Here is a 72,089-nt window from a genome sequence, read left to right as displayed (position 1 = left end):
CAATGCATGTTTTCTTAAATGGTAATAGTTGGGTTTATCTTAAGCTAATCTGCTTTCCCACTGAGGTATAAAAATGATGTTTTACATTAAAACTGGATTTTCACTATACTGATATAAAAACTTTGATTTGTTCAAGGAAGATAGTACTACATTATTTCCAAACATTTTCTTTTTTTTTCTTTTTTCTTTTTTTTCTCTTTTGTTAGAAGAGGTAATTTCCAGAAGAGTTTATCTAACAGAAAATGTCTTCATCCCAAACAAAACCCAGTAGTTTCAGCTCAGAAACTCCTGAGGCATTGTGCTATGATTTGTCCTGCTGTATTGTCATGCCATGTGCAACACTATTTCATGTCTTTGAGCCCTCACACAGGAAGTCATGTTAAGCAGTGTGACCATCTTGTTTCCCAGATTCCATTTTCTAGGTTATGGTAGGAATTCTCCAGGGGAAAATAATTTAAAACTGCCCTTCTTCAGGAAGATTAAACTCTGGTCTAAGAAATGATGAAATCATGGCCCAGAAGAGACAGAATTGCTTTCTGTTTATGGTGGAGTTCCACAGTTGCGCTATAACACTAAATTGCTTAGAACTTAGTAGATGCTGGGATGGTATTCTTCATTTCAGTATGCTGACAGCTGAGCATGACTATAAATTATTTCCATCTTGTATTTCTCTTATTCCTCAGTTTACATGTTTCATAAATATTACAGCTTAATGTATAACATGTCTTAGCAATACAAACAGGAGCATGTTATCCACTCATATTTAATGAGTGACAGAAAACATTATACAACTCATTTATGGTAGGAAGAGATCTATAAGCTTTCTTAACATCACTGACCCAAAATGAGATCAAGTTGGAAAGTGACAAACACAAGATGTTTGAATCATGTAACTTGCATGGTGCTTGAGATCTCAGAAATTATATAGAGTGGAGAAGTTAATGGAAAAATGGAATTCCTTAGATTGTTCAATATGATATCTTTTGACTGAGCATTAGAGGAAAATTGAAAGTAAATCCTATTAGTATCTCTAGAGTGTTTTAATGGAAATAATAAAACTTTATTATAATGAATATAATGAGCCGAGGGTTCAGATGATTTTTTAAATCACGAATGGGCATCCACACTTAAGACCTTATTAATGTTAAACTTCTCTTACTCAGAAGCATCTCTTAAAATGAAGTGTACTTTATAAACCACGTGAAAATTTTTGCAATTATTAGGAATCATGCAAGTGGGCAATTAATTTAAGCTTGCTCCCATTTTAAAAAATGAAAATGCTGTGCATAAAAACAAATTATGGAAATGAAACAAAATACTTGAATATATCGAAATGTTGGAACTCCATATTTTCTGATTGCTAAAGTATACAATTTTTGGAAATCCAGAGCATTTTTTTTAGATGAACCTGATGTTAATACAGCCTTTTGAGAGTGTTTCAAGTGTTTGCTTTTGCACGTGATAAGACTATATCTCTATATAACTGATTTAATTAATATTCTCCTCAGAGTAAATAACATTGAAAATGAAAGATTAGAGGTGGGTGTGGTGAATCATAGGGTTGCTCTATCCTTCTGAATTGCATGAGAATATGATAGGATTTATTAATGGAGCCTGAAAAATGCTCATCAGTCTACATTGTTAATGACACTTGAGAGTAGATAGGTTTGATATGCATTATTCCAAACCTCCTGTCATCGTCCTGTTATTTGTCAGAGGCAGGCTTAGAATACTTGTGGACTAAACAAGCTCTTTGTAACCCAGTTTCCCTTGATACAAAATGGAGAAAACATTTACTTTTACTGTTAAGAAATACTGAAATGGGTTACAACTGCTGTGTCATCTATACCTCATGACAGACCAGACAAATTATTAAGTGTAGACTTAACCTGTCACTCATTTTTCTTAGAGCAGTTAATAATAGTATAGCTAACTCTAAATAAAACAGAAACTGATTTTGTCTATTTTTCATCTTTAACACTAGTAGATTTGTAGGAAGGTATTGAATCTTTAACTAAGTGAGTACGTTTAATAACCACATACTGTCTCAATTAAGTAAGTAAATAGGTGAGAAAATAACTTTAGGTTGACTATTTGTCAAGTGCTGTGGGAAGCCTGGGGACATAAGTTTGAATAAATGGTGACAGGCTGCACAATTTTGTAGTGCAGATGAACGAGCTAGAAGTTAAAGCATGCCGTGTTTAGTAACTTAAAGTGTGAGATAGTATAGAATTATTAAAACAAAACAAAACAAAACAAAAAACAGGTTCAACCTGTATGGGACTTCATTGAAGGTTGTCCATAGCTAAGTTATGCTTAAATCTATGTTTAAAAAAAAAACAGAGAATGTTTTTTAGAAAGACAAGATTTTGACCTTTATCTTATTTACTCAGTAGAGGCTGAAGTGATATTTTGAAGGGTTACTAATTACAGCTTATGCAAATTTCAAAATGAGCTTTCTGAAATGAAAGAAGGCTGTTAGAATGGACCCTGGGAAGTGTAGATTCAGGGACAATGATAGTTGTTTGTATAATACAGAAGAATGGGAAAGTCAGAGGCTGTAATTACTTGTGAAATGGCTGCAAGGTGATCTGGTAGATGATAAGTATAGGCAAAAGGTTAATTATGATCAGATTTTTTAGTCCTCTGTGTCGAAGTTCTTTTCCTGCATGCATGTCTGATTTTCACATTCATGCCTAGCACCTATGGAAATAAAAAAAAAAAGATGTTATGTCCCCTGGCAGTGGAATAAAAAATGATTGTGTGCTTCTATGTATGTGTGAGGAATCAAACCTGGATTATCCACCTTGAGCTAAATAGGACATAAGTTATAGTGCAGGAGACTGAAGGAAGAGATTAGAAGTGTTGAAAGTCTGTCTCAGGGCTATGAAAAATAAATGCTTGCAAAGGTCTATATTACAGAACATTGTCCAATGTAAATTCAGAAAGGCACATGTCTTAATGTTTCATTACTGTGAAGAGACTATGAGCATGACAATTTTTATAAAGAAAACATATAAGTGGAGCTGGTCTACAATTTTAGAAGTTTAGTCTACTATCATAGAAAATCATGATAGCGTTTCGACAGACATGAGGCTGGAGATGGAACTGAAAGTTCTACATCTTGATCTGAAGAATACAGGAGACTGTCTTCCATACTGAGTGGAGCTTGGACATATATGATACACACCTCAAATCCTTACAGCACAGTGATACATTTCCTCCAACAAGCTCACACCTACGCTAAAAAGGCCACACTTCCTAATACTGCCGCTCCTTCTGTGTCAAGTATTCAAACACTCGAGTCTATGGCAGCCAAAACTGTCAAATCAGAAGATTCTAAGCCCTTTCTTCTATTCTTGACTCTAAAGCCAGAGTCACGTGGCCAAAGCTGCCAAATCCTACTGACGGGGCTGGAACGTGAACTTTTTGTTCTATTACATCTTTACTAGCTTTCTGTTTTTGATAGTTTCCTTCACTGCTTAAGATTGGCTATAGTAGAATTTGCTTTGGAGAGTGAACTTGAACTCAGAGATCTTCATGCCTCTGTCTCCTGAATGCTGAGATTAAAACCTTGAAACTTGGTGCCTAGACATAAGCATTTCTTTAGCTCCTGTCACAAGAAGGAAACTTAGCTATGTGGGATCTTTCTCCAAGTTCACCACTTCCTTAATTCCATTTAATATCCTTGAGCCTTCCCTGGTACTAATGGTTTAGCTTCATTCAAATTCCTGGTGACCCTTAATTATTGCCACCATGCATTTTATATTGTTTTTTTCTGACCTTGTCCCATTTAATCAAACACTCTTTATAAGAGTGAACCACAGGACAGAGTCTATACGAGGTTACTTTGATATTTCTTTTGCCAAGGCAATTAATCTAAATCTATTACCTTGGCCTTAGGCAGGTATTTTAGACAAGGGCTAAATAGCAGACACATTCTTCATCAAAATATCCCAAGAAAGACCTTCTGGGAACATATTAAAATTCTTGTTTTTTGAAACCTCTTCATCCAGGTTCTTGCAGTTCAAATCTCTTTCAGCACCTATCTTCTACATTCTTACTACATGTCAGATTCAGTCCTGCTTAAATTATTTCACTGCTTTTCCCAAATCCACATTACTCATACCAACCTCTGTTTTAGTGTTTCATCGCTGTCAAGAGACATCATGACTAAAGCACCTCGTATAAAGATAAACATTTAATTGGGAATGGCTTGTAGTTTCAAAGGACTGGTCTATCATTACCATGGTGAGAAGCATGGTAACATGCAGACAGACATGGTGCTGGTAATGGAGCTTAGAGTTCTACATCTTGATCCACAGGAAGTAAAGGAAAAATGTCTTCCACATTGGGCTGAGCTTGTGCATATATGAGGCCTCCAATTCTGTCTGCATAGTGATACACTTCTTATAGCAAGGTCACACCTACTCCAAAAAGGCCACATTTTCTAATATTGGTATTCCCTGTGACCAAGCATTCAAATATGAGTTTATGGTGGCCACAACAGCTCATAATACATAATAAATTCATATATAATAAAATTCAACTAATTCATATAGATTCTTCAATATATAAACTAGTTTATAGTTAATTATTTTCTTTCTATCATTTGCCAAATTCTAATCTCAATATTTTAGAAGTCTTAATACAATCCCGATACCAGTTGCATGGCCAGATAGTTTGAGTCCTGTAATAGTTCTACATTTATGCATATAGGAAGCTATCTCTTTGTCTCTAATTCACGCTCTTCTTTTATTCCTCCTCAGTTACCATCCATTTCAATTATAACCCCTCACCTTCTGCTATGAAGAATTCTATGAGAATTTAGGCTAGTCCTTTTAATTTTTAACTCACAGTTCTTTTCCTTTATGGCTACAAAAATGTTACAGTATCTTTGTGATGAATTTCTGTATGCTGGGTTTTTTAAATGTTGTAGAAAATGAAGTTTTAATTGCTACTCTTCTACCAAAGTAAAAAGAAAAAAGAAAAGAGTTTGCCTATTGATGCCCAGGTACAGGCTTTTCTGTCTGTGAATTTTAATAATTTACAGGTGATAGAAATTAAGAGTTGAGAAAATTGAAGGAACAAAGGTTGTATGTATAAGTTGCCAGAGAGTATGCTTGCTTTAGACAGTTAATGGTGGAATCATTAAAAAGGAAGAGAAATGAGGGAAACTATGATGACCACACACTGAGGTAGACAGAGAGAAAGAGGGAGAAAAAAGACATAGGAAGAGACAGACAGACATTGGAATGCTGATATTCTTTAAGAGAACTCACCTGTAAATGCACAGGCAAAAATTTTGGCCTTCTTAATCACATCTCCTTTTCTTGAGCAATAATTTATAACCAGTAGGAAGTGCCTATTTATGAGATGTCAAATATTGTCTCATGCTTTTTATTATTGTTCTTTCTCCTCAGAGTTCTGCAATTTTCCTATTGCACCTTAATGAATTTAAATGCTACATCTATGTCAAATATTACTTACCTGCAAAATTAGGTCTCCTGCTTCACAGAGTTAGAAAGAGCAATTCTCTCCTCCACTGCTGGTGGGGTTGCAAATTGGTACAACCACTCTGGAAAGCAGTCTGGCGGTTCCTCTGAAAACTGGGCACCTAACTTCCAGAAGATCCTGCTATACCACTCCTGGGCATATACCCAGAAGACTCCCCACCATGTAATAAGGATACATGCTCTACTATGTTCATAGCAGTCCTATTTATAATTGCTAGATGCTGGAAAGAACCCAGGTATCCCTCAACAGAAGAGTGGATGCAAAAAAATGTGGTATATCTACACAATGGAGTACTATTCAGCCATTAGAAACAATAAATTCATGAAATTCTTAGGCAAATGGATGGAGCTAGAGAATATCATACTAAGTGAGGTAACCCAGACTCAAAAGGTGAATCATGGTATGCACTCACTAATAAGTGGATATTAACCTAGAAAACTGGAATACCCAAAACATAATCCACACATCAAATGAGGTACAAGAAGAAAGGAGGAGTGGCCCCTGGTTCTGGAAAGACTCAGTGAAACAGTATTTGGCAAAACCAGAACGGGGAAGTGGGAAGGGGTGGGTGGGAGGACAGGGGAAGAGAAGGGGGCTTACGGGACTTTCGGGGAGTAGGGGGGCTAGAAAAGGGAAATCATTTGAAATGTAAATAAATTATATAGAATAAAAAAATTAAAAAAAAAAAGAAAGAGCAATTCTCAAATTCATCTGGAATAACAAGAAACCCAGGATAGCTAAAACTATTCTCAACAACAAAAGAAATTCTGGAGGAATCAGTATTCCTGACCTCAAGCAATACTACAGAGCAATAGTGTTAAAAACTGCATGGTATTGGCACAGTGACAGACAAGTGGACCAATGGAATAGAATTGAAGATCCAGAAATGAATCCACACACCCATGGTCACTTGATCTTTAACAAAGGAGCCAAAAACATCCAGTGGAAAAAAGATAGCCTTTTCAACAAATGGTGCTGGATCAATTGGAGGTCAGCATGCAGAAGAATGCGAATTGATCCATTCTTATCTCCATGTACTAAACTTCACTCCAAGTGGATCAAGGACCTCCATGTAAAACCAGACGCACTGAAACTAATAGAAAAGAAACTGGGGAAGACCCTTGATGACATGGGCACAGGGGAAAAGTTCCTGAACAGATAACCAATAGCTTATGCTTTAAGATGAAGAATTGACAAATGGGACCTCATAAAATTACAAGGTTTCTGTAAGGCAAAGGACACTGTTAAAAGGACAAAACGGCAACCATCAAATTGGGAAATGATAATCACCAACCCCACATCTGATAGAGGGCTAATATCTAATATATACAAAGAACTCAAGAAGTTAGACCCCAGGGAGCCAAATAACCCTATTAAAAAATGGGGTACAGATCTTAACAAAGAATTTTCACCTGAAGAAATTCGGATGGCTTAGAGGCACCTTAAGAATTGCTCAACATCATTAGTCATTAGGGAAATGCAGATCAAAACAACCCTGAGATTTCACCTTACACCAGTCAGAATGGCTAAGGTCAAAAACTCAGGAGACAGCAGGTGTTGGCGAGGATGCAGAGAAAGAGGAACACTCCTTCACTGCTGGTGGGACTGTAAGATGGTACAAGCACTGTGGAAATCAGTCTGGAGGTTCCTCAGAAAACTGGACATGAGACTTCCAGAGGACCCTGCTATACCTCTCCTGGGCATATACCCAAAGGATTCCCCGGCATGCAATAAAGACACATGCTCCATTATGTTCATAGCAGCCTTATTTATAATAGCCAGAAGCTGGAAAGAACCCAGATGCCCCTCAAAGGAGGAATGGATACAGAAAATGTGGTATATTTACACAATGGAATACTACTCAGCAATTAGAAACAATGAATTCACAAAATTTTTAGGCAAATGGTTTGATCTGGAAAATATCATCCTAAGTGAGGTAACCCAATCACAAAAGAATACACATGGACTGCAATCTCTGATAAGTGGATATTAATTAGCCCAGAAGCCCTGAATACCCAAGGCACAAATTGCATAACAAATGACTCCCATGAAGAGGTCTGGAGAGGGTCCTGATCCTGGAAAGGATTGATCTAGCATGGGAAGGGAATATAAGGACAGAGAAAAGGTGGGAGGTGATTGGAGAAGGGATGGAGAGAAGAAGGTTTATGGGACATATGGGGAGGAGGAATCCGGGAAATGGGAAGTCATTTGGAATGTAAACAAAGAATATAGAAAATAATTAAAGCATGAGTACTTGATTTTGTTTTTTTTTTTTTTTCTGAGGAATATCACTTATATCTAGACAAATATTTTTGTGTCGTGGTTTTTGGAGCTTTCTCCTCCTCCTCCTCCTCCTCCTCCTCCTCCTCCTCCTCCTCCTCCTCCTCCTCTTCTTCTTCTTCTTCATATTTATTTATTATTACATCTAAGTACACTGTAGCTGTCTTCAGATGCACTGAAGAGGGCACCAAATCTTTTTATGGATGGTTGTGAGTCACTATGTGGTTGAGGGGATTTGAACTCAGAACCTTTGGAAGAGCAGTCAGTGCTCTTAACTGCTGAGCCATCCCTCCATCCCCAGGTTTTTGGAGCTTCAAGTGGAGACTATGTACACCCAGTGCAAACAGTGTATTATTAAGATAAATCCCATATCCTAGTCCTATGCATGGTTTTAGTTTTCCATAATATATTAAAATAATTATTTATTGGAGGATATATACTAGCCTCCTCTAAGTTTTTGCCCCTCATAATACAATAACATTCAGAATTATTGTTATCATAAAAATTTAGAGCATATCATATTGCAAGTTTACCCAAAAGAATAAACTTTATTAACATTTTAATGTAATCTTATACTATAACACACAATATACACTATATATATACATATACATACAATGTTTAAATTTTTAATCTGTTTGAGAGAACTACACACAACAAAACCTAAAGTGTATATCATTAAGTCAGAACATATACTCATATTGTCATATGTAATATATGATCTCTGAAGTGTAAATCATATGATTCAACAGAGAAAGCAGAAGCAACAGGAAGAAATGCATCATTTTTCTAATAACATAGCTTCACTAATTTTAGGTGAAAGATGACAGTCACATACACATGGGTGTTAAGTGATTTTTGGAGTCAAACCCTAAATTAGAGTTTCAGATCTCATGTTGTATGACTAACATATCTGGATTTTTTTCACACTTTAAGGGACATGGTAAAGCATATTGTGGGAAACATTCAGATTCTTCTGGGGGAAGGAAGGAGATGTCTTCTGCCTTGGAATACAATCAAATAGCTCTCAAAAGAAATGTCTCTGAATCTGTCTAGAACAAAATATTATCTGTAACATCAGAGGCATGATTGACATGACTTTATCCCATATAATTTTCCCAGAAAGACTGGCTCATGGAGATGTGAAATACTTTATAGATTTGTCTCCCTAGATGTTTAAGTGTGGAAAAAATTTACATGCAGGTACCAAGTAGCATTTAAAACTTTATTTTAAATATAACTCTTGTTGGTGGTGGTTGTTAAGTTCTATCTATTTGAATAAAGAATAGACTATAATTGTATATACTTATATATTTCAAATTAATACATAAATTATATTATGTAATGTGCATTATATAAAATTAAAGCAATTTTCATGAGCATGTTTTTCTCTTACACAGAGGCAAATGTCAAATGTTGCAACATAACAATTACTCGTAACTATTATCACAAAAATTAAAATCAAACAAATATGCACATATCTATTTGAGTAATTTTAATTTTAATTTTTAATTTTAATAATTTTGAGGAATGTGTGTTATCTAAATTGCTTTGTCAATGATTATTTTTATTGGAGGTTTGTCTAAATAAAAATAAATTAGGATATTTTACTATTTTCTAGAAGTTATTAAGGGTATTTTGATATGCTATCTATTAAATGCTCTTTTTTATATATTCCTAGGCAAACTATTATTTCTACTGTAATTTATTTTAAATGTATAGCTACAGGGAAAATTTTTACAGATGAATGTATAGATACACACACATACGCACACAGAGTTAATTTTAACTAGCATCACTATTTTTCCATAATCACTTTTGACAGTTTGAACTTAATGAGAAAAGGCATTCTAGAGAGAAAGCATCAAAGCAATGTACATACCCAGAGAAACAATTTATTCTTAGACTTAACACAAGCAGGTACAAAATTGCTCTCAACAAAGCTGAAGAAAAACCAGTGACATGGCTCCACTCAAGTCCAAACTTGAGAAACAGGCTAGATTTTGAGATATGTTCTATTCATAACTCTGACAATACCTCTGTACCCAAAAAGCTAAGGTTCATGTCCAAAGGGAATGATCAATGTCTATTTTTTGTTATTAAAAATTAATTTTTACTTTTTTATTAAACTAATAAAATTTATTTTAAAATACACAACTCAGTGTTGACAGTTTTTCTTTAGATATTTTCTTGATTTACATTTCAAATGTTATTATCCTTTCCTTGTTTCTCTTCCAAAAACCCCCATCCCACCCCCCCTCCACCTGGTCACCAAACCTCCTACTCCCATTTCCCTGTCCTAGCATTCCCCTACACTAGGGCATCAAGCTTTCACAGGACCAGGGCCCTTCCTCCCATTGATGTCTGACAAGGTCATCCTCTGCTACACAGGTGGCTGGAGCCATGGCTCCCTCCATGTGTACACTTTGGTTGATATTGTTCTTCCTATGGCTTGCAAACCACTTCTGCTATTTCAGTCCTTTCTCTACCTTCTCCAATGGGGACTCCACACTCAGTCCAATGGTTGTTTGTGAGCCTCTGCTTCTGTATTTGTCAGGCTCTGGCAGAACCTCTCAGGAGACAGCTATATCAGGTTCTTGTCAGCAAGCACTTCTTGGCATCTACAGTAGTGTCTAGGTTTGGTATTTGTTTACAGAATGGATCTCCAGGTAGGACAGTCTCTGGATGGCCTTTCCTTTAGTCATTGCTCCACCCTTTGTGTCTGTATTTCCTCCCTTGAGTATTTTATTCATCATATTAAGAATTTCAATTATTCAAAATTCTCCTAAAAGTTTCAAGCATTGATTATGGAGTCCATACCTGTCCTGGGCAGTTGGGTGCATTTGAAAAAGGCAACAGAATTAGATTTTGCCTTTGTGAAGCATAAGTCCTATGAAAAAGTAATTCAATGTGCTGTCAACATTTTTAATAAGGACATTATGAAATATAGAAGAAAATGAGCAAACATTTAAAATGAGCAAATGGTTAGAAAATAATCAAGTGAATGTTGAAAATAATACTTCAAATTTGACTTTGGGATAACAAACTCACAAACTAATTGCCAACTCTGGCAAAAGAAGTATTTTTTAAAATGATATTTTTATTGATTATTTGGTGATTTCACATCATGTACCCTGATAACATTCACTTTTTAGTCTGTTCAGGTCCACCCCAACCCTTGTTCGGGGAATTTAAATGAAACATTCCTGGACTTGATTGAAATGATAATGAAAAATTGATATTTTGATAACATTATTTTCCAATTGTTTCCATCTGTATTCCCAAGACTTTCAGGACATAGAGTGAGACTGGTTGGGGTGGGGTGATCAATATGTATATATGTATATTCAGTTGCAAACAGTTCTGTAGGAACCACCTGAAGCAAAAGGGAGTGGGGCAATGTTGGATTAGAATCTTTACATAGAGAGAAAAGCATGGTCTAAAACACACTTCTGAGAGCCCTGAATCTCTTGAGACAACTGGATTTGCTAAAAGAAATCCCATAAGATTATGTTACCACTTCATTTCACCCAAGGTAACTGCCAGTTATTGTGGGGCTGGGTTTAAACCCAGGTGGATTTTCTTCAGTGGAGCCTTGTGGTGGTTTGAATAAGCTTGGCCCATATGAAGTGGCACTGTTGGGAGGTGTGGCCTTGTTGGAGGAAGTTGGTCACTGTGGCAGTGACCTTTGAGACCCTCCTCCAAACTGCTTGCAAAACAGTCTTCTTCTGTTTGCCTGCAGGGCAAGATGTACCTCCTCCAGTGTGATGCCTGACTGGGCAATGCCATGCTTCCTGTCTTGATTATAATGGACTGAATCTCTGAACCTGTAAGCCAGCCCCAATTAAATGTTGTCCTTTATAAGAGGTGCACAGCAATTGCTAATGTAACTAAGATAAGCCACTAAACCGATAAGTTTCTGGTCTGAATGAAGGACTTCATTATTTATGTTTTACCAAGGGTTCATGCTATTTCTACTTGTCTTTGCTTGTTTAGAGCCAAACCCAGGAAGATTATGCCAAATGCATTTGCACAGAGCATTGCATATATTAGTTTGATTTTTTTCATAACAAAAATAAGTTTCTTGGATTTGAGCCATGCATTCTCTAGGATTTCAATTCTCATGCATTATTTATCAATCATATTGTCCTGGAGTGTAAGGGTGAATCGATGCATTGACTCAGTGCTCCAAAGCTGCATAAAGCAAATCTTGATATTTACTAAACATATTTTAGAAGGCATTGGTCACTTGAAACTCCAATTCAACATACAGAGATTTATTGTTAAATTCTCTCATCTCCAAATATATATATATATATATACAACGTCTACCTTTGCCAAATTTCATATTTTCTTAGATTCTTCTCCTAATATTTAATCCAATTCTAACAAAAATCTTATTAAAATTTCTTATGTTCAGTGTCAGTGTTTAATCTGTAGAGAATGTCATAAAAATCAAGAAATGAACCTAGCTAAGGTATATGTTGGAAATGATATGGAGGTATTTGAAGGGGAAATGTTATTATTTTTATCATATTTCATTGTGTATTTGTATGAACTACTCTAGAACAGAGAAAACTCTGAGCTGCCTTCCTGGTGAAGATGCAGTTGGAAGTAGTGAGCAGCACAGGATGGTAGAAAAGCAGAAAGAATTTGGAGCAAATGCAACACACATCAAAATAACATTAGTCAGGTTGAAACCTGACATTTTAGTGAAGATTTAAATTACCTACCTCAAAGTGTGCCTGTTTGAATGATTCCACGAGGGCAGGACCCAAAACGAAAAACCAAAGGTTCAGATAGAGATGTTATCATGCCTTCATTCAAAGGGCTTTCATGTGATTGTGCAGACAATGCTCCAGGAGATATGGGAACTTGAATGACCTTGTTCCTATGGAAATGTGAAACAGTGTCTACTTATCCCTAACAAAAAACTGAGGAGAGAGCAAAAGGAGGCCCAAAACATCTAACTTAACTGACCAATGAGCTTTCACAGGGTTACTTGTAGGAATATGGCTAATGGGTCAAATACAGGACTAGAAATTACTCAGGGAGAACTGCATCAAGAAAAGCTCATCTGTGCATTGTGACAGCCCATGAAAGCAGGGGTGCACTGTACAGTAATCAGGCAGATCAACTGATTTCAGATTGTCCTTGCCAGAAACACCTCTGCTCTCCACCTCTTCCAGGCAACTTGACTGGTCTTGGTTTCTTTCTGGCATCTTAGGTGCTCTGAAACACAATCAAGGCAACTTAGCTTCTCTGAGAATTTTCTCAGCAGTTCTCGTTGTTTGCATACACTTGGAAAAGGAGGAGCTTAGTGAATCTCCTTAGTTTCAGAAACTTCCTGAACTTAATGAGCTTCCCTGTGGGGTGGAATGTTTTATGTTCCTTGAGAATATCTTGAATCTTCAGGAGGAATATGATGTAGAAAGTGGGGAGGGTGGAAGTAATCTTTTACAGACAGGTTGCAGAGAGAAGAAGCTAGACATGGGTGAAGACAGAATGAGAATGAGAAGGAACCAGAAGATTACAACAGATTGCTAGAGTTAGTTTGAGGCCATGCAGAACAATTCAGGAAAAGCTGAGAGAAACAGATTGAATCTTTTAGCTTGGAGAGGAGTTTGAGCCCCAGTAGCTGAGTTGAGATAGACAACCAGAGTTCAGAAAGGACTAGAAAGGATCAGCTTATTCAACAATAAGCCATTAAGATGACAATGGGATCAGGTGAATAAGAGTTGCATGTACAATCCTCAGGACTTAACTCTTTCTTTCAGTGTTCTTAGATATATTTTTTTTTTAATTTCTCAACTATAAAAAAATAGGGATGCAATATAAATTATATGAGGGACTTTGTGGATCTAAAGGAATAGAAGCAGCTGCATTAATAAGGCAGCTTGTCAGAAAGATATAGGCAGATACAAAGGCAGGCAGATTCCTCAGTTCAAGATTAGCCTGGGACATAGTAAATCCCGGCCCAAGTGTGGGAGAAATGGTGATTTCAAGACTGGTTTATCCCAGCTAGTTTATCTATGTTAGAAGAGTCAGGCATATCTTTAACTTTTTTTTTTATTCGAGATATATGTTTTATATACGCAATGGAACTATAAGATTTTCCCACTTTTTATAGTACATGCAATTACTACAATCAATTCTACTTATATATTACACAGTATTAGTTAATGTTTTTGATTTGGAGTTCTCATCAGATAAATACATAATAATAGAATTAGTAGATAAAACACATATGTGTATAACATTTTGATATTGGTCTATTGCTTTCTTAAAGGTTGTTTATTTTTCCTTTTGTTTATTTTTGAGAGAATGCCTGAGTTTTGAAGTCTCTCATTTTGCCCCTTGCATCATACATTCCTTTTTTCATTGGAATGAAATACCCTCATATGTCTTTCTTATTATTTGGGTATGTTTACATCCATGTTGTGTTTTGACTGTTAAGTAGTGTGTGTGTGTGTTTGTGTGTGTGCATATATGTGTGTAAATTTTCTGTCAGCATTTCATGGAACTGAGCTATAATATTAAATTTTTTTTGATGTTGTTCTGATGGCAACATGGAAAAATATAGAACTTCCAAACACATTTCAAACTTATTTTCTGTACTTAGAATTATGTAATATAGTGTGCATAATAAATCACAAATGATAAAAGCTTGGCTTGGAGGTACTTACTTTAGTATTATAATAACTCTAATGTCTGACTGAGATCAACAGGTTAGTTATTCTCTTGTAGTTATCAGAACTGCTGAATAATTTTATTGATTTGAATTACCTCAGTGTTCTTAAAGTATTCACACAAATAAGCAAAATTATTTGAAAGCAACATGGAGAATGAATGTTTTGAGTAAGGGTATTTTGATAAAGAATTTGATAATCAAGTCAGTATTTTAATCCTGATCTATCCAAGTGATTGTTTTCAGTTACATTAATAATAATAAAAAATTGAAACTGGTCTCATTGACAACATATTTTGTGTAAGTTTTCTTTATAAATACTGTTGGCCATAATGATAAATAACCATAATGTTCTTCTGTCTCCAGGCCTAAGTACTTCTGTATAACTCTGCCTATTTAGTTATTATATATCACCCTGCATCTTTGCTCTGAAGCACTTTGTAGATGGACCACACTCAATCAAATGAAGGCTAGACAAAGCAGCTCTGTCGAATAAGCTGATTCTGGAATTTCCCTCTAGGGCACAGCCTTCAAACACAACCTGAAACAACATTCCGCTATTTAATTCATCAGCAGAAAAGTAGTTACGCTGAGGAGACAGAAAGGTAGAGCTGCTTCAGTTAACATGGCTGTACTGTGGTGTTTCTAGTGAAGAGTTTGGGATGCTCAAATGTCTTTCAAATGAGGAAACAAAGAGCCAGTGTTGCAAATAAAAATGACGCTTAGATCTCATGCTAAACCAATCATTTGTGAAAACAAAGAGAGCAATATAGGAAGCTAGACTGAGGCTCTAATAACTTCTATGATATTTTAACAATTATGGAAGCTTCTCAGTTAGTATAACTACGGTAATTTGTTAGTTACACCCTCTGTTTCCAAGTGATTGGTGCTTACTTTAGTTATGTAGAAAAGGTGGTTTAATAATTAGTACAAACTGAATCAGTACTGTACTTCAAACACACTTTTCTTATTTTTCTGACTATACTATTATTAAGCTTTATACCTTACAATCAAGTGGTTCATTTTGTTTCCACTTTAGCAGTATGAAACACACAAAGAGAGACAACCTGTGTTCTAAATTTCAAGAAATGGATTTTTAATCATTCAAGGGACTATCTCTACCTGGGGATAGAAAGGGCCCTGCTGTTTTATGGATAGCACTTCTTTTCCCCACCTTCCTATTTTGTTATAAATAAGTGTTTTAAGAAATACTATTCTCTATCCTAGACTTTGATGCTTGAACAAAGTAGAAGCCATAGAAAATAGAGTTGGCAACTTGATAGAGAATATTGTGCTGCTCCCACAAATACAATTACTATATACAGAGATGAATGTCTATATGCATGGAGGTATGTTTGGATGAAAAAAAGCATTGATAAAATGGTAGAATTTAAAAATCTTGAGTTTTTCCAAGTATAATAGAAATTTCTTGACTTCTTATGAAAGGCCATTCATTCACCAAATACGAGATCATTTTCTGATTGTGGTTCTGGTTGCTTTGTTGCTTACTCATTTTCTAGTTCAAGAAATACTAGGGGATAATATTTGAAATGTAAGTAAATAAAGAAAATACTCAATTAAAAAAGAATGACTATAAATTAAGGGATTCTATTTAGGCCCTCTTAATACTGTTAGTCTCAAGGCAGGAATTTGAAATCTCTTAAGAACAGTTACTCTAGGTAATTTCAATGTGAATCCAACCTTCTATTCATGGCTAAATGTTTGCCTTGTATACTATACATTCTCTGACTCAGATGATTAAGTGATATTAATCCTAGCATTCTAAAACTGTGTCCCACCTATAGCACAAGGCATAACTCTGGGTGTCTTATTCCCTGGACCTGCAGTTTTGATTCTATTTGTTCAGTGTTTGTACTGTTTCCCTCTCTATCAGTTTGAGAATAAACAAACTATGACATGTGATGTGATCTTGAAATTTGATAATTAGATCACACAGAAACACATTTTAAGCTCAAGAGAATCTAAAATCCCATTAGGAAACTTTATTTTGTCTGACTAATGATGTATAAGAACAGTGAGAGTTATGGGTGAAGACTCCTCTTGGATGAAATCAATTACTGTCTCTTGCATTCTTACCCTGCGGGAACAGGATGGATAGCAGCAAAATTCCTGTTGGCATAACACCTTGAAACTTTCCTCCTGCTTTGGCTAACGTTTTAAAATGCTTCACATTTGAGAAGAATTTGCTGTTTACAGATATCCTCTCCTATTTCCTTTAATGGCTTATAAAAACAAAAGAAATTATGCTGGGATAATATGATTCTTTTCTACACTCTGCTTTGATTTATTGATTGTGAAACAAATACCTTCACTGATTTTGTTTTACAATAAAATATAATGATTGGTATTAACTTAAGATTTTGCTTCTGTGAAATAGATGAATTTCAAGAATGGTTGATGAAGGAGACTATGTATTAGTGCTTCTGATTCTTCATTGTTTCAAGAGACAAATGACCCCTCTTCTGTAGATTAGACTGTACTAGGAAGTTGTAATTTTCTTGAATTGGAAAATCATGAATAAGGTAATGATAATTTTGTCAGAAGAAATTCTGAACCAATATCGGAGTGATCATTTAAGGTTTTCATACTTTGTATAACTATTGGATGAATGTCTAATTCAAGCAAGCTATAAAATGATCAATGAAGCTTAACTCTGACCATAAAGATCTGTCAGTTCACAAAAACTTCTGTTTCTCTAAGTTCATGTTAGTTGTAAGCTTTACATTATTATATAAATGAAAAAAGGTTTTGTATTGTGCAAAGGATTTCTGGAGACTAAGTAAACAGGGAACTACTTTGCTGAATAAAGCCAGGCAAGTTCAGTCACCATAAATGTGGATTTTCTTGAAAACCAGTTCAAAACATCTATGGACTAGAAAGATACTTGTTTAAATAAAATGTTAAGATTGTGATTTATAAACAACTGAATTTTTTGTCTTATGGTTATTGGTACTGAGCAGTTAAAGTTCAAGTTGGTATCAAGATTTATTTATGGTTAAGCCCCCCTTTCTAATTCAAATCCATGGTTTTTGCTGAATCCTCACACATGGGAAGAAGTAAAGTAGCTCTATCTGTTTTATTCTCTGTCCCGTTTATCCATTTGCCTATCTTGCTTTCTACTTTATCTATCTCTTTACCTCTTTACTTCTCTATCATCTATCATCTATCTATCTATCTATCTATCTATCTATCTATCATCTATCATCTATCTATCATCTATCTATCTATCTAATCTATCTATCCTTTATCTATCTTTCCATCTATTAATCTATTTCTTTCTATCTACCATTGCCTATCTTCCTGTAATCAGACTGTTGGCAGGTATTTTCTGGGAAAGGATCTTGTTACAGATTCTCTTGGATAACTAATCTTTCACGGATTCACATGTTTCAGAGAAACTGTATATCCATATTCCCTTTGTGACTTTGTAATGTACATCAATACATTGAAGCAGATCTTTATTTCTTCATCTCATAAATGATTAAGGAAACTATAGTGAACAAAGAGGAGAAAAGTTGTTGCTATATATCTAAAAATATTATTACATTGTGTCTTTTACAATACACACAGCATTAACATAGCAGCTCACTTATTTGCTTTTGCATGACCACATCTAAATCAATTAGAGGCATGTTCTCAGAGTTTTTATTGATGAAGTGTGTGAAGAGGGAAGAAATTGACTTTTCATTAAAGGATCTTAGAAGTTTTCCAGTAAGACATTACTTTGAACTTGTTTCAGCATGGGTGACTCTCTCTGTATGTATGTATCATCAATTATGATCCAATAAAACACTTTGTGAAATACTGTTTCACAAGGCAGAGGCTTATTTTCCAGACATTCTGCTTTCATTTACTGGATGTGCTACAGGGGGATGGTAATGACCTAAAATTTAGATCATGATTTAAAAATTTAGTTATTCCTGGAAAGTTTGGAACAAAGACTATAGATCTAAAGCAAGTGATCAAGAAGGAACTTATGCCTGATTTTCAAATTAAAAAACTAGGCATCTTTGCACTGATAGATGCTGATCTGTTGGAACATAGGAAATTCCAGGGTGTAGATGGATGATGGCCTGGGTGGGAGTCAGGTAACAGCCTTCATTTGTCAGTTCCATAGGCTTAGTTCCCACAGAGAGACATTTAAGAAAGACTGAACCAGAAGTCACTGAAATCTGCATCAACAAGATCTCTGAGAGTCTGCATCCTTTTCACAAAACTTGGAGCATGCTCTTCTTTTGACTCTGAGAATACTGTTAAGTCAGTCCAAAAGGAGCACTACCTCTGCTACAGTCTAGATACAGATCTTTGACAAAATCAATTCCCAAACAGTGTCTTCAACATCAAGTTTAATACTACATCCTGTAGTACATCTTTGGTAGGATTTTTCACAGATGACACATCATATAGTTGTTTTGTTGTTGTTGTTGTTGTTGTTGTTGTTGTTGTTCTGTGGTATCTCAGATCTCTAAAAAGTATTTCAGAGTTCAGATGACTAAATGAACCTGTAGCTTGTTTCAGGTAGGCTGAAGTATCTTTTCAACAACAACAAAAATAGCATTGAAATAAAAGAAAAAGAAAAAGAAAGAAAGAAAGGAGAAAGAAAAATGAAAGGAAAGACTCATTTATGAGGGATGTATTGCATATAAGCATGCAATTTTCAAGGAATAAATAAAATTATCACGCATACTCTTGTTCTAATCTGCCCATTTTTTTTACAAGCTGTTTATGTACTAGTAATTTTGGTCTAAATGGTGCATGCAGGTAAATCTTTTCTCCATCCCAACTCACATAGTCTAGCAAAGGCTAAAGCATCCAAACTTCTTTCCAGCAGTAGACACTTGGCTGTTCTCTCTCTCTCTCTCTCTCTCTCTCTCTCTCTCTCTCTCTCTCTCTCTCTCTCTCTCTCTCTCTCTTTAGACAGGGTTTCTCAGTGAGACCAGGCTGTCCTGAAACTCACTCTGTAGACCAGGCTGGCCTCGAACTCAGAAATCCACCAGCCTCTGCTTCCCGAGTGCTGGGATTAAAGGCATGCGCCACCACCGCCCTGCTGCTTGGCTATTCTTTCTCATGTTGCCCCTCGTACTATGAAAACACTTTGAGCAACTTAAAACACACACACACACACACACACACACACACACACACACACACACACACACGTGAAGGAACTCCACTAATAAAATACACATCATGATATATAAATATAGAGACACATTATTTGAATTATGCTTATGTTTCCAAACCCATCCCACATTATTTTTCTCATAATGTTTCAGACACACTAGCTTTCTTCCTGTTCTTACCAGCTACTTTATGGAAGAAGCTCCTTTAGAGAACTGCCTCACAGTAAAATTTGTAGGGAAAATATAGAATGCAATAAAAGTTAAATATGTTATTCACTCATCCTTCTTTTAGATATCTTTTGTTTCTAGTACCAGCACATTAAACTCCTACAATGCTATTATTTGAGAATTATACTATCTTCCTATTTGGAAAATACCACAAATTTCTATGACACAAACACTTTAGTATTTAATAGACTATTTTTAAGTTGTTTATCTCATTCCCGTTGGAGAAACACTTGTTACTTTAATGCTGTGGTTTTGTTGTTTCCGTTAGACTATTAGTGTAATTGATTAACAGAATCATGGCTGTGGGAAGCCATATAGCTTAATGGAACTTGTGAGGTCCAGAAATTAAAAGTTGTCCTGACTTTACATTTTCATTATTTTCAGTCTTGTATACTTTCTCCTTTGGGGGAATAGTGTAGGTAAAATCTCTGTTATTGGGGATGTGAACTTTTATGAAACTGGTAATGTGTGGATTTATCTTTCAGGTGAAACAAAGATACAGTGTCAGTGTGGGATTCAAATGTCAACTTGACACATCCAGTAAGAAAGAACCCCAGTTGAAGAATTGCCTTCACTTGGCTGGCGAATTGAAATCTGTCACGAAAATATTTTTGATTCTTCAACGTTGTAGTAGTGCTCACTCAGCTGTGGCTGGCACATCCCTAGGCAGGTGGTTCGAGCTGTATAACAAAGTGAGCTGACTAACGAGAGAAGGCAAGTCAGCAAATATCATTCTCTTGTGCTCTCTACTTCAGTGCCTTCAGATTTCTTCATTGGCTGCTGTTGATGGAGGACAGGAAGCTGAAGATGAGATAAATGATTTCTTGCCCCAAGTTGCCATAGCTTATTTTTCCTCCACACCAATAGAAACTGACTAGGGTAAAGAGTGACTAGGAACAACCTGAAGCCCCAGAATCCTCAGAGTGACAACAATTCCTTCACGTTTATAAGATTCTATTGTGCAAACATTTCTGGTGTCTTTGAGGATACAAAAGAGGTATGTGCGTGCGTCCTGGCTTTTAACTATTCCCACAAGGTGGAAGAGAGATGTGATTCCTGAGAATTGTACTTTGACCTCCTATGTTCTCTATGACATACTCATATCTGCAGGGGATGGGGAGCAGAGAGAAAGGGACGGTGAAAGGGAGGAAGGAAGGTAGGCAGGCAGGAAGGAAGGAAGGAGAATTATTTTTAACATATAAATTAGAATGTCCTTTGAAGGACCATTCAGTTATGCCAACAAGATCGTCAAATTCTTCACTGACTTACTGTTGCTTAGGATCACTGAAAGACTATGGAACTTTAAAGCATGGATAGAAAACAGAATAGTGAATTTTAGAGCATGAAGCATTTCTGGAGTCTGTGGAGCCTGTTACACCTGACAGGAATGTGTGCTGCACAGCAGGATATTTATTTTCCTATTTATTCTATTTGGTTTCTGTTAAGATACAGAAGATCCATTCAAGTTCAAGTAACATGCACCTTGAAAACTGCTCACTTTTCAAATTACATGAATAGAGTGTTCTTGTTGTTTTTACTGCTTAATTCTTAACCTGTCCATTGTTTCCAAAATCGTATAAATTTAAGGATAGTAAATATATCAGTATACTGATTATGTTTTCATATCAAGTTAAATATATGAGTGAAAGGATTGATGTAGGAAATTTGGTGAAAGAATTTAAAATTGCATGCAATCATTTATTATCTTCTTGAATAATGTTAAGAAAATTAACAATCTATAAAAGTGTTTATATTCAAATTCTCTTAACTTGTACATAAAAAAAGCAAACAAAAGAAATGTAGGGATAATAAAGAAGTAGGTAGTGATAGTTAAATATATGGCAGATTATACAGTGTGCAATAATAGGTAAAAAGGCAGTACCTTGTAATCACATCTTCATATGATTTGCTTATTATTGTCTATTGTTTGTTACCAATAAGAAAAATAATACTTAAATATAACTACATGTTTACTTATGTTCTAAAAATATTCTAGACTCAATTAATTGTAGATAGTATTTTTTTTTCTCTGTGATGTAGGGATTATTTACTCCTTTTTCCCGAATTTGAAATTCAAAACAATGATATTTAGATTAATTGCAGTAGCTACTGAGCAAACATTTGTTTACTCAGATATCTTATAACTTGGCAGGTCTTGAGATTAGAATGATCAGTGGCAGACATAGACTAATTCTTGGCACTCACTCACATTTTCAGTTACTTAATTTTGAATGCGGAATAAGACAGTATGACTCATTTTAAAGATTACAAAACTAGCTCCAGTCCATGATCTTGGGGAGGCACAGGAAGAATGGCACTCAAAATTGGGGACATGCTGTTCTTCACAGCTCATTTCACGGAAACCTGATGAGATATTGTTAAACAACAAGAAGCAGTAAATATATACTATTAAAATTAATAAAAATAAGAAACTGTGAAGTGTCAAAATAGCCAACAAATAAATATTGTCACAATTTAATACTTGTGATCACCTTTGACATGTTTATAATAATCATATATGTAATATTTATTCAATGTTTTTTCTAGTCTCATTTCTGATACATCCTTAGTATGTACTTGAAACGTGTGTTACATGAGCCAGTTTTTTGAAAACAAAATCCTGCTGACACATAGGCAAGATTGCTACTCTTCTGAATTAGCTCTTCTGTACTTAGTTGAAGTAATTTTACATATGGAGAGGAATTTCAGTTTGACAATAAGGCTGCTCTGGTAAGAGATCATATACAAAGACCTTCTAGGTCTTTGTGATCCCACTGTAAGGCAGATCTACCACACACCTTTATCCCTCTGGCTGGAACACACACACACACACACACACACACACACACACACACACACACACAGACACTTAGTACACATTTTTAATCCCAAATAATGAAGGTAAAGTTAGTTAAGGGAAGCATTAATGTTTGAAAGTGATAAATCAGAGAAATGTTTGACAGAATAAGTCAAAGATAGGATATACCCAACTCTCATGAGAACAGACAAGAAACAGAGGTTGCTTAAGAGCAGTACAGGGAGAGAGAGTCAGTCAGCTTGGATAGATGGAGTTGGCTTTGGCTCAGTTCAACTGAGTGAGTATAGTTTAGTGGAGTTGAGTTTGCTCATGAGTTCATTCAGAGGCTGTTGAAGCCAGAGAATAAGGAGCTGGCAGATTAGAACGAATTGGCAGATTTAATTTGAGGTCAAACAGAGCAATTCAGTGAGAAGCTGATAGAAGCCAGATTGAGTCAGTTAGCTTGGAGAGAAGTTTGAGCTTGAACATCAGAATTGAATTAACCAGCTGAAGGTCAGAAAGTGTTAGAAAGGGTGAGATTATTCAGCTGAAAGTCTCAGAAGCTGAAGTGTCTAGGTTAACAGACACGTTTTGGAATATTGTACAGAGCCTAGAAACTTCAGGCCTAGGTCTAGGCCTAGGGATAGTTAGAACAGAGAAATGATCTGGTCTCAGCCCAAGTTACATGTTCATAAAGCTTGGGTATGGCTATCATCTCATTCCATAAACTGAGGAAATAAAAGTAATGTTTACATTTATATACATATGTAGTAAAAATCACATATTTTAAGAGATTAGGCCAACATCCACTTATAAGTGAAAGCATACCATGTTTGTCCTTCTGGGTTTGGGTTACCTCACTTAGGATGATATTTTCTTTCTTCTTCTTTTTTTTAAAAACTATTTTAATTTTCTATATTCTTTGTTTACATTCCAAATGATTTCCCCTTTCCCAGATCCCCCCTCCCCATATGTCTCATAAACCTTCTTCTCTCCATCCATTCTCCAATCACCTCCCTCTTTTTTCTCTGTCCTTATATTTCCCTCCATTGCTAGATCAATCTTTTCCAGGATCAGGACCCCCTCCATACTTCTTCATGGGAGTCATTTGTTATGCGATTTGTCCCTTGGGTATTCAGAGTTTCTAGGCTAATTAATATCCACTTATCAGAGATTGCATTCCATGTGTATTCTTTTGTGATTGGGTTACCTCACGTAGGATGATATTTTCCAGATCAAACCATTTGCCTAAAAATTTTGTGAATTCATTGTTTCTAATTGCTGAGTAGTATTCCATTGTGTAAATATACCACATTTTCTGTATCCACTCCTCCTTTGAGGGACATCTGGGTTCTTTCTAGCTTCTGGCTATTATAAATAAGGCTGCTATGAACATAATGGAGCATGTGTCTTTATTGCATGCCGGGGAATCCTTTGGGTATATGCCCAGGAGAGGTATAGCGGGGTCCTCCGGAAGTGTCATGTCCAGTTTTCTGAGGAACCAGTTTTCTGATTTCCAAAGTAGTTGTACCATCTTACAGCCCCACCAGCAGTGGAGGAGTGTTTCTCTTTCTCCACATCCTCACCAACACCTGCTGTCTCCTTAGTTTTGCTGAAACTATTCTCAACAACAAAAGAAATTCTAGGGGAATCAGTATCCCTGACTTCAAGCAATATTACAAAGCAATAGTGTTAAAAACTGCATTGTATTGGCACAGTGACAGACAAGTGGACCAATGGAATAGAATTGAAGATCCAGAAATGAATCCACACACCTATGGTCACTTGATCTTCGACAAAGGAGCCGAAAACATCCAGTGGAAAAAAGAGAGCCTTTTCAACAAATGGTGCTGGTTCAATTGGAGGTCAGCATGCAGAAGAATGTGAATTGATCCATTCTTATCTCCATGTACTAAACTTCACTCCAAGTGGATCAAGGACCTCCATGTAAAACCAGACACACTGAAACTAATAGAAAAGAAACTGGGGAAAACTCTTGAGGACATGGGCACAGGGGAAAAGTTCCTGAACATAACACCAGTAGCTTATGCTCTAAGATCAAGAATTGACAAATGGGACCTCATAAAATTACAAAGTTTCTGTAAGGCAAAGGACACTGTTAAAAGGACAAAATGGAAACCATCAAATTGGGAAAGGATATTCACCAACCCTACATCTGATAGAGGGCTAATATCTAATATATACAAAGAACTCAAGAAGTTAGACCCCAGGGATCCAAATAACCCTATTAAAAATGGGGTACAGATCTAAACAAAGAATTTTCACCTGAAGAAATTCGGATGGCCAAGAGGCACCTTAAGAAGTGCTCAACATCATTACTCATTAGGGAAATGCAAATCAAAACAACCCTGAGATTTCACCTTACACCAGTCAGGATGATATTTTCTAGTTCCATCCATTTGCCTGGTAATATGTCCTCATTTTTAATAATTGAATAGTATTCCATTGTGTAAATGAACCACATCTTCTGTATTCATTCATTGGTTGTGGGGCATCTGAATTGTATCCAGCTTCTGGCTATTACGAATGAGGCTGCTATTTATATAGGGGAACATGTGTCCTTGTCATATGGTAAACCACATTTTCTGTATTCATTCATTGGTTTTGGGGCATCTGAATTGTATCCAGCTTCTAGCTATTATAAATGAGGCTGCCATGAATATAGGGGAACATGTGTCCTTGTGAAATGGTTAAACATCTTTTGTGTGTGTCCCCTGGGCTGGTGTAGGAAATTTTCTCCTGTGTTAATGCATTTGAGGCTATTTCTCACTTTCTCTTCTATTAGACTCAGTGCATTTGGTTTTATGTTGAGGTCCTTGATCCACTTGGACTTGAGGTTCATGCAAGATGGTAAATATGGGTCTACTTGAATTCTTCTGCACACTGCCATGTAGATCAGCACCAATCTTGAAATGCTTTCTTTTTCCCACTTTATGATTTTGGTTTCTTTGTCAAAGATTAAGTAAGTGTCTATAGGTGTGTGAGTTTATTTCTGAGTCTTCAATTCTATTCCATTGATCGACATATCTTTCTCTGTACCAATACTTCCTGGTTTTTTTTTTTTTTTAAATCACTATTCTCTGTAGTTCACTATGAGTTCCAAGATGGTGATTTTCCCAGGAGTTCCTTTATTGTTGAGAATTGTTTTCACTACCCTTCATTTTTTCATATATTTTGAGAATTGCTGTTTCCATGTCTGTAAAGAATTGTGTTGAGGAGGTAGAGGGGAAAGGTGGTGAAGATCAGGTATTGGAGGAGACAGGAATGAAATCCAGAGGGCCAGGAGAATCTATGGAAATATGCAGCTTCAGGATTAAGAGGTAGGGTGAACCTCTAGAAAGAACCAGAGACTTGTGATGTGAGATGGTGCCAGAACTCAGTGGGGATTATCTTAGCTAAAATGCCCAACAGTGCAGAATTGGAATCTGAAGTGACCAGCAGATAGACAGGGGGCATAGTGGAGAGATGGGGTCCACCAAACTACCTTAAAATGTTTGACAGAGAATCTTTCCAGGCTAAACAAAATGCTGGGACAAAATTGGAACAGAGATCAAAGGAAAGGCCATCCAGTGACTAGGCCAACTTGGGATCCATCCCATGGGCAGATACTGCACCTTGACAGTATTATTGCTCCCATGTTGTGCTTGCAGACAGGGGCCTAGTGTGGCTGTTTTCTGAGAGCAGCTGACTGAGACAGATACAGATATTTATATCTAACCATTGGTATGAGGTCAGGCACTCTTATGGAAGAGTTAGGGGAAGGCTTGAAGGAGGTAAAGAGGATGACGACACGGAATAGCATCAGTGTCAACTAACCTGGATCCCTGGGAGCTCCCCGAGACTAAGACATGAACCAAAGATCATGTGTGGGCTGGTCCATAGCTCCCAGCATATATGGAGCAGAGCACTGCCTTGTCTGGCCTCAGTTGGATAGGATGTGCTTAATCCTGTAGAGATTTGATCCCCAGGAAAAGGGGATTCAAGGGAGGTGAATAGGTAGGTAAGGGGAGTAAGTGAATGAGGCAGGGGTGTGGGAACACCCCCTCAGAGGCAAGGGTCAGGATACATGTGGTAAAGATCTCTTGGGGGCAGCACCAGAAAGGAGGACAACATTTGGAATGTAAATAAATAAAAAGATTAAGGCAATGTTTCATAAAAGGTAAATGGTCAGCATTGTTTTTCAAAACATTTCATAAATTAGCCAATGGTTCAAACCTAGGGTAACGTAGACATGAACAAAAGTTACTATGCTCTGAAAATTAAGTGATGATGATTATTTAATTCCTAGCACTTGATCAACTTCAGCAATTATTTTTAATTTGTTATGATGAGGGATTGATTCTTTGAAGAAATTCACTCAGAAGACCACATGAACTGCACTTGAAAATGTTTTTTTTCCCTACATTTTTGGTAATACCTTAATAGATAATCATCTCATTTTGCCCTTTTAAATGAAAACAAATTCTGCTGCAAAATGAATATAATGTATAAAAATCAGAGAGCATTAACAAGGATGTTTTAATATGTTAATATGTTTGCTTTACTTTTAAGGTGCTTTACTTTTAATGGAGTTTGAATATGTGGATGTCCATATTTAAGTCAGTTCTTTCCCAGTGGTTAAGTCATGTTATTAGAAATTAAAAATGGAAGATTTTATTTTAGTTGGGCCCTGAATGATAATGATGAATCTTAAAATCAGACAAGATCCAAGTTTTCTATGATCAATACTTATTTGTTTTTGTTTACAGATAGTCAATGAGCATCATGTGTGGCAATTCTCAGTGGAATATTATTCAAATATTTAACATGTGTGCTGGGTAGTTTTATTTTAAATTGACACAAGCTAGAGTCATTTGAGAACCTCAGCTGTGAAAACGCCCTCATAAGACTGAGCTCTAGGAAAACCTGTGAGGCATTTTCTTTAATAATGGTTGGGATAGGAGGACTCAGTCTTTGTGGGTAGCAAAACTACTGGAAAGTTGGTTCTCTGTTCTATAAGAAAGCAGGCTCAGAAGGCTATGAGGAGCAAGACAGTAAGAAGCACTCCTCTGTGGCCTCTGCAGCAGTTTCTGCCTCCAGGTTCCTAGCTTGATTGACTTCATTCCCTGACTATTTCCAATGTTGAAATGTGATGTGGAACTGTAGGAAAAGTAAGCTCTTTCTCCTCCAGATGATTCTCATATGCTGTTTCATCACAGCAGCTAATCAACCCTAGGGCCATACCTCACTGAAGCCTTCCTGCCCACTTTTATAGCCATTTAAATGTCAGATCATTGTTCAAGCTTTTCTGTCTTTTCTATGTTGCATGATTAGGTAAGGGTAGCTCCCTGTCCAGGTTGTATGTGTTTTGAATTCCCTCTATGGTTCAGAATAAAATTTCCATTATTCCTTAACTTACTGAACACACTGGAAATCTCTATGTCTACTTTTGCATATTTTTTCCTCATGCTGTTCTTTTATACTTCCTCATACTTATTTTTTATATCAGATTTTTGAATTCAAATTGGCATGACAAGCCCTAATTGAGACTTTTTCATTCCCATTCTTTATATGTGTTGGATATTTTACTAAAATTGTGGGAAACCAATGAAGTAAATTGTTATAGTACTACTAAAGAAGTTTGTACTGCAAAAGAAATACCTTGTTGATATTTTTGCCTTTCCTTGTTCCCTTCTCTCTCCCCTCTTCATTTACCTCATCTACCCTCTCTCCTTCAGGAAAATGAATGTTAAATAAATGCACTTGATATTTGTGTACAAAATTGGAATAAACATATACATAATTTCATGTTTTCTACTTATAATTCTATACCATTGAACCTTCAAAATGTTGGAAATATTTTTGATGTAAACGGAAATGTGTTCATTGTAGAAGCAGGGCAACCATGGGCAAATGTAAAGAATCTCAGCAGTCCTACTACCCAGAGGACTGTGTTACTATTGACATTTTTCCATTTTCTTTTTTATTTCTGCTTTTATACACAGAATGCATAAATGTTAATGCTGGCACCATACTGTGTAAACTGTTCTGCAACCAATTTTTAAAATTTTCTGTATCTTAATTTTTTTCTTGTCATTATATGTAAATATCAATTTAAATGTGGGCACAATATTCCCATTATTCATTTTTAAGCTTCTTTATCAAAAAAACCAAGGCACCCAAAAGAACTCTTCCATTTACCCCTGGGTATAGCCCCTTGAAATTCTCAGTTTTTTATTGTGCATTGCACAATTTACAAAGTGCAGAAGAAATAAAAGCAAAACCATGAATAAATCTCCATTCTTGTTCCTTTATATATTCATAGCTCAGTATTTTATCTTAGATTATTATTGTCACTATTTGTATTTCAATACCTTTTGAGCCACAAAGGTAGTTAATTATTGAGTAGCTGCTTATATAGATTATCCCTTTCACTATAAATAGGACTCCTGTACACAGAAGATTGGAGACACTATGCATATATTATCTGGGTTATAAGTTGCTTAGAGATTTTTCTCTTGACAGACCTACAAAAATCATCATTTGTTCATTAGAAACTGAACTTTACATTTTGGGTTTATGATATTTTTCAAGATAATGGAATGACTCTCCTGGAGCATTGCTATAGTGAGAAACTGCTCCCTGTCAGCTGCTAATCATGAGGCTAAATACCCTCTATTCTATGGAGTACCATGTTGCCACTGCTTTAGGATATAAATATGCAATAAATTACATAAAATACTTAAGGCTTTAGCATAAAATAAGTTGACTTTTAGATAATTTTGCTCAGGTATACTCTAATGTGACATCCAATCACCAGCTGATATGCTCTTAGCACAGTTAAGATAGGTTAGGCTAAGGTATGCTGTGTGGAAGGTGAGATACATTCAATGCATTTCCACTCATGATATTTTCACTTTATGGTAGATTTTATCCAATAGTAACATTTTTTAAGGAGAGGAGAACTAGTATAAAGAGTGTGAGATTTTAGAAAGTGTAACAAATTGTAATTCTGCTTGAGTGTTTATGGGGAGACTACCTAGAAAGAAATCTGTGTCATTCCTGAACTTTGGATTCAAATGTTTATAATGGAGTGAATATGTTAAGGCAATAGGGAGGACATGCATGATAATATATAGGAAGGGTGGATTGGATTTACGACTAAGAGGGGATGAAGTTAAAGTTGGAAAGAACACAGTATAAGACCAGAGCAGAACTTCATGAGTGCATCATGAGTTTTCTAGTCTCTAAGGCTAACATTGGACAGTGCTGTATCACAGCTAGCTCTGGGTCTCAGGAAGATTGAGTCATTTAATTCTATGTGCCGTCATAAAGAAAAAATATTACAAAGTTATTATTTTACAATTGAGTAGAGAAATGAATACTTATATAATCTGCAAAATGATAAGTTTCAAATTGTGAAATGCTAAAATATACAACAATCATGACAACACACAGCATAATCACCTAATGCATTCTTTAATTGAAGGCCTGACAGACATCTATAATAATTTTTCCAACATTTTTGGCATTATGTTCTTTCCTTGCTTCTTCCTATGAAAAACAATGTTTGCATATCATCTTCTAAAGAGAATATAATGATAATTAAAGTTTTCCTTTAGGAAGGTTGATCTGAGATATTTCCTTAATATTTACAATTTACAGGAATTTATTCCTCCACATGATTTATTAGAGATAACATCATGTAATACTTATGGATTATGTCAAATTTGTGATGACCTGTTTAGTTATCTTTCAAGTGTGAATAAGGCCTTTCAGTATTTCCTTGTGCCAAGGCTGAAGTTAGTCACTTCTTGAGTTTATGATCTTTGTGAAGGTCCCTACCATTCATGACATCAATGTCCTCCCACAGAATATTACTGCTGACTTTAATGGTGCAAGTGTGCATGTAAAATTTGCTAAAATATTGAAGTCATTTGCTTTGGTTTACATTCTTTACTAAGATCCAGTGGAACAGTCTTGAAGCATATTTATTATTTCTACTTGAATTTTTCCCAGTTGACTTAGTGTGCTCTTTGGTATAATCTAAAAAATTTCAATTGCCATTATCTATTTCTCTAAAGTAGAATATATCTTTTTCTCTTAATTTAAAAAAGATAGCACATACAGAAGATACAATGAATTGTATTGAACAATTCAGAGATTTGACTATATATATAGACACACATACATATGTGTGTATGTATGTCCAAGATCTTAGGTAATTCCTTTTGCAATTTTCTCACATGTTCCACATCATAACTGAGGCAAGCAGTCTCATTCAGATTCCCTAGACTAGGCAGAAGTCCAATGTAGAGAAAGGGCAAACTCATACCTGCATTTATACCTGAACTCTACATCTGAATCTCTTTTTCCCCCTATTGGAAAAATAATTCAGATTGAAAGAGCACACTGGACTTTTCTGGTTTGCTATGAGATTCAGTCTGGTTTACCCTACTGGCTTTGCCAATTAGAAATCTGGTAGGCAGTAGACTGTAACTTTTTGGCATTCATTCCTAGAATTAATCCTTTTTTCCCTCTATGTGTACATATTGTTATCCTGTTTGTTTTGGTTCTTTGGAGAACAAGTATATGTACACTGGAGATATGGAGAATAAGTATATGTACAAGTATATGTATGCTGACTAATGTACATTGGCTGATATATTTTTCTTTGACAAAAAGTGTTCCTGACATGTTAATTATGACTCAGTTTGATTAAAATGCCATTTTGAAGGGATTGTCAAACTTTATTTATCCAAAGAAAAATGAAAATTTAAATTTATTTCATATAAATTTGTTATTTTTTAGTATGGAAGTATTTTTCGCATTTCTTATCATTTTCCAACAGAAATAAAGTTTCACATAGTACTAATGATGAGACATTTCCTTCATCTCTTTTTCCATAATGCTGAAATCAAGTTAAGAGTATTTTTATCTGCTTCTCTGTTATAGAAAACAGTAGTCAGCACTTCATCATTAAAAATATTCATTATGAGATTTTTCTCTATGCCATTAATTAAGTCAAAGAAATTTCCTTCTGTTTTTAGATGAGAAGCCATTTTGACATTATATTAACATACTGGCTGTACAAAACTGAGTTTATGATAACATTTTTTATCAATGTCAATACTGTCCTGGGTGAGATGACTTTTCCATTCTCATACATTTTCTTTTCTTTTTTTTTTTCCTTTTTTAATTTTTTTATTCGATATATATTTTTATTTACATTTCAAATGATTTCCCCTTTTCAGGGCCCCCCACTCCCCGAAAGTAACATAAGCCAGCTTTCCTCCCCCTGTTCTCCCATCCACCCCTTCCCACTTCCCTGATGTGGTTTTGCCCTATACTGCTATACTGAGTCTTTCCAGAACCAGGGGCCACTCCTCCATTATTCTTGCACCTCATTTGATGTGTAGATTATGTTTTGGGTATTCCAATTTTCTAGGCTAATATCCACTTATTAGTGAGTGCATACCATGATTGATCTTTTGAGACTGGGTTACCTCACTTAGTATGATGTTCTCCAACTCCATCCATTTGTCTAAGAATTTAATGAATTCATTGTTTCTAATGGCTGAATAGTACTCCATTGTGTATATATACCACAGTTTTTGCATCCATTCTTCTGTTGAGGGATACCTGGGTTCTTTCCAGCTTCTGGCTATTATAAATAGGGCTCCTGTGAACATAGTGGAGCATGTATCTTTACTACATGCTGCGGAATCCTCTGGGTATATTCCCAGGAGTGGTATAGTAGAATCCTCCAGAAGTGAGGTGCCCAGTTTTCTGAGGAACTGTTTCTGAGGAACTGCCAGACTGATTTCCAGAGTGGTTGTACCAGTTTGCAACCCCACCAGCAGTGAAGGAGTATTCCTCTTTCTCCACATCCTCGCCAACACCTGCTGTCCCCTGAATTTTTAATCTTAGCCATTCTGACTGGTGTGAGGTGAAATCTCAGGGTTGTTTTGATTTGCATTTCCCTAATAACTAATGAAGTTGAGAATTTTTAAAGATGCTTCTTAGTCATCTGAAGTTTTTCAGGTGAAAATTCTTTGTTTAGCTCTGTACCCCATTTTTGATAGGATTATTTGGTTTTCTGGGGTCTAACTTCTTGTGTTCTTTGTATATATTGAATATTAGCCTTCTATCTGATGTAGGGTTGGTGAAGCTTTATCCTTATCTCCTTGTAGTAAGCTCAACTTCAAATGGATCAAGGACCTCCACATAAAGCGAGATACTCTGAAGCTAATAGAAAAGAAACTGGGGAAGACCTTTGAGTACATTGGTAGAGGGGGACAGTTCCTGAACAGAACACCAATAACATGTGCTTTAAGATCAAGAATTGACAAATGGGACCTCATTAAATTACAAAGTTTCTGTAAGGCAAAGGACACCATCAAAAGGACAAATTGGCAGCCAACAAATTGAGAAATGATCTTCTTATACCTTTTCTAATTTTCCCTCCTCTTTCCCTCTGAATCTCATCCTCTTTCCAACTAGCCGCCAGTATAATTCCATGTCTTTAAAAATTAGTCTAGATTCTATCTATGAGAGACAATAGGTAGTTCTCTAATTCTGGCTTATTTCAGTTATCATGATGAGTGCCATTTCCATCCATCTTCCTGCAAATAAAAGTTTTATTCCTTCTCAGTATGATTAGATGCTGAATTTGTCAAGTATATTACATGCTGAATATGATTTTCATATAGTTTTCTTTTCATGTTTTCTGTCATATATTAGTGGGCTAAATGTTTTCCTGACACATATGTGACTACCTGGAAACACTGACTATAACCCTATGAAATTACCTAGAAATTTTTTGGTATAATCTTCCTAGTTCTATGAGGTCATTTTGAGTTAGGATTGATTCCCATACGAACACTCCTGTCTTGACAACAGCAGGTGAATTGTAACCCAAGAGCACATAAAGAAAAATGCCATGTGTCAATGGAGGTACAGATGCAACGATGCTTCTATCAGCTATCAGGTGCCAAAAATCTTCAGAAATCACCAGAAGCTAGGAGAGAAATATGGCACAGATGCTTCCTTAGGGCCTCTCACTATCACTAATAACTCCCTTAATTTAGGCTTGAAGGGAATACCTACAGTACAACCACTGAACCTAAGACAGAGGGATCATTGTAGAAGGAATAGAAGAATTGGAAAAGAAACTGGACTTTCATTATTGAGATTGTGTCTCCTGTGCTCCTAGAAGGATGGCAGGTATGCCGGTTGTCTACACTCAGTGTTCTGACCTTTGACCTTCTGAATGACTAGTAGCCTAACATACTGTGCAAAAGTAAGCCTGAGATGAACATTAGCCTGGTACTAGAAAGCTCGGTCAGGGAGCTAGCCTTAGATGATCACCAGTTCAGTGACGAATGGTCCCAAAGGCTCCCAGGACTGGGAGAAAGACTGATACTAGAAGAACCCCACCTAAAACTGAAGACCCCAGGAGGGAATAAGCCCAAGGCAGATGAACTTCATACAGGGCTACTCAGACAGGCATGTCAAGGAGCGAACTGGAGATGACCACCAAATTAGCTTGGGGCTTGGACAGGAAACTAACCAGAGATGACCATCAGCCAGGGACTCTGAACATTTGAGCAGACACACCATGCCTGAGTTGACTTTTGACAACGCCATAATGCACAATCTGGGCATGGATCTTCTGAGAGCACTCCTTAAATGATCTCAGACACTCAGAGACCCTAGCTTCACTAAGAGGAGCAAGTACTGATGAAGAAATGGAACAGAAGAGAAAAAGAAGGATGAGGTCATAATGAAAAGAGGCAGAACTGAAAACTACAGGTTAGTGAGAAATGTTGTCTGATGTGAGTAGCAGGGACCACAGTGGTGTCCTGGCCTGTGCTGCCACTGAGGCTACATTTTTGTGCATTTTCCTGCAGCAGCACCAAAGCAGGTGTTCCTAGTCTGGTCTGCAGACTACGGATATGTTGATGTCTGAGGACTGTGAAGGATTTGCCCCATGTCTCACCTGGGCATCATGAGAGAAGTTGTCCTGGGTACCTGAGAACAGGAGAGCTGACCCTGCCCATCACCAGTTGTAGCAGAGTAGAAATGACTCTGATAGCAGGGATTACTGGTGAGCTGGCTATGTGGGCATGAGAGCAGGAGAGTCAACAGGCTGACCAACTCAGATACCTCTCAAGCCCAGATCCAGGGCTTTGAATTGGCCCACCCCAACATACACACCACTGATGAATTGCTGGATTATGTGAAGGGGTTGATTGTAGAAATCTAAAACGACAGAATCTCCATGACACAAGGCAACAACACACTATTCTATCTGAGAAGAGTCCCAGAGAGTGTCTAGTATCAGTAGAGTAACACAAGCCAGAAATCTTGTGCAAGACCAAATGAGTCATTGCAATGACCATTTGCAAAGAAGTGTGGACAAAGGGTATATTGTTGGGCACACTGTGACACACTACAGCTTCCAAAATATAATTATTTTCCTCTTTTGATGGGGAGGTTGCAGGGCTTGAAGGCAGGTATGAGAGGAAAGAGAGATAAGTGGGATTGGTGTGCATGATGTAAAATTTACAAAGAACAAATAAAAAGTTTTAAAAAGAAGAACAAAATGTGTCTCTTGGAAATGTAGAGGTACTCTTTGCTTTAATCATTTTTCTGGAAAATATTATAACAACTATAAGAAATTTTGACATAATTAGAGTAATATAAGATTTGAACTAAAAAAGATATCTAATTGTCCAAATATGAGCATTGTAATAAGTCTATTTGTGAGTCCATATTTGGACCACTAGATATCTGTTTTTGTTCACATATTATATTTCTTAAATTATGTCTTAATTTCCTGAGACTGTGGACACTGAGGTGTCATTATTCAAATCCAATATATTTTGTATTCGGAATACTTTTGCATAATTATTGGAAGAGAGACAGGTAAAAGAGGTTGGATTTTGATATAATCAGTGTCAAATTCGGAACTTGCTTCAAGGTATACTTCGGAGTAGTTCATCTTTGAAAATTTTCCATGATGCAAAATGAAATCTAGGATTTTATAATTCTGCTTGAAGTTTTTATAACTAACAGCTGATGGTATTTATTGTTCAATAATGATAGGTTGTGGGATTTTTAGCTGCACTATTATATTCAGTGCATTCCACCCTTGGATTACATGACCTTAGCTCTGTGCCTTATTTCTGGGACTGGTCCTCTCAGGATTCTATGGACCTGTTTTCCTAGGAGAATTTTACAAAAACCTTTGAGTGAAATTAATGGCATCCTCTACAGATGGAGCTTGTGTTGAGACTACACTTGATACCCATGGTCCACGGCATGTTTGTTCTTCCTCATGGGTTTCCTTCACATATATTATCACATCTGGGAAAGAACAATCCAACCCAATTTCATGAGATTTCCTAGTTCCTTCTCACTCTGTATCTCTCAAGTTCTAGGTTTTGTACATGTCTGTGTGTTATTTAATGGGGTCAAAGGAATAAAACTGGAATGCTTACTTTGACTACTTAGCTATTGGAAATATAATTAATTTCTACCAATGTGTAAGAATACTTTAATACACAGAATTGATTGTACTTGTTATTAGTAATTTTTCTATTGTATACATATACCACTCTCAGTACTTCTCTAAGTTTCTGGCATTCTCTGTAGTTTTCTCTCATGTAGCCAGTAACACAATTACCTATTACATTTTTCCCACACAATTTTAGGCTTTATCTAAAATACTAACCACCAATCCTGCTGGCCTCCCCTCTTTAACCAACTGTAAAGCTATCGATATACTATAAGTTGTTATTTCCATAATATCTACTTCTATACATCAATTTTTAAAAGAAAATCTTATTTTTTTTACTTTACCTCTCCTTTTTATTTCATTTACTTATCTATTTAATTTTATTCTTCTATCATATATTATATTCTGATAACAGTTTTCCATCTTTCTATTTTCTAAATTTCCACTGTTCACCTCCCAACTACCCTGATCCACTCCTCCTCCACATCCCTTCAAAATAGAGCAAGTCTCCTTGGGATATCAACCAAACGGGGCATAGCAAATATGCAGAGACACACAGAAAAACACAAGGCAGAACCTATGATGAGGAAGAAGAAAATGAAGAATTGAAGAAGCCAGAGGAATTTGAGGACACCACAAGAACATGGCCCACACAATCAGCTAAGCATGCTTCATAGGCGATTATTGAGATTGAACAATTAGGGAGCTGCCGTGGGTCTGAGCTAGGTATTCTGATTATATAGTATGGTTATTATCATGGTGTTTTATCACATTCCTAACAGTGGGATTTTGTGGTGTCTCTGACTCTTTTTTGTCTGCTTTGGGGGCTCTTTTCCTCCAACTGGGTTGCATCGTCTGGCATTGACATTAGGGGACATATAACAAAATTTTAGCTCCATTCAGCCAACTAAATTCATGGAAAAGGTGGCTTATGAATAACAGAAATGTATTTCTAATAGTTCTGAAGCCTTTAATGTTTAAGTGATAGGTGCCAAATTTAGGGCATATTTCTTAATTTTATGTAGCATTTCTTTTACCAAGTCTTTACATGACAAATGAGATGACAGCTTCCTGCGGTCTAGTTCATCAATTCCTCAAAGTTTCTGTGATTAAGTTTCATTCTATAGATTTCAGATGGAAACAGACATTTGGATCATAGCACATCCTACCTAGTGGAGATTTTTCAAAAATATGGACATAGAATACATATCATATCCTGAAAGGTGGTTCCTGCCTTTGCATCTATTTTTAAACTTGTAGTTCAACTGTGCTTTTAAATTTTGTTTTCAATTTTTATCAAGCCAACACCTTTAGGCAATATATGGTAAGTCAAGCATATAAGGGAGGATTATATAGCTATGTATCAACATCTTTAAGGATGGAAATTACACATTATTTTATTTTTAAATCTCTATCTGTAAAGATTTGAAAATCTCTAAACTAATGGATATATGTGTGGAGAAAGCAAATGAATCTGCTAGCACAATACATTTTATTCCTAGTTAAAAATATGCCTGTCATTTTTTGTTAGTCAGCCTTTTGTTACTGTATCACAACAACTAAGACGATAAGTAGAAAAGATAAAAATGATAATTTAGGCTATTACTTTGGACATCCAAATCCATGACCAAGTAGATGTTATTGCTTTTAGGCTTCTAGTGGAGAGTCAAAACATGATGGACAAATATGTTGTTGGAATTTCAGAAGAGAGAAAGAATACCAGAGGACAGAGCAACAAATTTTAACTCTCAAAGTTTTAGCACCTACATATAACATGGCATCAAGACTGATCCTTCAAGGGATGGGCCTTGTTTTGATGTGGCAGATGAGTAACACTCTTAAAAACCAAATGTGTTAAAGGAAGCTAGCTTATTGCCCATGGGAGTGTGGTCATCTTCAGTTAGAGTACTGTGTTGACACAGCATTGATCCTAGGGACTAACACAATGAGGATTATGCAGCAACAACATCTAGGTTGTTGTATGTGTGAAAGACCATCCAGAGACTGCATGACCTGGGGATACATCCCATATTCAGTCACCAAACCCAGCCACTATTGTGAATGCCAACAAGTGATTGCTGACAGGAGACACAGTTGTCTCCCGAGAGGCTCTACCAGTACCTGACAAATACAGAAGTGGATGCTCTCAGCCAACCATTGGACTCAACACAAGGTACCCAATGGAGGAGCTAGAGAAAGGACCCAAGAAGCTGTTTGCAGCCCTGTAGGGAGCAAAATAATATGAGCCAACCAGTAACCCCAAAACTCTCAGGGACTACATATGGAGGGACTACACAAAAAGTACACATGGAGGGACTCATGCCTCCAGCTGCATATGTAGCAGAGGATGGCCTTGTTGGACATCAAAGGGAGGAGAGGCCCTTGGTCCTGAGAAGGCTCTGTGCCCCAGTATAGGGGACACAGGGACAGGAAAGTGGGAGTGGGTGTGTTCGTGATCAGAGGGAGGGGAGATGGGATAGGGTGTTTTCGGAGGGGAAACAATGAGAGGGGATAACATTTGAAAAGTAAAGTAAAGAAAATATCTTTAAAAAAATCTGGCTACTTGGATAACAGTACATTCTTGTTGAAAGATGCATGTTTGTTAACATTGACATAAATCCTATACAGAGTTATAATAAAATGGTTATCCAGTTGATATGATAGCCTTTCCCCCCCATAAATTCTGTTCCATTTATAGTAGATTCTATACAAACAAACATGTACAAATTCTTAGAAACTGGATTTACCAGTTCTAAGTTTACCAACAATCCTGATAAAATCGTTTCTATCTTTGCCCATTTTTTTTTTTACTTTTTTAAATTAGATATATTCTTCACTTACTTTTCAAATGTTGTTCCCTTTCTTGGTCCCCCCCCACCCCTAAAAGTCTCTTCTTAACCCATCTCTTTACCTGCTGGAATCAGAGGGTGTATGCTTAAGTTAATTATTTTTCTGTGCTTGGGACTAAAACTGAATGGGCTTAACATATAGTGTGGATTTTGTTATCCATTTCCTGTCTCATCAGAAAGAATCACCACATAAAAGGAAATAGAATGCTATGGGACTACTTCAAACTTGTTTTTATTCTTTTGAGTTTTAAGAATAGTGTCCTCCTACCTGGGGATTCACCTATAAAATAGTCATCAAACCCCTGACGCTATTATGGACAACAAGAAGTGCATACCAAAAGGAGCATTCTAAGGTTGTCTCCGGAGGGGCCCTGCCAGAGCCTTACACATGCAGAGGCAGATGTTAGCAGTCAACCACTGGTCTGGGCATGGGGTCCCCAATGTAAGAGGTGGAGGGTGGTTTGGAGTAGCTGAAGGGGTCTATAGCCCCATGGGAAAAACAAAGATGTAGGCCACTCAGACCCACAGGACTCCCAGGGACTAAACTATCAACCAAGGAGTACGTATGGTTCCAGCCAAAAATGTAGCAGAGTAATACCCTGTCGGGCATCAGTGGGAGGAATGGTCAGGTGAAGACTCAATAGATCCCCCAACAAAGGGAAAGTGAGGTGGGAGAGGTGGGAATAGGTCGGTGGATGGGCATATACTTGGAGGCAGGGACTGGGAGGAGGAGTTGGGGGTATTTTGGGGGAGGAGGGAAACCCAGAAAGTTTTTACCATTTGAAATGTAATGAAGATTATATTCAATAAAAAAAAAAACAATAGTGCCAAACTGATCTTTATTCCAACTACATAGTACTAGTGACAGAATGGGGATTCTGTAGTCTTGTTAACTGGGGAGCAAACATCACTACATGTAGCTAGTATAAATACTGTAAATTCATCCTAAAGCAACTATCAGTAAAAGGGGTGCTCTATGTGAATCTATGTGTGCATATCTTCTATGAGCTAAGAGCTGAAACTTTCATTTGTCTATGTGTGAAGAGATAACAACTCTAACTGACTTTAAATAGCACCTTGCTTCTGGACTCACATCCTTTGAATCCCAAAGACTGAAACACGTGATGAACATGCTCAGAAAATGGACAGAAGAGACCCATTTACATAAGTACTGCTTGAACAAGAGAAATGTTCCTTTAGTCAAATGGCAAGTGATTACTTCACTCTCAATCAAGCTCTGGTCTGTAGGAAACCTGTTTTGATTCCTGTGTGAGCAAGCCAGTGGTGGCTCTTCTCAGGCTGAGCCTCAGGTATGATATACTGTGCTAAATCTGGTCCCCCTTTACAGTGTTATTATCTCCCCTACTGCTTTAATTTATGTATTTAATTTTAGTTTCCAGGGTGCAATGTGGATAATTACTGGAGAACTGCAGAACCTTGCAAGAGAATTTTTTGCTTTTATAATTTATGCCACATCAAGTATAATAATGCACCTTTAATTTCTTAAAAAAAGACAATTATATGCTAATAGAATATCTGAATAAAAATTAGTACCTTGCATGGATTATGTTTTCTGACTACTAATTTGTATTAATACAAGTCAGTGAAGAATTTTTAATGAACCTTTAATCCACAGGCTGGCAAGTCTAAGTCTATCTTGCTGGGGCCATACTATTCTTTAACACTGTAGGGAGAAAAGAATATCAGATAGTACTATAGTGCCAGAAATACTATCAGACAAAATAGAAAAAAAATCTTCTAGATATAATGTGGGACATGGACAATAAGAAAATATAGAACTTGAAGAAAGGAACAAACTGATTTGAAGAAATATTGTCATAAAATTTTTATAATAAATTTTGTTACACATTGTGGCCAAATAAGGTTGTATGGTTGAACCCCTGTAGCAAGAGATATTTTTTGGTCAATTTCATGGTTTTAAAGCCAAAATCGGATTAATGATAGATTGCAGATGGCCATGCTGAGGTTAGGGATACTATAAACAGTAAAGACAAAGTGCCTTGATATTACTGCTTCCATTTTAATTCTCTTATTCTACATAATATATTTCATATATTCAATGGCTACCTGCTGTAATTTTTTAGCAAATATATCCACCAACGTAAGAACTTATAAACTGGAATGTGACTTTTAGTGGCAGAGCATATGATTAACATACTTATGGGGAGAGGAGCATCAGTTACTAGTCATTGCATCTTACATCAACATTGCCCCACTGTCCTAATTAGATTCCGTTGCTGTGCTAATAAGATGATTTGGCTTGTGCTTATATGGCTATATTTGCCTTTCCTCATAGGACATGGATATCATAAAATAGAAAGTAATGTTTATTGTACTTTCCTTTCCTATTTGTCTTTTACATTTGGAAATTGTGAATGATATTTTTCCATGCTAAGTTTACGTGTTGTCTGTGGGTGGAATCACATCATTGTAGTGGAACTTAAGTATCATCGTCACAGAGTTGTATATTCATGCATTATCACAGATTTAAATTACTTAGAGTTGAACAATTTATTATTTGTACTATAAATGAATACAACAAACGCTGTGATATCCAAAGAATAATATAATGAATGAGTGAATGAATTAACAAATGAATTATTTTAGTACCATGCCTTAGAATTGTAAGGTCGGCTAAAAGGAGACATTTGAGATGTAAGAGACTAATGTTACAAGTTATGAGATGTTTCATAAAAAGTAAACAATGTGTATCCATCTTTAATTCACCTGGTCAAGAACATAGCTCTGTCATGAGATGTTTGGCATGTTGTTTAAATCAGCAGAGCTGGTTTCCCATCCAGTGAGTTCAGTGCCTTTTACCTTAAAATTGACCTATGATTGACCATAGATTAGTAATTTACATTATAATCTTAATGAGAAATGTACTCTAAAGAAACTTTCTCTATGATTCAGGTTCATTTGGACTGCAATAACAACTTTGCAGTCTAGAACCTTCAGGAAATTCTCGAAACTTTGGTCAGGTCCTTGTCAGTTAAGCTCACAGGAGATATCAATTTCTCTGAAGAGAAAACACAAATGCTTCTAAAATATTGTTTTGGATTTAGCTTGTGTAAGGTTACTATGTTCTTAGAGAGTTAATTGTTCCTTTTTTTGTGTGTTCTCCCAATACTCTGTTCATGTGATTGTTGTAGAAAAGAGAGGATTAATTTCTAATGATCTATTTGTATCATTTGTGTGTCCCTCTTACACTTGGAACTATGATGAGCAAATCTCTATCCTTTACAGATTTTATTCTAAAAGCCACATGGAGTTAGCTTCTGGACTAGACATGTTTCATGGTAGTAGTTTACATCTGGTGTTTTATAAATGAATATATTATTTCAAAGAATTAGGGGGTTTTGAATGTCCCATGCTTGTAGTATTTTTGTGGTAGGCAATTATTAAAATAAAATTTGCATCTAGATACCTCATTGTACATACATAAAATTTTGCATACACTATGTTAACTAGTCACTTTCAATGAAGTCCTGAAATAATAACTAGGGTATAAAGGTATAACTTTGATCTGGAATCATAATCCTATTATACAGGACTCCATATAAACTTATATGGAAGCTTATGCCAGTATTAGAGAGAAAGAGTGGTAGTTAAAAAAGGATCAGAGCTTCAAGAAAAGGTCAAGAAATGTTATGACCACAGTGAAGAAAAGTTTCTCTGTACTACAAAAGAATTTTAAAAAGGATTTTATCTTTTAGGAACCTGATGATTGTTCTTTTAGTGATCTTGTACTGCTAAAAAAAATTAGAAAAGACTGAGTGGATAGTTAATAAAAGAAAAAGGAGATGGTTTTAGTTTTTCTTAGCTTGAAATAATAGATAAATATACTTAAACAACAAACAAATAAGCAAATAAATGAATAAATAAATAAATAATAGAATTATAATCTTGCTGAAAGAAAAATAGCATTCACTGGATTTATGTTTTAAAAAAGGCTAATTTCGTCATTTAAAAGGAATAAGAATAAATGTGAAAACTTCTTATTTCACATAGTCAACTTCATCTCTATGCATTTAGTTTGAGATTTACAAAATAGTAGAAATACATTTTCAATTTGCCCATTTTTCAGTTGAAATACATTACCTGTAAAAATCAGGTAAAATTGCCACTTTTGCAAGCTAATATTACTCAGCAGAACATTTTGCTCAATTGGGTTATTGTTTTCTTGCTTGTTTTATTTTTACATAGCACATTGGAGAGTGAAAATCATGTTACACAGAAAAGTAGATTTTGGTTAGAGATCCAGTCATAGTATTGAAGGGGTGTGGCATTAGGCTATATCTTTAGGAACTACAGTGGGGAGAACAATACACATGGTTTCCAATCATGCTTGCATTTGTCTATGTCTACAATCTTAATGCATGGCCTCTTATAAGGAACAATCATTCTAAGCTGTAATTTCCACAGGCACTGAAGGTTGGAAATGCAATTTCTTTAACAAATAAATGTTTGCAATTCCGTTTTAGAAGTTACAGTGCTTATTTACAGTAAGATTGTATAGATATGTCTTCCCACTGTGAATCTCAGTCCCCTGGTGTGGTAGCTGCCATCTCTGACCTCTCTTAGGATGTACATGGGAAGATCCATTCATGAAATTCCCTTGGGAGTTAATCCAACTGTGCAGGTGTTCAAAGAACTAAAAGAAAAAAAAGAAAGAGAGAGAAAAAATATTTTGCCCCTAAATGTAAGTTCAAAGTACCTATTATTTAGCTCTGGGGCACTGTTCTCTTTTCTAACATACTCAGAGATTGTGAATAACTCCTTTACTCCATGTGTATTGTTCAATTGGAGTTACAGATGTGATCTTGCATGTAGTAGTCCTAGCTTTACTGTGGCTTCCTACAGAGATCTGTTACCCACTCAGTCTTCCCCTACACTTTGTCACTCACTCTTCCTACTCACTTTCCTCTTGTCTTTTTGTTCCCCTTTTATTAAGCCATGGGAACTTGCTCTAGACCATACTGTTTCTTTTGATAGTCATGATAGGACTAGGTGGCCCCTGACATTCATCAGTCACAAAGCTCTTATGTAGTCCTTACATTAGACTGTGAGCTGTGTGGTTTTCTTTCTCTGATGCTAGTGGCATTTCACGGGATAGTTAAAGTGCCCAAAATCATAACCCAAAGCTTCTGTGAGTATGGTTTTTCATAGATCAAACATCACTGATTTCTGCATTTGCATGTCAGGTATAGGCAGGGCCAGGATACCTAATCAAATACACAAAAAGACTCTTCAATCCAGGAGAAATTTATGCATCCCAGCATTGTCTCTTTCACACTATCATTAATTCTGAATTCAAAGAAAATATTTGTGAAATAGTTCGTGAATAGTTAACTAGTGTGGTATTGGTTGAAACACTGTAACAAATTATTAACAGAAATGTGTTTTTTACTATTATTTCTAGGAATAGAAATTTATTTGGGGTAATTGACTCATATCTGTCCCTCTTGTGAGCTATGAAAACTTTCTCTTTTTTGAGTATAATGGACTCAATGGACAAAGGCTCACTAAACTGTTAGACCTTATCAAATCTTGATGTCACCACAACTGATAGATATAGATGAATTATATGTTTATTTTTTTATTTAGTTTTTCATCTCTATAAGGCTGAGTATGAGAGCAGGATACATTTCACAGTGGTGTTGTTTGGCTTTAATAAGATTATCAGCACAAATGCTTCCAAAGAGATGTGTTTTCTGTATTTATTATGAGGTTGTAAAAACAGCACTATTTTGGTTGGCCTGTACTTATCAGTCCTTTTGATGTGGTAAAGATATGAAAGTCAGTTACTGTTAATATATTTGATCAAGTAAATAAATATTTGAAGTTCTTTGAAATTTATTTTATTTGAAAAATGGTAACTGTAACTACAATATACTTTAATGGAAGCATTTACCTTAGGTCTAATTTGCTATAAAGGCCAAAAAACTTGAGTGGAAAGAGTGGAGAGATAATTGTGTTGCTCATATTTGGAAGTTAACACACTGTTTAATGGTATTAATACAATAAACTTTTCTGGTTCAAAAGTTAGTATAATAGCAATAAGACAATGGCCCCGGCATAATTTAATCTACAGTCCGAAAATGAGAGTGGAATGGAGCTTTGATTCTTACTTTAATCATCCCTTCACGGCCTTATCATGCATCAAACTCAAAAAGGAAGCCCAGCATACTAGAGAATATGCATGAATAAATGAAGTGATTATTAAAATTTAAAACATCTCATTCATCCTCCAAACTCACCCAAGGATACATGGTTATGGTGTTATATATATGTGTGTGTGTGTGTGTGTGTGTGTGCACGCACGTGTATATGAAAAATTAAACAAGGGGTGAGCAGTGTGAGAGAAAATGGTTAATGGGGAAGCAAAAGAGAAAAGCGATTTAATCATGTTGATTTAAAATAGACAAAATCTGAAAAACTAGATAAAATGGATATCGATATCGATGTACATTGAAATAGTGAATAGTTCTTGGAATTGAATTTGTGGGTATCAGCACAGGCATGCAGTTTAGAAATACAATACTTGAATACATGTTCATTTAATAAAAAATGAAGTTGCAAGTGGGTTTTTTGTTTTGTTTTGTTTTGTTGGTGTTTTCATCCTCAAACAAGAACAAATGACAATTGAGTTTCAAATTTTCTCCTATAACTATTTTGACTGGATTTAATTTTAGTATAATTACATTTTTAAATTATGAGACTGACAGGCTGCCTACTGTGCTAAGGAGGCACCCACACATTTTTAAATTATAAAAAAGAAACTCAACCTACAACAAAAGGTCATAAATAAAGTCATAAGCATTTATACATCATTAATATGAATATCTGAAATGTACTCTTTTAGAAATTTTCAACTCTTAACTTGAAAGCTCCTAAATAGATCCTCCACTCACATAAACTGCAAAATTCTAGGGTTCAACACATTCATGGTGTGAGGTCAAAGGTGATTGCACCATTTAGCCCAAGACAGGACAACTCTGATGCTATAGTGCAATCACAGAGTTTTTTGATAAGTATGGCTGAGGTTCAAGGCTTGTCTGCTTCATAGCTTGGCAGGTTTATTAGGCTCCCTGCCCCACAATTTCACAAGAGCTCATTTACGAGGTGCTTGCTAAAATACTTAATCACTGACATCAGTGTGAGATCTGCTTGCTGGAAAATCCAAATTCTCATAGAATGATTTTGGTATAGAATATATTCTTTCCCCATTTGGACCCTCTCTTTGTTCATCAACTGATTGGTGATAGGTGATAGAACGTAAAACAACAGTTATTCAACCTTTGGGCTTATATTTCCATAACTGGATTTTGATTTAACAGTTGATCAAATAAATTTTACATCTTTTTAAACTTATAGTTGGGTGTGAATACTCAATAGGTATTTTATTTTATTTTTTTTATTCGATATATTTTTTATTTACATTTCAAATGATTTCCCCTTTTCTGGTTTCCCACTCCCGGAAAGTCACATAAGCCCCCTTCCCTCCCTCTGTTCTGCCACACATCCCTTCCCACTTCCCTGTTCTGGTTTTGTCTTATACTGCTAAAAGCACACACGGAAACCTGAAGAGGCCACCTTTTGTAGCCAGGCAGGTTTGCCAGTGTAGGGATAAGGACATCAAGACATCCACAAAAATTTCAACCCAAAATTTGTCCTGCCTTAAAGAAATTCAGGGGAAAAGATGGAGCAGGGAGTGAGGAGATAGCTAACTAATAACCAGCTCAACTTAACATCGCATGGAAAACCACCAATTCTTGACAATTATCTCTGTTACACTTTCAGACCGCAGCCTAGACAACTGTTCTCTGAGGGGCTCCACACAGAAGCTGAAAGTAACAGATGAAAATAGCCGTAGCCAAACTTTGGATGGAGGTTGGGCACTCTTATGGAAGAGTTGTTGGAAGAACTGAAGGTCCAAAGGGGATATGGACGACACAGGAAGATCAACAGAGTCAACTAACCCTTAGGAACTCTGAGTCTGAACCAACAACCAAAGAGCATACATGGGCTGGACAGACTTCCCCAACTCTAGCATATATGTAGCAGATGTGCAACTCAGCCTCAAGTAGGTCCCCAACTGTCTCTAAAGTGATTTCCTGTCTGTGGGATCCATTCTCCAACAGGGCTGCTTCAATGGGGCAGGATATGCTTAATCCTGCAGAAACCTGAAAAGCCAGCATTGGGTAATACCCAGGGTGAACTCTCCCACTTACCCACTCAGGAGAAGGGGAGAATGGGGGGGGGTGAAGAAAGTGATTGGGAGGTAAAAAATAAAATAAAATATAATAATTAATTTTTAAAAAGTGTCAATGTGACCAGATTTTTCTTATGTAAACATAACCATATCTAGATGACTTGGTATGATTCATTGATATTTTAATTTATTTTATTTGTATGTATGTCTGTAATGTATATAAGTCTGTGTAGCAAGAGCCTGCCTATGTGGGAAAAAGAGAGCATCAAATCTCCTTGGAACTGGAGTTTTAGTTAACTGGGAATTGAACTTGAGTCCCCTTGAAGAGAAGCCATGGCTTTTAATTATTGGAGCCATCTGTGTTACTTTGATTTACAAACACTTTGACAGTAGGTCTACAAAGCTCTTTTTCTTTGCTGCAGGACACACATACATTTACATTCTCTTAGCTCCTTAGCTCCAAAAATAGGGTATTTCATATCTTGTCCTTTAGGGCTTTTGCAATTCACTGACTACTTTATTCTTTATTTCTAATTGGTCTTTTGGAATTTGTTTTTTTTAGAATTAAAGCATTTTTATTCCACCTAGCCCTTCTATGCAGGAGTTACTGAAATGTAAACAATTAAAATAGCTAGTAGGTATTTACAGCAACCCTGCAGTGAATCATTTGTAGTGTGGATAATCACTTTCTAATTTATGTGTTTTCTAAATTCAGATTTAACCATTGGAATGTACTTCTTGTGCCAGGAGTAAGTGACTTTTTATAATCTGTCACTTTTAAAAATATAAGTTCAAAGGTAAAATGTGGTACCATATTGTCACTCTATAATATATTAACAGCCCTAAACAATAAAATTTCTCCTTTTCGAATAAGGTGACAAACTTTGTGCTTAAGAATAGTTTTTATTTGAGTAGAATCATTAGGAGTTCAGAGTTTTCTTGTAAGACAGTTAGTGACAGATGATTTTATGAAGACATAAGGCATTTTAATACCCTCTGATTACGTGGAGGTACACAGAGGTCTTATTTTCATTGCTCTGAGGAAAATGTACATCACACTTTGTTTTTCCAAATGAAATGATGTAAAATTATTTCCTTTTCCATCTTATATTGCAAATATTTATTCTATCTACGAACAGTGAGCCCAAGATAAATATCAAAAGTGATGATGCATCTCAAAATATGGAGCTTTTTTGAAATTACTTTTAAAATTACTCTTGCCTCCCCTTCCCAGTTTCCTCTCCAAAAGTTCCTCAACTCGTTCCTTTTCCACTGTCTCCAAGATATGTTCCCCCTACCCTCCTCTGCCAGGCCTACCCACTCTCTGGGGCCTCAAGAATAAGGTGTCTCTACCTTAACTGAGGCCAGACCAGGCAGTCCTCTACTATGTATGTGTTGGTGCCTCAGACAATGTTCTGGTGTGTTTCTTGTATGCAGCAAAATGTTGGACTCTCTTTGCATATCCAGTCTGTTAACTGGTGTCTTTTTTATTGGGGAGTTAAGTCCATTGATATTGAGAGATATTAAAAACAGATGATTGTTACTTCTTGTTATGTCTGTTATTATAGGTGGCATTATGTGTATATGATCCACTCCTTTTGGTTTTGTTGTGAGATTATTAACTTCTTGGTTTTCCACTGTGGTAGAAACCCTACTTTTGTTGTAGTTTTCCTTCTAGAATCCCCTGTAGTGCTGGATTGGTAGATATTGCTTACATTTAGTTTTGTCATGGAATAATTTCTCCATCTATACTGATTAAGAGATTTACAGCATATAGTAGCCTAGGCTAGCATTTGTATTGTCTTATGGTCTGCACAACCTCTACTCAGGTTCTTTTTGCTTTTATGGTACTGTTCAGAAGTCTGGTATAAGTCTGATACGTTACTTGGCCCATTTCCCATATAGCTTTTAATATTCTTTGTTCTGTGCATTTAGTGTTATGATTATTATGTGATGAGAGAATTTTCTTTTCTGGTCTAATCTATTTGGTGGTCTATATATTTTCTTGTACATTTATTGCCATCTTTTTCTTAGAAAGAGGAAGTTTTCTTCTATGATTTTTGAAGTAGTTTTCAGGTCCTTTGGTCTGGAAATTGCTGCTCTCTTGTATTCTTGTCATCCTTAGGTTTTTTTTCATTGTATGCTAGATTTTCTGGATGTTTTGGGTTAGTAATATTTTGTATTTTTAATTTTCTTTGACCATTGTGTCAATATCTTCGAAGGTATCTTCTGCATCTGAGATTCTTTTATCTCTTGTATTCTACTGGTGATGCTTGTGTCTGTAGCTCCTGACCTTTTTCCTTTCCAAGGGTTGCTTTCATTTGTTGTTGTTTTTTTTTTTTTAATTGTTACTACTTCTATTTTATGTCTTGGACTTCTTTGTTCAATTCCTTCACATGACTGTGCTTTTGTTATATTTCTTTAAGAGATTTATTTGTTTCTTCTTTAAGGACTTTGACCTAGTTTTCTGTGGGTTTTTCCCCTGTATTTCTTTCAGTGAGTTATTTATATTGTCCCCAAAGGACTATATTATCTTTATGAGATAGGATTTTAGGTCAGCCTATTGGTTTTCAGGTTTGTTGGGATATCTAGAACTTGCTGTGGTAGAAGAACTGGGTTCTGAAGGTGTCACAGTATATGGTCATGTGGTTGCTTCTCGCCTTCTCATTATCTCTGTGTTAATTAGCCTGGATGTCTCTGGAGTCTACCCCCTATGTCCCTGGGTTGCTGCATGTCTCCTGGGAGACCTGTGGCTCTGGCTGCAGCAGATCTCCTGGGAGGCCTTTAGATTGCGGGGTCTTCAGGGGGGCAGAAAAGCTGATGATCTGCCCTGGTAGAAAGTGTGGGATGGATGGAAGGTAGATTTCAAGTGGAAAAGAGGGGTTCAATGTCCATTGGGCTTCTTGGGGTTGTCCTAGTTGCTGAGGTTATATGGTGGGCCCCTTTCCTTTTCCTTTAGAGTGGAGCAGATCTCCTGGGATTTCTTCAGAATGTGAGGTCTTCAGAGGGGCAGATAAATTGATGATCACATTATGGAGTTTTAGCCAAACAGAAGGTGAACTGATAAGACAGCCAAAATGTCTCTGAAAGAATAGTTTTCTACCTGCGGTTCATAATTAACTAAAAAGAATAGCAGTAGTAGTTACCAGGACATATCTTCTTTACAACAGAAGTAAGAATGTAGAAATTATTTATTTAGTTTTTACTAATCTGCTGTCAATTACCTAAAGTGGTCTGAGAAAACAAATCTTAATAGATTCTGGACCTACTTCAACCTTATTTCTAGACTATTTTCAAGTAAAATTAATTGTTACATCCTTTTCTTTCTCATGGGACCTTAATTTCATGTGTAATATATGTAATTCTCCAATGCCTTTCATATTTGTAGTCTTTTCTCTTATTGTACATATGTTTTCAAATGCATGCATGCATGCATGTATGTATGTATGCATGTACGTATGTATGTATATAAAAGTAACTTTTATTGGCTAGATTATTTGCTATCTCTGAGTCTTATTGCTGCATGCTGAATAAGCTCATGTTTTCTTCATGTTTCTGAACTCTGGTTGGCTGGTTCAACTCAGATGTTCTGACCCAAATTCTTCTATAAACTTACTGATCCAAACTGGCTACTCTTGGGTTATGATCAAATTGCTCTGCAGGGCATCAAACAAACTCTGGAAATGTGGAAATCTGGCTCTTTCTCATTGTCTGGCTCATTCTTTTATCACGTGCACTCTGTCTCTGTAAAACTTTCCTTCTAAAACTTACTTCTCTCACTCATTCTCATTCTTGCTCTCACTATAGATCTCTGTCTCTGCCATTATCTCTTAAGTAGCATCTCTTTTCTATCCTCCTGAGAGTTGGGTATATCCTAGCTCTGACTCATTCTGTCAAAACTTTCTCTGATTCTTCACTCCATCTGTTCTACTATTAGACTTCACTTTCAGACAAGGCTCTTTCCCTCTACAAACTAATTTTATTTATATTGTTTGGGATTAAATGTGCGTACAAATAGAGTGTCTATATTCCAACCAGAGGAATTATAGTTTGTATGCCAGCAAGAACACAAAGACCTAGGTCTTTGGAAGTGAGTCCTTGTCAGAGCAGCAATGTTGCTGGATTAAAATTCCTCTACATATGTAAGCACATGCATACACGGTTTTAGATATGTCCAACAATTTAGCCAAAGCTAGAGACAAACCTGATATGTAGTTCAAAGCAGCATTAACTATATTTTTTTATAGTTGAGCTACCATATCAATGTGTCAGAATAGTTTATTGATCCCAGAATATGGTAAATATGATTTTATTTTGTATCTTTTCAAAAGACTATGAAATAAATTGCTATTTGAAAAGTGGGTAAAATACAATTGGAAACATTTTCATTATCTATATCATATTTTTATTTTCAAAACCAACCAACAATATGAAATAACATACTACATAACTGGTGTCAGAATATTTATAGAAGCAACACCTGTTCTAAGGATGGGAAGCAATAGAATACTAAAAATTCAGAACTCAGGGGCTGAAGGTTTGTTAGCAGGAGCACCTGCAACTCTACTAAAAAGCCCTGAACTTATATCCAGAGCTTTCTCTCAGCTGAATAGAACTTCAGCTCTAGGAACCATGAGGCCTCTGGCCTCCAAAGGGACTTGCATACATGTGTATTTACCCACATCCATACATACATTTCTACACATAATTAAAAGTAATAGAAATACATGTTTTAAAAAAGTACTTGTACTAGAACTTAAGTTGATTTTGTCATTGAGTTTTGAAAAGTAAGACATTTAATTCTATTTTATACTAAGGGTTTATTATTATGGACCTTAACTTGTATATATTGGCAATTAAATCTCCAAAGGTAAAAATAATTGAAATCAGTATAAAATCTATATGGTATGATATTCTAAGCCCATAATTTATCTAGAAACATGAATTAGATTTAAGTGAAAACACACTGTTGACTGAACAATCTCAACTGAAAGATAAGATTTGGACATGGCTCTCATCCTATAGCTTACAGTTGTCTTCGTTGCCAAATACTTTGTAGTTCTTATTCCTTTTGAGAATTTGGAGTACTACATACTTCTCTCTTAAGTGAACATACAAGACTCCAGTCCTTTAAGAATGAAACACTTTACCAGTCTTTGAAAATTAAACTGATCACTCAGCATGATGAACTGGATGTTATCTATTGTACTTTCAACTACAGACTCACCTGTCTTGGAAGTATTCAGGATTATGCATATATAGACCATTTTAGGGAAAAATGAAGCCTGGTGATATTGGAAAGAAAACAACCCCCCAAAACATACACAGCAATAATTCAACAGTATTTATTTATGCTTACATTTCTGAGAGCCTGAGTCTCCTTTGAGACTACCAGAAGACAGAGTTTACATAAATGATTGACATTTTCTTTCTATTTCTGTTAATATTATCATCTTTGGGACTCAGATGAGGCTTCTTAAAGAAAGTTTACTTCTATTCCTTTTACCTCAACACTTGTTTTCCTAAAGTTGCATTACTTATATCAAAGTACATAGTCCTCATGGTCTTACAATCATGCCAATCCCTCTTTTGTCATGTTACATGAACCATAGGTGCAGAAGTATGTTTCTAGCTGGATCCACTGGGACTGGGCTCCACAGTTTTGAATTTTGAATGGTTTTGGTTTTCTGCTCAACTAGAAGAAAATCATATGTGGCACTGAAAATCTAGTAAACTACCAAAGGTTAGAGAAGTCATGGATCTTGGAGAAGAACCTATAACCACTTTACTAAACCATCATAATACCTAAGTACATTCTAAATATTTGTCTTTATGCCCAATAAGGCAAGTGTAGTCCTTACCCGTCATCAGTTCTCTTTGCAAAAGATAGAGAGCATACTGAAAGCTGTTGGTTTTGTTTTTGAGAAACACATACTTCATTATGTTCATAATAGTTCTATTTATTATAGCCAAAAGTTGGAAAAACCCAGATGTCCCTCAACAGAAAAATGGATACGAGCATTGTGGTACACTTACATGTTTGAGTATTACTCAGCTATTAGAAACAATGACTTCATGAAGATCTCAGGCAAATGGATAGAACTAGAAAATACCCTGAGTGAGGTAACCCAGACACAAAAGAACACACATGGTATGTAATCACTGATAAGTGGATATTAGCCCAAAAGGTCAGAATACCCATGCTACAACTCATAGGCCATATGAAGCTTAAGAAGAAGGAAGACCAAACTGTGGATGCCTCAATCTTACTTAGAAGTAGAAACAAATTAATCATGAGAGGTAAATGGGAAAAGGGATCTGGGAGGGAAAGAAGAGGGAGAGGGAGAGGGATAAAGGGGGACAAGTCAGGTATGGGAAGAGACAGGAAAGAAATATAGTGTCAGGAAATTGAACAAAAATATGTAGCAGAGGAGGATGAAGAACTGGGGGTAGCCAGTAGAAAGTCCCAGGTGCCAGGGAAGCAAGAGGTTCCCAGGACCCAATGGGGATAACATTAGCCTAAATATCTGGGAGATAGAACTTGAAAAGACCATCTCCAGTAGATAGGCATGGCCCCAAGTTGAGGGATGGGGCTACCCACACATCTCAAAAATTGAACCCAGAATTGTTCCTGTCTAAAGGAAATGGAGAGACAACAACTGGAACAGAGACAGAAGGAAAGACTATCCAGAGATTGTCCTACCTGTGGATCCATCCCACCTATATACACCAAACACTGACATTATTGCTGATGCCAAGAAATGCTTGCTGAAAGGAAGCTGATATAGCTGTGCCCCTGAGAGGCTCTGTCAGTAAGTGACCAATACAGATGCAGATACTTACAGCCACACATTGGAATGAGCCCCAAGACTCCAACGGATCAGTTAGAGGAAGGGCTAAAGGAGCTGAAGGAGATTTTAACCTTAATAGGTAGTATAGTAACAACTAACCTGACCCTCCAGTGTTCCCAGAAACATTTTTATTAGATATTTTCTTTATTTACATTTCAAATGTTATCCATTTCCTTGTCCCCCCCCCTGAAAACAGCCCATCTCATCCCCTCTCCCCCTGCTCTCCAACCAACCCACACTTACTTCCCTGTCCTGGCATTCCACTATACTGGGGCATTGAGCCTTCAGAGGACCAAGGGCCTCTCCTCTCATTGATGTCAAACAATCTCATCCTCTGCTACATTTGAGGCTGGAGCCATGGGTTCCTCCAGGTGTACATTTTGTTTTGTGGTTTACACCCTGGGAACTCTGGGGTTACTGATTAGTTCATATTGTTGTTTCACCTATGGGGTTGCAATCCTGTCAGATCACTAGGGACTAAGTCTGGTCTTCAATAACAACAAAAATAATGGAAATCTCTCATACTTGTAGAAAGTGAACAACACTCTGCTCAATGATAACTTGGTCACAGAAGAAATAAAAAAAGAAATTAAAGACTTTTTAGAATTTAATGAAAATGAAGGCACAACATATCCAAACTTATGGGACACAAGGAAAACAGTATAAAGGGAAAAGTCATAGGTCTAAGTGCCTCCAAAAAGAAACTAGAGAGAGCATACACTAGCAGATTGACAGCACACCTGAAAGCTCTAGAACACAAAGAACTAAAACACTCAAGAGGTGGAGATGGCAGGAAATAATCAAAAGCATGGCTGAAATCAACCAAGTATAAACAAAAAAAAAACTATACAAAGAATCAACTAAATCAGGAACTGATTCTTTGAGAAAATCAACAAGGTAAACTCTTAGCCAGACTAACAAGAGGACACAAAAACACAAAAGTATCCAAATCAACAAAATCAGAAATGAAAACAGAGACATAGCAACAGAAACCAAGGAAATTCAAATAATCATCAGATCTACAAAAGCCCATACTCAACAAAACTGGAAAATCAGCATAAAATGAACAATTTTCTGGACAGATACCAGGCACCAAAATTAAATCAGGATCAGATAAATGATCTAATCAGTCTCATAACCCCTAAAGAAATAGAAGCAGTCATTAACAGTCTCTCAACCAAAAAAACCCAGGAACAGATGGGTTTAGTGCAGAGTCCTATCAGAACTTAAAAGAAGAACTAATGCCAATACTCCTTAAACTATTCCACAAGATAGAAACAGAAGGAACACTAACCAATTTGTTCTATGAATCCACAATTACTCTGATCCTAAACCACATAAAGACCCAACAAAGAAAGGGAACTTCAGACCAATTTCCTTTATGAATATCAATGCAAAAGTACTCAATAAAATTCTTGAAAACCGAATCCAAGAACACATCAAAATGATCTTCCATAATGATATGTAGGTTTCATCCCAGGGATGCAGCAGGGATGGTTCAATATATGGCAATCCATCAATGTAACCCACTATATAAACAAACTCAAAGAATAAAACCACATGTTCATTTCATTAGATGCTGAAAATGCATGTGACAAAACCCAACACCCCTTCATGATAAAAATCTTGGAAGGATCAGGAATTCAAGGCCCATACAAAAACATAGTAAGAGCAATATACAGCAAACCAGTAGCCAACATCAAACTAAATGGAGAGAAACTTGAGGCAATCCCACTAAAATCAGGGACTAGAAAAGGCTACTCACTCTCTCCCTACTTATTCAATATAGTAATTGAAGTCCTAACCAAAGCAATTAGACAACAAATGGTTGTAAAAGGGATACAAATCGGGAAGAAAGAGGGGAAAGATCTGTATGACAAGAATTAAAAGTCTCTGAAGAAAGAAATTAAAGAAGACCTCTGAAGATGGAAAGATCTGCCATGTTCAGGAATTGGCAGGATTAATACAGTAAAAATGGCCATCAGAAAGCATTCTACAGATTCAAGCAATCCCCATTAAAATTCCAACTCAATTCTTCATAGAGTCAGACAGAGCAATTTACAAATTCATCTGGAATAAAAAAAATCCAGGATAGTGAAAACTATTGTCAACAGTAAAATAAGTTCTGGGGCATCACCATCTGTGACCCCAAGCTGTACAACAGAGCAATCATGATAAAAACTGAGTGATATTGGTACAATGACAGTTAGGTAGATCAATAGAATAGAATTGAAGATCCAGAAATGAACCCACATACCCATGGGCACTTGATCTTTGACAAAGAATCTCCCAGGGACTTAACTACCAGCCAACGAGTAAACATGAAGGGACTCATGGCTCCAGCTATATGTAGCAGAGGATAGCCTTATCTGGCTTCAATGGAAAGGGAGGCCCTTGGTCATGGGGAAGCTTGTTCCCCCTGCATAAGGGAATGCTAGAGTACTCTCCTAGACACAAAGGGGGTAGATGGGTGATGGGATGGGGAGTTGCAGAGGGGAAACTGGGAGAGCGACAACATTTGAAATGTAAATAAATAAAATAAGCAAGATAGACAGAGATAGACAGAGACAAAAAATACTTGAAGCACATATGGACTCAGAGGGAAAGTTAAAGACAGGAGGACTGTTACAAGTCTCTGGCCAGCCTGAACAACATCGTGACTTCTGGGTTAGCCTAAACTACAGAGTGAGAATCTATCTAAATCAACAACCGCAGCACCCTAGAAAGATAATCAAACAAACAAAATCAATGAACCAACAAATCGACCCCAACAAACAAAGATATGAAAGAAGAATATAGTACTATTAAGATTAAGTCAAGACCAGGAATAGATTCTACATCTAATATTCTAGGGTAGTATTTCTCAGCTTTCATAAAAGATTGCAACCATTTAATACAGTTACTCATATTGTGATGCCCCTCAGCCATAAAATTATTTTTGTTGTTACTTTATATCTTTAATTTTGCTGCTTCTATTAGTCACAATGTAAATATTTGATATGCAGGAAATCTGATATGCGGCTTCTGAGAAGGTGCTTCTCAACACCCAAAGTGGTTGTGACCCAGAGAGAACTGCTACTCTAGAAGACCCAACCTTTGCGTGTGGGAACTTACCTACTTGAACTGTGAAGGAATAAATCTCTTCAATTTTCACCCTACTTTGTAGCAAGCTCAGGACCTCATCCATCATGATTGTTTTAACTTGCAGGCTATGTCACAGTATTGCTGCAGCCCTAAAAAAATTGATAAAACCTTACAAGATCAGAATCTTCTCTGTATTTAATACTTTACAATATTTGAAGATATTAATATTCTATAAAATATGATGAACAAATGAGAGGTAATTCCAGAAAAGGTTTCATCTATTACCCTTGTGCTGAATATGCGTGAGGCTAAAACTCGAATGATGCTTTAAGCTAACTCCTTTGGGCTCTCCCTGTACCCATGTGTGCTGGATAGTAAATACCATGGTTGGACTAAAGAACTGTCAGGATTCAGATGTAAGTTTTCTTTTCTCTCAGAAATTGTACATTTTCCTTTTCTTAAAGCCAAAATGGATGCATTTTAAATGCCACAAAAGAACGGGTATTTGGATCTATAGAAAATATTTAAATCAAGGAGGTGACTTTACAAATCTTGCCACTTACCACAACTCCAACTGAGAGAGAGGGTGGGAGCTGTCATCTGTGCCTTTATGGTGCTTCAGTATATTGAGAGGGGTAACAAGTGAAAGCTACATCTGATTTTGTTTATGAGAAAAAGATTGGCTTTCTACATCCTTGGCCTGGGAAATAATTCAAAATGGTTTTTTTTTGAACCATTTATAGTCAGGCATGCAGTGACAAATCAAGGAAGCCTGGCATATTGCATAGTATAACCTGAGTTCTTAAATTTGAGATCAGCTTTGCAGGGAAAAGAGTGTGAAGAATTAGGTAATAGTTATATAAACCATTTTTTTTCTCTGCCCAGTTTTTTATCCTACTTTTGTTGCCAAACATTTAAACCTGGAACATAAATGTTGGGCTTGTTAAACTGCCTTAAATTATTAAAAATTAATTATTTCCTGCTCAACGGGCATATACTTCATGAAACAAACATATACCTCACCTTAAATGTTCTTATGTTTATTGAGATCTAATAAGTCATGCACTTTACTATTGGTATTATTACAATGTAACTAATACTGTTTATTTTTACATAGAGAGAATTTTAAGTTATAAGTATACATATTTTTATGCTTTTTTAAAAAAATTACTTTGTATATGCTCTTACGGTATGGATGCCATATTGTGAAGTTTTGTAATATTGATGTTAGGTTAAAGAGGATACCTGGTGTATTATTTGCTATTGAGATAGCTCAGTGGGTAAAGGTATATGCCACCAAGCATGATGATCAGAGCCCATGTGGTGGAAGAAATTAACTGACTCCTGCCAGTTGTTCTCTGACTTTCCCACACATTCCCCACACAAATAAATACATGTACCAAAAGTTATAAACACATGCATTATTCTCCTGCTATGGCTCATTGTTAAGATCATTAAATTGAAATTCAATACTCAATTCTGTTGTGTACATGATGGGTATTCCATGAACTGTTTTTACACCTGTGAGCCTTTCTCACAGAAGTAGTCAGCTAAGTGGTCTTAAGAATGATTATATGAAAATGAGAAAGATCAGTGTCTGTCAATTATCCAGTCAATGTCTTAGAGCATTACATGTATCTTTTCAAATCCTGAAAACCAAAAATAAAATTAACATAAACATAAGACACATGGAAAATATATGTAACATAGTAAAGGAGTTTAATTTCATTGGCAATGACTTCTTCCATATACTAAAATTCAAGGTAAGAAAGTCACGTGGCTGGTAGACAAGAAGTGTAACATAATTTAATTTACAAATATCTTTGACTGCAGGATTTCAAAAGATTTAAATTATTTTAAGCTGATGTTTGTGGTCGTAAAGTATGAAAAGCGAGCTGAAGGCACAACTCAGTGTCTTAACTGTGAAGACATAACTATGGAGGATATAGAGTAATACAGACCAGATGTAATAATACAGGCATGGAGTTCGGGCCTAGAGTAATGGAAATTTACCATATGTGTTAGATGAGTTCTCTCAAATTTCAGAGAGAACATATGGTACACGTCCATCAACTTACTGCTGAATTTTTTTGGTATTGGTCTACAGTGAATTGGTTAAGAGAAAGATCATTTATTCAGAGGTAGATTGTAGAATGACAACATTACTGTGCTACAAAATCTGTGGTGTGTAAGATATGTACACAAACAGAAGGAAACTTTTCAAAAATAAATGTTATTTTTTCTCAGACATTCAGAAAGTCATTCAGTGTGTTTGTATTAATATTTAAATTCAGGGTTTTTAAAGCTGCCTTAAATTATAAAGAATTAATCACTCCAAAAGTATGAGATATTTAATTTTTATGAAAGAAGATAGTCATGAGTCTGTCAATACATTTTAGCCACTATATTATCTAGTTAATAAGTTGCAAATATTTAATTTAGCTAATATGGGTTTATCAAGACATTTTTGTGACAGTAATCATTTTCTATGGGCTATATTTATTTAATTATAAGATGATGTTTTTTTCAGCATGAACTTCTGTCTTTTTTCTCTTGAAGTTAAATGTGTATTCAACTGATCTAGTAGCCTAACCAGCAACCACATCCAGGAATTTATTCACTTCCTGTCTTATTCTATGATTTGGATGAGGTGACATTGCTTTTTCTGTGTAGTTCATGAGCACAGCAAGGGAAGCTGCATTGCCTGGAATAAGGCTCTTACCTGAACATACTATGAACAGAACACTTCAAAATTCCATAAAGAGCATCAATTTTTATATTTAGTTTATCTTCAAAATGTTATAAAATATTTTCATTAAGATATTTATTGAATGAGTTTATGTACATGAAAATTTTTACCTGAATAGCACCTGAATATAAATGAAGCACAGACATTGAGTCTTTTTGAGAGACCATTGTTAGAATATACCATTATAAAAGCCCTGAAAAGCTGGGTCATTATAACTATTAAAGACCCTGCAACAATGGTAATTAAAAAAACACTGAGACAGCAAATTCTGATAATTATAATGTGTAAAAATAACATTAGATAATGTTTAGTCAGTATATTGTCTCTTTGTAAAATTCAAATAAATATGAATGTAGAATGGTTTAGAAGATATACAGTAAAATTGAAATAAGTTATATGAACCTTTTAAAACCCACTTGAGAATATGCATAATACTTATGAAATAACATATAAATAGAGTAAGTATTGAAAGATTGCATATGTTTTGTTATAAAATGAAAAAGGAATATTATTCCATAAAATTATATATCAAAGAGATAACATGAAAACAAGAGTATTGACAAATGATTACTTCTCAGGTATTCCTGAAAATTAATCTCTTTGTATTGACTGGTTTTCTGTCAACTTGACACAAGCTGGAGTTATTACAGAGAATGAAGCCACCCTTGACAAAGGAGCTAAATCCATCTAGTGGAAAGAAGATAGACTTTTCAATAAATGGTGCTGGCTCATCTGGTGGTTAGCATGCAAAAGAATGCAAATTGATCCATTATCTTCTTGTACGAAACTCAAGTCCAAGTGGATCAAGGACCTCCATATAAAATCAGACACACTGAAACTAATAGAAGAGAAACTAGGGAAGATCCTTGAACACATGGGCACAGGGGAAAATTTCCTGAACAGAAAACCAATCCCCTAATATCAAGAATTGACAAATGGGACCTCATAAAATTACAGTTTCTCTAAGGCAAAGGGCACTGTCAATAGGATAAAACAGCAACTTAGTGACTGGAAAAGATCTTTACCAATCCTACATCTGACAGAGGGCTAATACCCAATATATACAAAGAACTCAAGAAGTTAGACTCCAGAGAACCAAATAACCATATTAAAAATGAGGTACAGAGCTAAACAAAGAATTTTCACCTGAGGAATATCGAATGGCTGAGCATCACCTAAAAAAAAAATGTTCAACATCCTTAGTCATCAGGGAAAATGCAAATCAAAATTTCATCTCTCACCAGGCAGAATGGCTAAGATCAAAAAACTCAGGAGACAAGGTGCTGAAGGGGTTGTGGAGAAATAGGAACAGTCCTCCACTGCTGATGGGATTGCAAGCTGTTAATCAGTTTGTCCATTCCTCAGAAAACTGGGCATAATACTCCTGGAGGACCCTGCCATACTTCTCCTGGGCATATACTCAGAGTATTCTCCAGAATATAATAAGGATACATGCTCTGCTATGTTCCCAGCAGCCCTATTTATAACAGTCAGAAACTGGAAAGAACCCAGATGTCCCTCAGTGGAAGAACGGATACAGAAAATATGGTATATATACACAACAGAGTACTATTCAGCCAGTAAAAACAATAAATTCCTGAAATTCTTAGACAAATGGATGGAACTGGAAAATATCATCCTGAGTGAGGTAACCCAATCACAAAAGAATGCACATGATAAGCACTCACTCATAAGTAGATATTAGACCAGAATCTTGGAATACCCAAGACACATTTTACATATCAAATGATGCTCAAGAAGGAAGAAGAACAAAGTATGGATACTTGGGCCTTTTGTAGAAAGGGGAACAAAATACCCACAGAAGGAGATTCAGAGACAAAGCGTGGAGTGGGATCTGAGGAAAGAGCATCCAGAGACTGCCCCACCCAGGGATCCATCCCATATATACTTACAAAACCCAGACACTATTATCGATGCCCACAAGTGCTTATTGAGGAACCAGATATAGCTGTCACCTGGGAGGCTCTGCTAATACATGAGAAATAGAGAGGGGGACACTCTGAGCCATCCATTAAACTGAGCACAGTGTCCCGAATATAGGAGATAGAGAAAGGACCCAAGGATCTGAAGCGGTTTGCAGTGCCACAGGAGGAACAACAATATGAGTCACCCAGTACTCTCAGAGCTCCCAGGGACAAAGCCATTAACCAAAGAGTACAGTTGGAGTTACTCATGTCTCCAGACACATCAGCAGCAGAGGATGGCCTTCTTAGACACCGAAGGGAAGAGAGGCCCTAGGTCCTGGAAAGAATTGATGTCCTAGTGTAGAGTGATACCAGGACAGGGAAGCAGGGGTGGGTTGATTGGGAAAAGGGAGATGGCTTATGGAATTTTGGGGGATGGGGGAACCAGGAAAGGAGACAACATTTGAAATGTAAATAAAGAATATGTCTAATAAAAAAAAGTTAAGAAAAATAAAAGAAGCTTCCCTTGAGGAAATTCCTCCATGAGATCTGTCTGTGAGGCATTTTCTCAATTAGTGATCAAGAGGGGAGGACCCCTTGTGGGTGGTGCCATCACTGTGTTGGTAATCTTGGTTTTATAAGAAAGCAAGCTGAGAAAGCCAGTGAAGCAAGCCAGTAAGAAACATCCCTCCATGGCCTCTGCATCAGCTCTTGCTTCCTGGCTTGCTTGGGTTCCAGTCCTGACTTCCTTTAGTGATGAACAGTAATGTGGAACTGTAAGTTGAATAAACCCTTTCCTTCCTGACTTGCTTCGTCATGATGTTTGTGTAGTAATGGAAACCCTGACAAATACACTTTTCTATTGCTGTCTGGAGCAGTACATCCTGAGCATATGTGGCATTCTAATACCTTAATTTTCAAAAGAGTTAGGGGTTAATTTACATTGTAATCTTACATGACTGACAATGACCTAGACACAGGGACATATAGTGTCCTTAATCTGTAATTATGTGTCTTAACATGGTAATAGTTTCATGAAGTTTTCATAGAAACAAAAGAAAAACTCACAAATCAATACAATGCTACTGCCAGAAATAACTCATTTATCACTCTGTACTGTGTGGATGGTACCAGACAGAGGACGCCATTTGTATTTTCACCCAGATGTAGAGACACACTCCATCCTCAAAACAGAGTCAAAAGCTGCTTGGTAGATCAAGGAGCAGTCTGAAAAATTATAAGGAGTACATTAGGGTTTGCTTCCATCTATCTCTCTCAAAGGTGAGCAAATTTGAGTAAATGAAGGAGTCATTCAGCTTCTAGAGTTGAAAGTGGCTTTGGGAGAAACTTAAAGCAATTCCACTAAAATCAGGGACAAGGCAAATCTATATGCTCTCTACATATCTCTTCAAGATAATACTAGAAATTCTAGCTACAGCAATAAGACAACTAAAGGAGACCATGTTCATACAAATTGTAAAGGAAAAATTCAACCCCAAATCACTACTGATGAAATCCTACTGCCGATAACCACTTTTTTCAAAGTAGGTGGATACAAAATTAACTTAAAAAATAAGTAGCCCTCTTTTATACAAACAATAAATGAACTGATAAAGTAATCAGAGAAATAACACCCTTTGCAAGAGCCACAAATAATATACTATATCATGTTGTAACTCTAAGCAATCAAATGAATGATCTGTATGAAAAGTATCTCTCTGAAGAAAGAAATTCTAGAAAATATTAGAAGATGGAAAAGATCTCTCATGTTTATGGATTGTGGGTATAACCATAGTAAAAATGATCATCTTACGAAAAGCAATCTCTAGATTCAGTGTAATTCCCATCAAAATTTCAACACAACACTTTACAGACCTTGACAGAGAAACTTTTAATTTTATATGGAAATCCAAGAAATCATAAGATAGGTGAAACAATTCTGAATAATGAAAGAACTTCTGGGGTATCACCATCCCTGATTTAAAACTGGCATTTAATCAGAGACCCAGAAATAAACCCACACACCTATAATACTTGATTTTTGATAAAGAAGTCAAAACCATCCAGTAGAAAAAGCAAAGCATCTTCAGTGAAAATAGATGCATATTTATCACTCAACACGAAACTCATGTCCAAGTGGATCAAAGACTACAATATAAAATCAGATAAACTAAATCTAATGGCATAGAAGGTGATATGACAATATACAGATTCAATGCAATACCCATCAAAATCCCAACTCAATTCTTCATAGAGTTAGAAAGAGCAATTCTCAAATTCATCTGGAATAACAAAAACCCAGGATAGCTAAAACTATTCTCAACAACAAAAGAAATTCTGTGGGAATCAGTATCCCCGACCTCCAGCAATACTACAGAGCAATAGTGTTAAAAACTGCATGGTATTGGTACAGTGACAGGCAGGAGGATCAATGGAACAGGATTGAAGATCCCGAAATGAACCCACACACCTATGGCCACTTGATCCTCGACAAAGGAGCTGAAAACATCCAATGGAAAAAAAGATATCCTCTTCAACAAATGGTGCTGATTCAACTGGAGGTCAGCATGCAGAAGAATGTGAATTGATCCATCTTTATCTCCTTGTACTAAGCTCAACTCCAAATGGATCAAGGACCTCCACATAAAGCCAGACACTCTCAAGCTAATAGAAAAGAAACTGGGGAAGTCCCTTGAGGACATTGGTACAGGCTGAAAGTTCCTGAACATAACACCAATAGCTTATGCTCTAAGATCAAGAATTGACAAATGGGACCTCATAAAGTTACAAAGTTTCTGCAAGGCAAAGGACACCATCAAAAGGACAAACCAGTAACCAAGAAATTGGGAAAAGATCTTCACCAACTCTACATCAGATAGAGGGCTAATATCCAATATATACAAAGAACTCAAGAAGTTGGACCCCAGAAAGCCAAATAACCCTATTAAAAATGGGGTACAGAGCTAAACAAAGAATTTTCACCTGAAGAACTTTGGATGGCTGAGCATCTTAAAAAATGCTCAACTTCATTAGTCATTAGGGAAATGCAAATCAAAACAACCCTGAGATTTCACCTGACACGAGCCAGAATGGCTAAGATTAAAAATTCAGGAGACAGCAGGTGTTGGCGAGAGGATGTGGAGAAAGAGGAACACTACTCCACTGCTGGTCGGGTTGCAAATTGGTGCAACCACTCTGGAAATCAGTCTGTCAGTTCCTTAGAAAACTGGGCACCTCACCTCTGAAGGATCCTGCTATACCACTCCTGGGCATATACTCAGAGGATTCCCCAGCATGTAATAAGGATACATGCTCCACTATGTTCATAGCAGCCCTATTTATAATAGCCAGAACCTGGAAAGAACCCAGGTATCCCTCAACAGAAGAATGGATGCAAAAATTGTGGTATATCTACACAATGGAGTACTATTCAGCCATTAGAAACAATGAATTCATGAAATTCTTAGACAAATGGATGGAGCTGGAGAACATCATACTAAGTGAGGTAACCCAGTCTCAAAAGATCAATCATGGTATGCACTCACTAATAAGTGGATATTAGCCTAGAAAATTGGAATACCAAAAACCTAATCCACACATCAAATGAGGTACAAGAAGAATGGAGGAGTGGCCCCTGGTTCTGGAAAGACTCAGTGTAGCAGTATAGGGCAAAACCAGAACAGGGAAGTGGGAAGGGGTGGATTGGAGAACAGGGGGAGGGAAGGGAGCTTATGTGACTTTCGGGGAGTGGGGGGCCAGAAAAGGGGAAATCATTTGAAATGTAAATAAAAAAATATATCGAATAAAAAAAAGAAGGTAAAAAATAGCATTGAACTCATTAGTACAACTTCCTGAACAGAACACCAATAGCTCAGACACTAAAACTGACAATTAATAAAGGGATGACTTGAAACTGAAAAGTCTCTGTACACTATAGAGAAGACAAAAGGACAATATTGCATCCTACAGATTGGGAAAAAACCTTCACAAATACTACATCTGATATACGGCTAATATCCAAAATTTATAAGCACCTCAATATGTTAGATACCAACAAAACAATTAAAAATAGGATACATTTAAACAGAATTCTCAACAGATGAATCCCAAATGGCTGAGAAGCCCTAAATCAAATGTTCAACAGCCTTAGTCTTTAGAGAAATGCAAATCAAAATGACCCTGAGATTCCATCTCATATTCATAGAATTGGTAAGATCAAAAACTTAAGCAACAGCACATGCTGGGAAGACATGGAACATGGGGAACACTCCTCCATTGCTATTGAGAGTGCAAACATGTAAAACCACTCTGGAAATCAATCTGTCAGTTTCTCAGAAAATTGAAAACAGTTCTCCCTGAAGATCTAGCTATACCACTTCTGTGTAAATACCTAATAGATGCTTGACCATACCACAAGGACACATGCTTCACTATATTCATAGCAGTTTTATTCATAACCACTAGAAACTGGAAAAAATAACAAAACAGAACAGACAACCCTCAACTGCCCAATGGATGAAGGAAATGAGTTTCATTTATACAATAGAATACTACTCAGCTATTAAAATTAAAGACATTTGCAGGCAAATGGATGGTACTATGAAATATCATTCTCAGTAAGGTAACTGAGACCCAAAAGGGCATGCATGATATGTACTCACTTAGAAAGGAATATTAGCTATAAAATGCATAGAAGATAAACAAACTATACTCTACACACTCAAAGAAGCTAACCAATTCAACCCATAGACCTTATGGAATGAAGACAAGGAATATGGATGCTTGGGTCCTGCACTGAGTGTGGAACAGGATAATCTCAGGAGGTGGAGGGAGGAGGGACCTGGGAGAGAGGAAGGAATGGGAGAAAATAAGGTGGGCAGTATCAGGTACTGGAGAGGATGGGAGATAGGTGTGGAAGGTCAGGAAATCGAATAAAATAATGTAGCAGTGGGGGATGAAGAACTGGGGATAGCAACTGGAGGGTCCTAGATGCTAGGGAAATGAGAGGCTCCCAGGACCCAATGGGGATGACTTTAGCCAAAATGTGCATTGAAGGAGAGCTAGAACCTATAGAACCCACCTCCACTAGATAGAGACAGCTCTCAGTTGAGGTATGGTGCCACCCACCCATCTCAAAATTTTTAACCCATAACTGTTCCTGTCCAAAGGAAAGACAGATAAAACATGGAGCAGAGACTGAAGGAAAGTACATCCAGGGAATGCCTCTTCTGGGGATCCATCCTGTCTGTAAACACCAAACCTGATACTGCTGCCTTTGCCAAGAGGAGCTTGTTAACAGGAACCTGGTGTGACTGATTATTGGAAGGTTCAGCCAGCAACTGACCAATGTAGATGTGAATGCTTGGTTCCCACCATCAGACTGAGCTCCCATACCTAGGGGAGAGCTGGTGGAATGGCTTGAGGAACAGACTAGGTATGGGGCGTTGCAACCCCATAAGAAGAACAACATCTCCTGGCTGGACCACCCAATGCTCCCAGGGACCAGACAACCAACCAAGGAGTGCATAGGAAGGGATCAATGGCTCCAGGTTCATATGTAGAAGAGGATGACCTTGTCTGACATCAATGTGAGGGATATCCTTGGTCCTGTGGACGTTTGATGCCCCAGTACAGGGGGATGCTGGAGTGGTGGGGTAGGAGAGTGTGGGTGGGTAAGTGAGCACTCTTGTAGAGGCAAATGGGAGAGAGGAGAGTGTGGATGTGGGATGGGGGAGTTGTGGAGGGTTAACCAGGAATTGGGATATCATTTGAGATGTAAATGAACAGAATTATTATTTAAAGAAATGAAGGAATGCCCAAGTGATGATGCTTGAATCTCACTAGTAATAGGAGGCAAACAGAGGGTAAGATCTGGGTGGCAGAGGGGAAGTGGAAGGGGAGCAACTGTTGCCCAGATCAGGTGTAGGACAAGACAGGTGAGAAGGCTGAAGGGTCAAGAGAATGAATCAGCATTAGCTGCTGGTGGGGGTGGAGGTGGGATAGGGCATCTCTAGGAAATGCCAAAAACATGGGTTGGGACAGCTCTCAGTAGTCTATGGGGATGAATTTATGTGAGACTCCTAGAAGTAGGGATGCAGAACATGATGTGGCCATCTTCTGTAGCCAGGCAAGACCCCCTACTGGAGGCATCAAAACAACAATCTACCCAGAAAATTTTCCACCCAAACTTTGTCCTGTCTACAAGAAATGCAAAGATGATTCAGAGACCTAGGGAATGATTCAACCAATAACTGGCTCAACTTGAAATCCATTCCATGGTCAAGCACCAATCCAAGATACGACTAATGATACTCTATTATCCTTGCAGCCAGGAGCCTTGCATAACTGACCTCTGAGAAGCTCCATCTAGCAACTGACTGAAAGAGATGCAGAGACCCAAAGCCAAATATTAGTCAGAGCTTGGGGCAACCTGTGAAGAGTTGGGGGAAGGACTGAGGAACCATGGAGACAGAGACAGAGACAGAGACTCAACAGGAAGATGAAGAGAGCCAACCACCCTTGACTCTTGGGGCTTTCAGAAACTGAGTGAGATTCAAGCATCCTCCCTTGGGGCTTCCAATAGAGGGAGGTGGACACCAATGCACCAACAAAACCTACTCAACGGTTGTCCTGACTATAAGACATACAGGGATAAAGAAGGAGCAGATAACATCAAACTAATGACTGAACCAACATGAGAGCCAACATACAGAAGAGAGCCAGCTCTTGACATTATTAATAATACTTTGCTCTGCTTGCAGACAGGAATCTAGCAAATTGTCTTATTGTCTTTTGAAAAGAAAAGGAAGAAGAGGAGAAAGAGAAGGAGAAAAATTGAAACACATATGAATAAAAGAAAAATAAGGTAAAATTATTGAATTAAAAAAGAATATCTCTGACACAAAATTGCTCTAAAATTTTGTTGCTATTAAATTTCTCTGTTGGTCATTTTATCTTGGGCAAGAAGACTACTATTACCAGTAATTTGTTACCTTGGTCCTGATGAAATGCCTTTGGAAGAAAGAATTTGTTCATTTGCTTAGAGGTTATCAGCTGAAGATTATTATTTGATTAGTGAGGAGGCCATATATCTGCCACTCCTTTAGTTCTAAGGACCCCATTTTGTGTAGACCCATGCACGTCCTATGCATGCAGTTTCAGTGTCTGTGAGTTCATTTATGCATTGGTCTCCAGTGCTTGACTCCAAGGTGTCCTTACTTCTTTCTGGTTTTTACACTCTTTTGACATTCTCTTCTTTTGGGATTCTTGAGTCCCAAGGATAGGGATTTGATGAAGACTTTATTTTAGGACTGAATATTGGAAAGTATCTGACAGCATAATATCTGTCTCAGGGTGTCTCTATTTTTCCTACTTATTGCAGGAAGAAGCTTTACAGATGGCTGAACAAGAAATTGATATATGAGTATCCTAGAATGCCATTAGAAGTCATTTTGTGGCTCATTTTGTTTTGTTATTGTTATTGCTATTTTTTAGGTCTGAAGTATTTGATTTTACACCAGATACCTTGTCTAATGAGTCTCCAGTTCTTGGTCACCCACGCACTCTCACAGAATTGTCATTAAATTAAATCATATTGGGTCATTACCACCACAGGTTTTGTGCCATCATTGCCCTAAAATACCTTATAGACACTACACAATTATAGATAAAAAGGTTTCAGGTTACCTCGGTCTTTATATTTCTCTATTATTGGCTTGCAGAGAACTTGCCTCTACCAAAAATGGTAGCACAAAGGGGTGAATGTTCTATGTAGGTACCATCTCAACATCTCCATATTCAGTAAATTGTGTTGGTGTTGTCTTCAACATATGGGTCCTGATGTAAATTTGTCGAGTACAAACTATGACCATTGCAAGGGGATCAAACCGTTTGTCCAATAACTAGATGTAATCCAGTCCGCATACTGGCAGCTTCATTTGGTGACAAGGGATGTCTAGTTGGGAATCAAGTTTTCCCTATTACTTGGCAATTTCATTCAGATTGCCTTTATAGATGCATATAATTTAGGAACCAGCTATTGTGTTAGGTTTCCATACTAACCCTCACTACCTTAGTTTTATCTGCCTTACCTAACATTCACTTCCTTGTTCCACCTTTCCGCTTTCCTTCTCCACTTGATTTTCCTGTCAGCTCCTTCCTCAGTGCTTCATGATTCATATCTATTCTATTTATTTTTTAAAGGAAAACCTATTAGTTCTGCTCATCCCTTTCTCTAAACTTAATCACTTTGGTTCTAGAGACTGTAGCTTGGTTACCTTAACTTCACAGCTAATCACTCTATACAAGCAAAATATATACCATATTTGTCTTTCTGGATTTGAGACAACTCACAACGATCTAATTCTATACATTTGCCTGAAAATTTCATTATATAATTTTTAACAGCTAAGTAATATTCCATTGCATAAATGTACCACATCTTCTGTTGAAGGACATCTAGACTTTTTCTAATGTCTAGCTATTAAGAACAGCCATGAACATGGTTGAACATGTATCTCTGTATCCTTTGGGTATATACTCAAGAATGGTATGGGCAGATTTTGAGGTAATCTCATCATAAGATAGATTGATTTCTATCTTTCAGAGGAGGTACAACACCTATTTCTATAGCTTATTGAGTTTTCACTCCCCTCAGCAAAATATGAGTGTACATCTTATTCCAGAACTTTCCCTTCCTGAGCTGTGACTTCTTTTGTTGATTCTTGGTATTCTGACATATGTAAGATGAAATCTCAGAGTAGTTTTTTATTTGAATTTTCCTGGTTGCTAAGAATGTTGAACATTTCATTAAGTGTTTCTCAGCCATTTGAGTTTCCTTTATTGAAAATTCTTTGTTTAGGTCTGTATCCCATTTGCTTGAGTAAGGCACCATTGTGGAAATGTACCAAATTTTCTTTATCCATTATATTTCTGTTGAGGGGCATCTAGATTGTTTCCAATTTATTTCTTTTAGGAATAGAGAAACAATGAAGATAGTGACCCTTAATAGCTGTCAGTGGTATTTGGGAAACAGTATTTGCATCTCTCATTTGGCAACTGTGAAAATGCACAGAATTTCTAACTCCTACTCTGTAGTCTTAATGAAGTCTTCATTGCCTGGTTCCTGTAGCATCAGAAGCTTCATGTGTGAGTGTACTTGTTTCACACAAGAATGAATAGATCCTATGTGGACTCTGTTAGGGCAGAGGTTAAAATTCCATTCCAAACACATGCCCCTGCTGATTCACTAACAAGAGCGAAGGCGCCAGCAGGGGTTCTGTGGTATGATGCTGATGAGCATAATTGACAGCAGATGCTCTAGTCCCCGAAAACAAAGGATGGAAGTAAATGAAAGAGAGGAACATGAAGACTTCACAGTGTATCACATTCCCAATGTACCTTAGTGCTGGAGAAAATCCAAGTACGTGCTATTAAAAGATCAAATTGATAGTAAAAATTTATAATCACCAACATTTAGATAGTTGCCCAAGGAAAATAGTATGTAATAGATTCTCTGTGTGTTTTCTACGAATTTCATCTATTAGTCTTGAAATCGGGTATACGTTTTAATTTCCAACTGGAGAATGACTGTTCATTACTTTTTAGAAGAAAGGATGATATAATTGCCATACAGTTTGAAGGATCAACAAGATAAGGATTTGACACCATATATGTCTTGATTAAAGTGCTCCATTTTCTTCATTTATTTAATGCATTCAACTTGCAAAAATGTGCAATAATTTAATGCTTGTCTTATTTTATACAATATTACTTTGCTGTTACAATAGAAAATGTTAGAAGATATATTTCCATGCTATATAAAAGAACATTCTTTACTGAGGAGATGCAAAATATTATATCTTTAATCAATTATACCTTCCATTTTGAGATCTTTTAAGGTATATACTAGCTTTTATGTTCATGCTTTAATTCTACTCCATTAATCTATACTTAAATTCACATCTGAAAAGCTTAAGTCTTATAGGTGATTTTTCATTGGGGACTTTCATTATTGGACCTGTCTATTGATGACAACCATTATCTCATCAGTATTAAGTATAAAATAAATAGTGTTCATCACTAACTAGAACATATTCATGTAAGTCTTAGAAGCTGGAAGCACAATAGTGTCTCTTGTCAATCCTCCTTTTTGTCCCCCCAGATTTAGGAAAGAAAATACCTTGCTGAAAATACAGTCCACATTGGTTGTAAAATACAG

General features: G+C 36.5%; 1 pseudogene; it reads left to right on the top strand.

The window, feature by feature from the left end:
* The first annotated feature begins 33,849 nt into the window (after nt 1–33,849).
* Nucleotides 33,850–33,946, top strand: LOC127666416 (uncharacterized; annotated as a pseudogene).
* The last annotated feature ends 38,143 nt before the right edge of the window (nt 33,947–72,089 follow it).

The sequence above is a fragment of the Apodemus sylvaticus genome, chromosome 15, assembly GCF_947179515.1.
Source record: "Apodemus sylvaticus chromosome 15, mApoSyl1.1, whole genome shotgun sequence".
NCBI classification, from domain to species: domain Eukaryota; kingdom Metazoa; phylum Chordata; class Mammalia; order Rodentia; family Muridae; genus Apodemus; species Apodemus sylvaticus.
This window is presented reverse-complemented; position numbering and strand designations above follow the sequence as displayed.